This window comes from Lepidochelys kempii, chromosome 6, assembly GCF_965140285.1.
Source record: "Lepidochelys kempii isolate rLepKem1 chromosome 6, rLepKem1.hap1, whole genome shotgun sequence".
In the NCBI taxonomy this organism is placed as follows: Eukaryota; Metazoa; Chordata; order Testudines; family Cheloniidae; genus Lepidochelys; species Lepidochelys kempii.
Genome location: NC_136385.1, coordinates 73,073,200 through 73,136,625, shown reverse-complemented (window position 1 = coordinate 73,136,625; position 63,426 = coordinate 73,073,200). Strand labels below are relative to the sequence as shown.

Sequence of the window (63,426 nt, the reverse complement as noted above, 5' to 3'; positions counted from 1 at the left end):
CACACTGGCGGATCATGCTGATCCCTTCTGGCCTTAAACTGCATTAAAATCACATGGAAAGAATGCAGCTGGAGGACTATGCCCAGCTAGTATCAATCTGGGGTCAGGCTAGATCTCCTACAATAAAACCCAACCTGAAGAGGGCGATTTGTATTCAAACCTGAGCAACAGTAACTTCTCTCATCATTCCACCTATAGTCCAAGGGTGTTGTAACTGCATCCAAGTCGTTAGAGTGATCTAGAGACACAGTTAAACTCTGGGTAGAGCTGCCCTGCAGGAGCTTTAACTGTGCCAGAGCCAAAGGGCTGGCAGGTTGTAACTGAGTCTGTCGCTATGACTAGGGCCCTACCAAATTCACAGTCCATTTTGGTCAATTTCACAGTCATAGGATTTTTTAAAACTGTAAATGTCACCTATTTCAATCTGAAATGTCAGTGTTGTAATTGTAGGGGTCCTGACCCAAAAAAGGAGTTGGGGGGGTGGGTGGGTGGGTTTGCAAGGTTATTGTAGGGGATGGTTGCAGTACCGCTACTGTTACTTCTGTGCTGCTGCTGGGGCCGAGCTGCCTCCGGAGCTGGGCAGCTGGAGAGCGGCGGCTGCTGCTGGCAGGGAGCCCAGCTCAGAAGGCAGAGTCGCCACCAGAAGCGGCACAGAAATAAAGAGTGGCAATAACATTCCATGCCATCCTTACTTCTGTGCGGCTACCTGCCAAGCCGGGCCCTCAGTCAGCAGCTGCCACTCCCTGCCTGTCCAGCTCTGAAGGCAGCAGCGCAGACGTAAGCATGCCAAGGTATGGTATTGCCACTCACTTCTGCACCGCTGCTGGTGTATTCAGAGCTGGGTACCCAGCCAACAGCCATTGCTCTCAGGCCACCCAGCTCTGAAGGCAGTGCAGAAATAAGGGTGGCAATACAGCAACACCCTAAAATAGCCTTGTGACCCCCTGCAACTCCCTTTTGGGTCAGGACCCCCCCATTTCAGGAATGCTGGTCTCCCCTGTGAAATCTGTACAAGGTAAAAGCACAGACACCATGAAATCCGGTCTGTGACTTGTTTTTCATGGCTGTGAATTTGGTAGGGCCCTAAATATGAAGCATAGACAGGGTCCATGTGAGTGAGGCTTCAAGGCACTGAGGATGAGCTTGCTCCCTGTAGTTAAGGGGTAGATGGCACTGGTCTATTGCAAAGCATTGACACAACACTGCATGCAATAAAAAACAGCCTTCCCCCTGTTAGTTCAGGATTGTTCACTGTTGACATTTCCTTGAGTTTTAGCACACTTGCTGTGCACGTGACAGAGGAGGTGCTTTGTAATGAATCACTCCATGAGCTCATTCACACTTCACTGTTACTTCCAGTCAAAGATCCCTCCACGATCTCTGTAGGTCTTAATTATTAGGAAGATGGGGCAGTCTTGTGGGAAATAGCAGAGCCAAGCGCTGACCCCATAGGTTGTTGCATTGAGCATTGTGCTGAGAGTGTTTAACACCCCCCCGCCGCAACCCTCACATATTCTAACTCAAGCAGATCCAGCAAGTGGCAGATTGCAGTCAGTGAATGAGCCTGCCTCCCATGCTTGGAAGAAAGGTCATAATCAGAGAGCCTTTCAGCAGGAACCCTCTTCCTCCCTCACAGATTCATCTTTTCAGCAGCCTCCGTCCTCCAGTTTGTTTCTTCCCGCTTAGTCCCCAACCCTTCTGCTGGATTCTGTCTCTCCCCCACCCTCAGAGTGGTTGGGAGGCCCCAAGATTTTGATTGGAATGGTTTAAACAACTGTGGTTCTAATAAACTAAGATCTTTGGGACAGGGACTACATCTTCCTTTGTGCCTTGGCCAGCACAGACCACTCAGTCAGCATTTAAATACTAACTGAGCTACCAGGAATGAGGCTAGCTTGATGCCAGAGCAACACATTGTTACCCTAAAAGAAAAGGAGTCCTTGTGGCACCTTAGAGACTAACCAATTTATTTGAGCATAAGCTTTCGTGAGCTACAGCTCACTTCATCGGATGCATACTGTGGACGGTGTAGAAGATCTTTTTATATACACACAAAGCATGAAAAAAATACCTCCTCCCACCCCACTCTCCTGCTGGTAATAGCTTATCTAAAGTGATCACTCTCCTTACAATGTGTATGATAACCTGGATTTGTGCTGGAAATGGCCCAACTTGATCATCATACACATTGTAAGGAGAGTGATCACTTTAGATAAGCTATTACCAGCAGGAGAGTGGGGTGGGAGGAGGTATTTTTTTCATGCTTTGTGTGTATATAAAGAGATCTTCTACACCGTCCACAGTATGCATCCGATGAAGTGAGCTGTAGCTCACGAAAGCTTATGCTCAAATAAATTGGTTAGTCTCTAAGGTGCCACAAGTACTCCTTTTCTTTTTGCGAATACAGACTAACACGGCTGTTCCTCTGAAACATTGTTACCCTGAGAGGATCTAAGCGTGAGATGGGCGTCTCACCCTGTGTTGAGAGTGCTGCAAAGGCAGCATTCTTAAGGAGCTGCTGCTGACTCATGGCTGATGAGACTATCTTGCTTCTTGCATCACTACCAGCCCTTCTTACCCAGAGGGGTATTCACCAGGACTGGCCTTTGAGGGTAGAAGGAAGAATCTCAGGTGACTAGGAGCTCTTGGGAGATTCCTCACCCCAAACTAATCTACTGGCAGTTAAGTTAAAGAAGTGAATTGGACTGGGACTGAGGAAGGGATAATGAGCAATGCTAACAAAAATTGGGCTGGGGAACAGAGGGCAGAAAAAGGGTGGGATGGGGTGCTCCACTCACCGCAAGTTTGGCACCTCCTCCTGGCCACTCTGGAGATTAGCTCATCAGGTCAACATCCATTCCCATGGTTGCACACTGTCCTCCACCTGTCTCTCTGGGTCTGCAGTCTCTCTTACTCCATGAGCTGCTGCAGCCTCTTTGTGACTCAGCCCTGCGGTTAGGTCACCTTATGTGTTATACCCTGAAAGGGGAAATCAAAAAGTCTTTCCTTCCACTGTTCTAGGCAGTGTTCCCATTCACTGCCTCAGGTGCCACTCCAGTGGCTGGTAGGGGAACCCAGGCCTACCCTCTACTCCAGGGACCCTCAACCCAGCAGTTCTGGGCTTCACTTTTTCAGCCCTTACTACTCCTTTCCTGGGATGCTTCCTACCACTCTTAGTTTCCCTAGGAATACTAACACCAAACCTGCCTCTCTTTTCCCAGGGAGTGATTGTCCTTCCCACTAGCAGCCCCTGTCTAGGGCCAGCTTCCTCGCTTTATAGGCCCCATCTATTCCTGCCCAGCTGAACCTGCTTGCAATCAATTCCCTGCTTCCTGGCTCTTCTTCCTCCAGGTGCAGCCTATGGAGTTAATAGGCCTATGTGGCCACCTTCACCCCCTTTCTATGTGGGATGGACACCCCCTCACAAGGGGACATAGCTCTGTTCTGAGGGCGGCTATCCAGTAGAACATTCCCATTACCCGCAGAAGGCCTCAGGCTTCTTGCCACCAGTGAAATTATGAACACAAACTTCAGTCACTCTCAAATAAGACCATTTTATTTGAACAAACATTAGACATGGTGAACAGTGGACAAAAGCAGCTCTGAGTGCAGCTTCTTTCCTGGGACAAAGCAACCCCATTGTCCATACAGAGCTATTGAAGGGCAATACCAGCTCTCTCCACAGCACTCACTCTGCACTGGGGAACCAGGGAAGTCCAGCACTCCCAATGAGCTCCTGTAGGTGCTTTCACCCCTCCTCAGGCTCAAGGGGTGTTCTCCTTATTGGCCCCGTCTCCGGGTTTGTTCTTACATTATGGAAATGCACAAAGACCCAACCTGGAAGCTGAACTAGTTACACAGAAGCGCTGTCCTACACAGCTAGGAAAGAAATGCAGTAATATATCTATGGCTGAAAGTGATATTCAACTGACAGTACCCTGCCCATGGTTGTATAATGGCAAAATAACCCAGGACACCTCTCTTCAGTTCTAATTACTGATCTGCGTTCTCCATAGTTTGGCCCTGCATGACTGGATCCAGCTGAACTCAGTAACATTTCAGAAGGGCCACACCCAGTTTGCACAAAAGCGAACAATTGCAGCTATGGTCAGCTTTAATACGGGGATACAGCCAGTGGAGACTACAAGTCTCTACATGCAATGCTCCATCTTACCTGGCTGCACTGCATACTTGGGGCTCTACTCTTAGTGGACTGCACCTCTGTGTTAAAGATGAAGGTGACTGTCATCTGAGTGGCATTTAAAGTACGGGTCACATTCTGGCCACTTATGTGGAATGCTGTGGTTTTTATAGTCAGCCTAGACAAGGGGTGTGTGTATAAACAACCCCCAAATGTATCCCCTGGCCTGACATTATTTCAGAGAGAGTGTCCAAAGGCATGGTTGACTGTCAGGTGCAGAGCACCCCCTGACTCTCCAAAGCATTGCATGACAGGCCTATGATGTTCTCTACCTTGTAAACTAGATTGAAATGTCTCTGTGGAAATTTTTTTAGAAATGGAGATAAGCTCAGTAATAGGAAGGGTAGGTAATCGCATTGGGAAACTGACCCTGCTCTCAGGATCATAGGGAACAGACTCACAGACAAAGTGGGCTCCTTCGCTGCAAGGGCATGGAGCAGACAGAGTGGGTGTCTTCCTATGGCAGGATCTTTAAGGGTTTCTTTTGTTTCTGACCTCAGTGGATCAAGCTGTAACTCCTGAGAACAGAGAGGAGAGCCCTGGGCCCTCAATTCTCAGCCTGCAGCCTCAAGGTTTGAACAATACAAGGGGAACTCGATTCTCTCCTGTTCTGCCGTACAGCACCTAAACTGATGGTTTTATTTGAACAAGAGGAACTGTCCATCCCGTCCCCCCACTACTTTCTCCTGAATTTTGAAACTGAGGGACAAAAATATTTTAAAAAGCAAGCTCACTAGAGTTTTCATCGTGAGCCAAATCCTACAAGTATGATAGTGGAATAACTTTTCTTCCTTCCCTTTCCCCTTCCCCTCTTTCCTCCCTTCCCTTCTCTTTACCCTTTCCTTCCTTCCTCACCTTCCCCCCTCTCCTTCCTTCTCGGCTTCACTCCACATCTCTCTCTTCCTTCTATCACATGCTTTTCCTTCTCTCCCTCAACACCACTGCACTTCCCTGTTGCATTATCAACCCCTCACGGTCACAGCGTTACCTTTTTGCCTGATGTCCAGAGGTGCTAAGGCCCAGCAGTCCCACGCCTCAGCACCTCTCAACATCAGGCACAAAGGTGTCTCAAAGTGGGTACCCAAAAGGAGTGATCACTTCTGAGCAGCACAGTCACCCTCTGTACCATGGAGCCCTCTTTAGGCGATGTTTTGCTTCAAGGATGACTGCAGCTTGCAGTGTGCTTTCCCTCAGACAGCCACTGGTCTCTTCCCAGGATATGCCTCATAGGTAAGCCCTTTCCCACATGGTAAGGTATCTTTACAAACCCATGAGCACTGCTCTATCACATCTTGATGACACTCTTCCCCCACCCGCTTTTAGTGATCAGAACTAGAGGGGAAGCATTTAAGTCCTACTTTTTAAAACTGAGCAGCCCCTATCAGACCACACAGTAGTCTCCATTAATTACCCCCTCCCTCTTCCCAACCAAGACTTTAGAACGGCCAGAATAGAGCCAGCTCTCCAGAATCCATCAAAAGGTTTACACCAGAGTTAGATTATGCTGGGACAGGATTTTGGAAGTTTTAGTTGGGTTTCAGAAATGAAACTGGTCATACTGGGCATAGTGAACCTGCTTTTTCTTTAGGACCAAGTCTGAGTATATTAAAGGCTCCCATTGATCTGGGACACCACAGGCATGTCCACCAGATGCTTAAAGCTAGAAGGACCATTTGGTAACCTGGTGCAATGGAAGTCCATTTCATGTCTCCCAGGCCTGTGACCACAACCCAGCAAGTGCCAGGACTCCAAGCCTCAACAGCTCACAGCACTCTCCTCGCAGGAGCCATAGGTGCAGTCACATGGCTCTCCAAGAAGGCGTGGGATCAGCACTGGCATGAGGTGTTTTTGCCAAACCAGCTTCAGACAAAGCAGAAGAACTTCTTCCAACGACACTTGGAGAGGGTTTTGATCCCTTTGGCTGTCATCTTCTTTTCCTGCTGGGCTTTGTGCTCCACTGCACTGACAATGGCTGTGTCAAATACTTCTTTCAGGTTCTTTTGGGTCAGTGCTGAGCACTCCACGTAGGTCTGTGCCCGGATTTTCTCTGCCAGGCCTTCAGCCTGAAGCTTGGGCACAGGCCTCCCACGGTAGCGGTCCAGGTTGATGAGGACATTGACATCATCCCGCAGGTCAGCCTGTGTCCCCACGAGGAGCACTGGCGCCTGGGGGTTGTGAGTCCGTATCTCAGGGATCCATTTCTCAGTAATGTTTTGGAAGGAGCTGGGGTTCACCACACTGAAGCAGACAAGGAAGACATCAGTGTCAGGGTAACAAAGTGATCGGAGGCAATCAAAGTCCTCCTGCAGGAGAAAAATGAGAGAGAAGATCATTGGACTGAACTCCAACAGTGTGATACTGGTGTGACTCCTTCACACGATGAATATGCTAGCAGCATCTCAGAGACAGGGCACAATGTCCCCTTCATGCCACTTCCACGTCATTCTGGAAGGCTGAGTTTCAGGGACAAGAGTCCTTGTCACATTCTGTTTAATTAGTGTCTTTACTGACTGTGTCCCTCTTTCCCAGCTGTACACTGCCCTCCCCACAAACCCTGCTAATAGCACCTGTCCCACAGACTAGTCAGAACCAAAACTGCTGATTCCCTTTTGACTGGTCTCACCTGTCCAGCTGTGTCCCAGAGCTGGATCCGAACCGGGGCTCCATCCACCAGAACCTGCACTGCAACACAGAGAGACAGAGAGGATGAGTACAGACTTGCTGCCTTTGAGACAGACAGACAGACACACACACGCACGTTCCTCTCTCCAGCTCTGTTTTGTGTCCCTGGGGAGCTCTTGGAATGAATGCCCTGACTCAGTGGTAAAGTGACTCTCAGTTTTATTGCATGTGTCCACCCTGTCTGGCTATCTACCCAGTCCTCACTAAAACACCCAAACCCTGTCCTAGCAAGCACTTTGGGAAACCTGCACCAGCTTTTCTGGGGACAGTCTCTTTGGTTGCTTTGACACCTTGAGGGAGTCCTTCCAGGGCATTACTACACAAAGACCTTCGGTAGGACTGGCCTTTTAGTCAAACAGTGTCCTAGCAATAATTTGACAGTCTTCTCCCACATCCCCAAAAGATCAGTTAGGGATACATGGAATCTTGCACTTTAGGGACTGATTCCTAGTTTTTTGCACTCTGTGACTACTTGGGTATGTCTATAGTGCAATTAGATACCCATGGATGGCCAGTGCCAGCTGACTCAGAGCTTGGGCTGGAGGCCTGTTTAATTGTGGTGCAGACTTTCAGGCTTGGGCTTCAGTCCGAGCTCTCAGACTCTCCCACCCCACAGAGTCCTAGAGTCTGGGCTCCAGCCCGAGCCCGAACAGCTACACTGCAATTAAACAGCTCTGCAGCCTGAGTCCCATGAGCCTGAGTTGGCTAGTATAGACATATCCTTAGATCACCCTCCCTGGGGCTGGCCAGGACCCCACCTTCTCATCCAGGGCAAAGATTTGGCATTTCAAGAAAAACCTTCTCAGAGATGCTCACTTTTAGTATTGCCCCAGCTGTAGAAAGCCAAGAACATAAAACACTGTTTTAAAGCAAAGGTGCTTACAGGAAAAGGAATGTGATGTAGTTCTTCTGGAAGGCCCTTTCATGGCCTATCTGCACTCTGAGGCCTTGCCGCCACTAGAAAACTCCAGCGGCCTCAGATGTTTTTACCACTGTGTTGCCTACACTACACTACAGTTGTCACCATTTCTACCACCAGTGGCGTATTATGTATGCAATTTTTGCACCCACATTATTCCAAAAATGCAGGAAGATTTAACATGATGTCATCAACCTTAGCCGTCTCAGAGTCAGGCCCTGTTTCCCGCCCATGGAAATTCAAAGCAAAGTTGTTAGACCTCTGAGCATTTCAGACTCCACAGAGAATGGCTGGAGGAAAGGGTAGGAGCTGGGAATTGCATTAAAATCTTGACAGCATGTCAAAATAGCACTTGTCTGCTGAAGGAAGGGAGACATCCTGTGCTAAGGTGACAATGGTGAGCACTTGACACCACCTAGCAGTATTTCTGATGTGTCATTGGCTCTGGTGGGATGGGGAGGGGAGCGGGTTTTGTTATTTTAAAGAAGCAAACTGAATCTTGTATTATTCTTCAAGTTCTTAGCTGGTGAGTGAAGTGGCAGAAACAATTGGCCTCATTGTCAGTGGGGTCATAAAAGCCCTTGGGGAGAAGAATGATTCTGCTTACTGACAGAAAACTGTGAAAGAGAAAGAGAGAGAGAGAAGATGAACTGAAATTAAGACACCCACACACAAAGAACGAGGGAGGGAGGCACACAAGGGTGCACTGCCTCTCCTGCCAGCATATGTGAAAGCCATTGCTTCCTTGTGGCTGGAAAACAGTTGAGTGGTATTACCATATCTTAGTCCCAGAGGAGGAAGAGTAACCTGTTCCAGATCTAAAGAACTGCTGGGAATCTGAGCCCCGGTCTATGCTTAAAAGGTAGATCAACCTAGCTACGTAGGTGCCAACTCCATGGGTGCTCCGGGACTGGATCCAAATTAGATCCAGTTTGGATCCAGATCCAGTTCCAAACCCATACTTGCCCAAAGCCTGGTGGAATTTGGGTTTCCCTTTCAGACCCATTAAAAAGATGGGCCTAAACTGTTCAGTTTGGATCCAGAAAGGAACTTCCTTAAAGTTCAGGGGTGTTCTGAGGATGGATTCTGGTTCAAGCCAAATCTGTATTCATAAATGGGAAGGGTGGGAATTCCTCCATTTTCCTATATCCTATAGCTGGCGGGCTCTTCCAGGTAGGCAGAACAGGTGACTACTGAAGTTAGCAGCAATATGGTGAAGGCCTGGTTTTCAAAGGTGATGAGCACCTGCCGTTCCCTTTGAGTTCAATAAGAGCTGTGGATGCTCAGGCCACCAGTGACTGTTCAGCGTGGGACTGACTGTGGGCTGAGAACAGCCATGTCCATATTGCAGAGAGCAGCAAGATCCCTTGAGCTAGTGCTGCCTCCTCCTTTCTGGATCATTCCTTAGCGATGGGCCCCTTCAGAAGATGCTGATACAGAAAAACTATAACACATAATTGTTGTGAATGATGGCAACCCCCTGTCCCTCTCCCCAACGCTGAACATGGTAGCGTTGAGGGAGCAGAATGAGAACGGACAATTACCTGGGTGGCATTTCTTCAGAGACCCAAGAGAATGATGGCACCTCAGACCATTTTCTAAAATTCCCCTGCACCCTGGAACAGCAGAATGTTGGTTGGTTCTTTCCAGTAGTTCTCTGGGGGAAGCCAGTAGGGCCCAGTGCAGACCAGCAGGTCTCCCATACCTCTTCACAACTGTGACTGAACTAGAGGGGCATCTGAACAAAAAAGCAACAACTCAGGGCTGAGCAGCCCTCAGCCTTGGAGGTATGTGAAACCCAGATCCGGATCCCAGCTGAGCCTTTAGTTTTGAGCTGACCTGCAAAGGAATCGCAATTGGCCTGGTGCCCTTTTGTGTTTCTTTACAATGGATAAAGGAGACCTGAAATGTTTTTTAAAGGTTTTGTTTCTGCTTGTTTTCTACGTTAGAAGTTAATAGTTTTTGAAGCTCAGCCATTGAGAGGGGAATGGATTTTTAGTCAGACTCTTTAAACTCTTCATTTTTTCATTATTCACTGCCAATGCTAACGAGCATTTTGGAGAGAGGACGTCATACTAAAGAAGCGAACATCCCTTCCACCATCAGTTAAGGGTCTGGAGAACTAACAGTACACATTTCTGGTATTTCTAAAGGCAAAAAGAAGCAGAATTGTTCTTTTTTTTTTTTTTAAATCCCTTTCAGCCCATATTTAGTCATTATAAAGTAGCAAAAAAGGCACAAGCCCAATTTTAAAAAAGAAATCTTTTGCAGGTTACCATTAAACATGTCTGAGCCCTGTCTCCACTAAGGCTTGCACCACTGATGAAAAAGCAAGCAATATAGACAAAGGGGTAAGATTTTCTGAAGTGCCTAAGGGTATGTCTACATGAGGGAGACTGTACTGGCATAGCCCCATAGTATAGACACAGCCTACAGTGGAAGAGGGTTTTGCACTGGTGTAGCAACACCACCTCCCCAAACAATGGCAGCTTTATCCAAGGAAGCATTCTTCCGTCTACAGTGGGGGTTGGGTTGGCATAGCTACATCAGTCCGAGGTGTGGATTTTTGCACACTCTCACCAATGTAGCTATGTTGACCTACCTTTGAATGTACACCAGGCCAAAGTGACTTAGGAGCCCCAATATCAAAAGCGAACTAGTTACTCAGGAGCCTAAGCCTTATTCAGAGTCACTGGGAGTTAGGCTCCTTAATGCCACTGTCCCTTTTGAAAATGGGATTTAGGCACTTTTGAAAATGTTACCCAAGACCTATTAGAAAAGGAAGGAAACTTTCTTAACCCCATAACACAGACACAGGCTGGGCTTGTAGCTGGAGAGCTGAATGTGTGAAGCTACAGCATTAGTTAAAGGTTTCAGAGTAGCAGCTGTGTTAGTCTGTATTCACAAAAAGAAAAGGAGTACTAGTGGCACCTTAGAGACTAACCAATTTATTTGAGCATGAGCTTTCATGAGCTACAGCTCACTTCATCGAATGCATCCGATGAAGCGAGCTGTAGCTCACGAAAGCTTATGCTCAAATAAATTGGTTAGTCTCTAAGGTGCCACAAGTACTCCTTTTCTTTTACCATTAGTTAAAGTGACTGCTCAAAGTCCAGGAGAAGGCAAGAGTTAGTGGGGTCTTAACGTATCACCAGAATGTTATTTACTCTCCTGTCCCTTCAGGAGCCATGAAGGGATCAGCAGAGCTATCTCCAGACAGCAAACACCCATATCTTTTAATATGCAAAGCAAACTTTTAGCAGACAGTGTTTACTTATGTGCTCTTTAATTATGCCGTTTTTTCATTGGGGGTAAACCCCAGGTTCCAGTCTCCCTTTCCCCAGAGCAAGGGCAAGAAATCAGAGGAGACTGATTTCCACACAGCTGTCTTTTGCCCTGTATCTCTGCCCTAACCAGCTACACAACCAGAGCAATAAAATTCCAAAGCTTTACATACAGATGTCTCCCTCTCCCTATCTCTGTCATCACAACAGGAACAGAACCGGGCCATGAATTTCCAAGCGTTTTCACACAGCTGTCTTTCCCCCAGTATTTTAATCTTAAATAGGTACATAACCAGAGCAGTAAACCCCTTAGGAACCCATACGGTCACCTGTCTCCCTGCATCCCAATCCTAACCAGTGACATAAGAACACCAGTGAAAGTATATCTACACCAGTGGTGTTCACAGTGGGGATACACAGAGGTCTTCCAGGGCGGTACATTAGCTCATCTAGATATTTGCCTAGTTTTACAACAAGCTACATAAAAAGCACTAGCGAAGTCAGTACAAACTAAAATTTCACATAGATGATTTGTTTATACTACTCTATATACTATACACTGAAATGTAAGTACAATATTTATATTCCAGTTGATTTATAATTATATGGTAGAAAGTGAGCAATTTTTCACTAATAGTATGCTGTGACACTTTTGAATTTTTATGTCTGATTTTGTAAGCAAGTAGTTTTTAAGTCAGGTGAAACTTGGGGTATGCCAGACAAATGAGACTCCTGAAAGGGGTACTGTAGTCTAGAAAGGTTGAGAGCCACTGATCTACACAGCAAGTCTCAGAGATCAAGTGTACAGACTCAGGTTTGCAGGTTTCATGCTACCATGCTAAAAACAGCTGTGTAGACATTCGTCCTAGAAAGATTCTGAATCCCACCCCCACTCTGTAGGCTTCAGAGCCCTGTTGCGACATCTACCCGGCTGGGGCAGCTGATTTTAACACACTGAGACTCTCTGCTGTGGGCTGTGTAGTCATACCCTGCGAGCGCCACACAGCTGTCCCTTTCCCTGGATCTCTATCCTGACCAGGGTTACAATCTTTGGGGCAGAGTCTTGTCTAATTATATGTCCATGAAGCCCTCAGATACTACAGTGATGAGAGTCAGTATAAAACCTTACGATAGAAAGATCAAGGATGAAATCCTGACCCTACTGAAGTCAATGGGAGTTTTGCCACTGACTTCAGAGAGGTCAGGATTTCACCCAGAGTTGAGCACAGTTATGGGTAATATGTAATACATTCATCAAAAATAACCCCCCTGAGAGTTCCATACAGCTGTACCTCCCACCCCTTTTTCATAAGGAGAGATGCAGGCAAGGCAATGAACCCCTAGATAAGTCTCTTGGCCATGTTTCAGGCCTGAAGGAACAGACTCAAGCAGAATAAACTTCCTTTCTACAGTTTTGCACAGGCTCAAGCCAAGAATGAGAGTTGCCTCCCTCATTGCGTGTGAGAGGCAAAACTGGTTTCCCTTTACAGCCTCCTGTGCAAAGCTTATGCTCAAGCCTTGTCTACACCAGGGAAGCTTTAAAAAAAATGTCTGTTTGGGTTCAGCTCCTGCAATGGTTAACTGTGGGAACTGATGGCTGCTGCTGAGGTTTTAAGCACTATGTTCATAGAATCATAGACTATCAGGGTTGGAAGGGACCTCAGAAGGTCATCTAGTCTAACCCCCTGCTCAAAGCAGGACCAATCCCCAGTTTTTGCCCTAGATCCCTAAATGGCCCCCTCAAGGATTGAACTCACAACCCTGGGTTTAGCAGGCCAATGCTCAAACCACTGAGCTATCCCTCCCCCCTTTGACTTTATTGGTTTCCAACAGGGATAGATGACGTGGTGCTTAAAATGTTGATGGTAGCTGGTAGCCCCTCTATACTAGGACTCTCACCGTTGCTACCACTGGAGTGGTAGAACTGCACCCTTTGGAAAGATGTGTCTGAAAAACCCTAGTGTTGACAAGGCCATTGTAACAGTGAAAAAAAGGAAGAAAGTCAACCCCAGAAGGCAATAGCATGCTGGTGTCAGGCAGGATTCCCCAACAGGCACTTAAATTCCATTCCCCCTTACCTGAGAATGTGTCCAGGGCAGTGGGTTGGTACTCATCAGGGTATCCATTTGTTGTGTAGCTAATGATCAGGCTGGTCTTGCCCACAGCCCCGTCACCTACTAGGACACATTTGATGCCCAGCTGTGGGCCACTGCCCCTTGGGGTGCTGTTTCTTCGCAGGGCAGGTGAATAATCCAGCAGCTCCTGGGGGGGCATGTCTTGAACAGGAAAAAGGGGAGCAGCTCTGCTCCCCCTTCTAAAAATGTTTGGTGAATGTGAGGGGCAAGCTGCAAAACTCTGTTTAAAACAAAAGCAAAACCAGCAAAAACCTAAAAAAGCCCCCGGCAGCCTCAGGAAACTGTCAGAGGGTAAAGCAAGGCAGGAAATGAGAGTGGCTCGGCCACTATAGCCTAGGTGGAAGCTTCTTTGCCTCTGGAACTACATCCTTTGGAGTGTCTTGGAGCTGGCAAGGCAGCGGCTGCAGTGAGCTCTGTGCACTGGCCTGTGGGTCCCACCTTCTCTCCCTCTCACTAAGCTACTATTGCTTAACTTAGTTCTACACCTGTAGTGGTTTAAAAAAAGCCTGATTTGCATAGTCCAACCTCCTGTCCTGTCCTTGTAACCTGACTCTGCTTCATGGGCGTCTGAATCCACCAGCCTCTCTGCTTGCTCTCTACATTTTCTTCTCTTTCACTTACAGTTTCAGTGACTTTAGTGTTGGTGAAAGGTGGTGGCCCGACAGCCCTGCAGGGTGAAGTCCTCTACGCTCAGAACAGGTACAGCAAAAGCAGTGGCAATGCAAGTTTTTCACATTGCCTTCCCCAGGTGCCTTTACCCTGTTCTGAAGGAGAATGAGAGGGGATTTCAGCCTATAGCCCCAGAATCTTTCCTTCTGCTCAAACAAGGATGCCTATTAGTACAAAATGCAGTGGGGCTTTGTGATGTGGACACCTGTTCATTGGGAAATAAATGGAGTCCAACAAATGCATATTAAGGCTTGTCTACACGTACAGCGCTGCAGAGGCGCAGCTGCACCACTGTAGCACTTTAGTGAAGACGCTCCTATGCCAACGAGAGAGCTTCTCCCGTTGGTGTAGTTAATCCACCTCCATGAGAGGCGGTAACTACGTCAACGGGAGAAACTCTCCCATTGACATTGTGCTGTCTACAAGGGAGGTTAGGTCGGTATAAGTGCGTCATCCCCCTGAGTGACGTAGTTCTATCGACATAAGTTTATAGTATAGACCTGGCCTGACAAAGGCCGCTGAAAAGCCATCAAATGGCACAGACTTTCAGTCACTACCAATCTGAGCTGGATTCCAGCCAGCATCCTCCAGGTGAAAGGCTCTGTTATGCATTATCAATTCCCTAATCATCATTATTATTATTGGTGCTTATTATTAATTATGTGCATTACTGTAGCTCCGAGGAGTCCCAGTCGTGGACCAGGATCCCATTGAGCTAGGTGCTGCACAAACAGAACAAAAAGAAGGTCCCTGCTCATCCCTCAAAACTATTTTTTCTTCAGAAGAAACAGTGATAATGCACTTCGAAGCCCAATGCCAGTGGGCAGTGGCCCCAGCAGGGAGAGTCTGTGATTGTTGAAAAAGATTCCAGATGTACAGGAGCTGCAACCTTGGACAATATTGCATGGCAACAGAAAACAAATGAAAGACAGAGAGCATGACACATGTCTTATTGGGTAACTTTCTGTGCTTGGAACCAACTGAGTCCAGCTTGTATAACACAGGTGAAACCGTTGCTACGTTCTGGCAAAAGCAGGGAAACACTTTCATAGCTCTCTGGATGTGCATGGGGCTTTCCAATCTGGTCTCCCATTTGTGCATTTTTTATTCCTTTCCAGTGGTGCTCACAATGTGCTAAGCACTTTATAAATAGAGAAGAAGACACAATCCCTGCTTTGAAGAGCTCCCAATCTAAAAAAAGACAACTAAACAAACAGAGAGAGGGGAGGAGACTCAGCGGCAAAAGTAGCACTTCCACTGTTATAACACAGTAGAGAGGAACAAATTATAGAATGGTGGGAAATTTTGAGGGGAAAAGGCCAATGCAGACAAAGATTGCACCATCAACCTTGGATATGGGGTTAAGTCTTGATGTGGGAGTTGAATCCACAGCCTGCTAGGCTAGAAGTCTGAGTGCTACCAGCTAAGACCTGGCCCACCTACAACTTAAATCAACCAAGTGACATCATTCTTGTCTACAAAAAATTTCACCCCAGGCCGATGCAGTGTAGTTAGGTTGACTTAACTCTCACTGTATACGCAGCTAGGTGAACAGAAGAATTCTTCTGTCAACTTAACTACCACTGCTTGAAGGGATGGATTTACTACAGTGATGGAAAAATCCATAGGCATTGCCAGGTTTGGAAAGTACCCAAAAGCCTTTGCTCCCAGGAGCAACATTGGGCAGTGTGGCCATCTCTACCCTCACATTTTTCTTAAAATCTCCCACCATTGCATTCTCACCAGCACAGCTCTGTTCATTGCAATGATAGCTAGTATAGTTAAGTAGCTGCCAGTGTTTTAATCACTGTGTTGTCTAGACCTGCTCTGAGCCAGGTTAGATGATATGGTGATTAAAATGGCAGTGGTTGGTCTACATTATAGTCCCTGGTTTCAGAGTACAATACAGTCCCTGTATTTGTTGTGCTGATGGGAGATTTTAAGAGAAGGTTTGTCCAAACACAGGCTATGGGTCAGCTACTTCAGGAGCCCCAGAATGCATCGGTACAGTCAATACTGTAAGGTGTGCTGCTTGTGGCTCCTCCTATTGCTGCTTTGAGAAACGGTACTGCTGTGTACATGCACCAAGCCATAGCAAGGAAAGGCAATGCAACAAATTGTTTCATGTGCTTGGAGTCCCTGCAGTGGTTTCTTAGCACACATTTGAAATATGAGATAACACTATGGGAGCTGTTGTGCTCTGAAAGATTTGGTGCTGCTTCCCAGAAAAAAGAAAAGGAGGACTAGTGGCAACTTAGAGGTGCCCCAAGTCCTCCTTTTCTTTTGGCGAATACAGACTAACCCGGCTGTTACTCTGAAGCTTCCCAGAAAGAGAAATTAGTTGAATGCAAATCAGAGGGAGTGTGAATTTCCCACAGTTAGCAAAAGTGACAACAGCAGCAGAAGGAGGAGATGAAAAGGACCTGGCAGACTTTGTTTCCCATTTGTTGATTACCCATGGGGGGGTCTCCTATAAGATGAATTGTCTCACTGGGAATACAGAAAATCCCCTCTCCTAAAATCTTATATTTCTCTGTGGGTCAACACTTCCCTTCTTTGTAGACAGATTTCTGACAACAGTCGACTGATGAGGCACTCACCTCCATGGGGTGAGATGCCCTGATTCTCCTGTTTAAATTATCTTTAAACTACCTTTACCAAGCAATTAATTTGTGGGAAAGAAACTGGGCAGCTCCCACAGGTTTCTTCCTCATGTCTTATCTGGCTCTGAACATATAGGTACAGCTCTGCCCGGATGGAGAGAGGATTCATACAATAGCACTCACCTGTCCTCAATTAAGAGTTTGTTTTGGTAATGAAAGTACATCCCAGTTCACAAGAGATACTGGATTGATAGCCATGGAGACGTATGTGCTCTTTCAATGCAACAGGTATGCCATGGCAGCTGCAGTGCAAGCTGTCTCTTTAACAAAAAGAGCGGGAGTACTTGTGGCACCTTAGAGACTAACAAATTTGTTAGTCTCTAAGGTGCCACAAGTACTCTTGTTCTTTTTTCAGAGACAGACTAACATGGCTGCTACTCTGAAACCTGTCTCTTTAACATGCTTCATTCCTAGCCTGCAAAGATAATCTCTCTGGGTTGGGGGGGGGAGGTGAGGGGTCGGGAGTGACTTGGTCACAGGGCTATTCCTGGCCTCTCTCCTGAGAATGCTTATTAGTACCAACTGCAATGTTTTTTTTTGTGATGCAGACACCTGCCCATTAGGAACTTAACTGAGATGACCAAACACATTTCATACAGACTACACAGACTTCATATAGTAACAGCATCAGTCATTACTAGCCTGGGCTGGAAGACTAACTGCAGCTTCAGATTAACACAAAATTGTTGCATTAAACTAAGTACAGGTTTACAATGAACTTTCGACTTACACATTTGAGTAGTGAATAGTTCTGAAGGGTGCCAAGCAAACTGATATATAGAGGCATATAGTCTTAATATTAACAAAAACAGATGATTAATTAGGAGAAAAACACTGGTTTTAGCCTCAGATTCTAATTATTGTAGCCAGCTTTACAGGTGGAGCAGTCTATCTAAGGACAAAATCTAAGTCTAAGGACAAAGGGGCATCTTTACAATATTGGGAATCTGTCATGCCAAGGTCCTGTATGTGTTGACCCCTTAGGATATGTCTATATGGCAGCTGGAAGTGTGCTTCCTAGCCTGGGGAAGACAAACATGCACTAGCTCTGCTCCAGCTAGCATGCTGAAAATAGCAGTGTACCGACGCAAGAAATTAGGTGGGCTTGCACTCATGTGGCTAGCCCAAGGATTGGCAACCTTTGGCCCGCGGCCCGCCAGGGTAAGCCCCTGGTTTGTTTACCTGCTGTGTCTGCAGGTTTGGCCGATCGTGGCTCCCACTGGCCACAGTTCACCGTTCCAGACCAATGGGGGCTGCAGGAAGCGGCGTGGGCTGAGGGATGTGCTGGCCGTGGCTTCTCACAGCCCCCATTGGCCTGGAACGGCGAACTGCGGTCAGTGGGAGCCATGATCAGCCGAACCTGCGGATGCGGCAAGTAAACAAACTAGCCCAGCCTGCCAGGGGGCTTACTTTGGCGGGCCACGTGCAACAGGCACACTGCAATTTTTAACACTGTCTTGAGCAGAGCTAATTAGGGTTGCCAAGTATCTGATTGCCCAAACACCCTTGCCCCGCCCCATTCCCCAAGGCTACGCCCCTGCCCTGCCTCTGGGTATGGCCTCTGGGCTGGGGAGTGAGGCCAAGGGGTTCAGAGTGTGGGAAGGGGCTCTGGGCTGAGCCTAGGGTAGGGAGTTAGGGTGCAGGAGGGGGTGCAGGCTCTGGGCTGGAGCCGAGGGGTTTGGAGTGCAGGAGGGGGCTCTGGGGTGGGGCAGGAGGTTGGGGTGCAGGAGGAAGTGAGGGGTGCAGGTTCCGGCCGGGCAGTGCTTACCTTGGGCAACTCCCAGAAGCGACCGCCATGTCTGCTCCTAGGCTCAGGGGTGGCCAGGCAGCTCTGTGCCCTGCCCCTGCCTACAGGCGCCACCCCCGCAAGTCCCACTGGCTGTGACTCCCAGCCAATGGGATCTGCGGAGTAGGCGCTTGGAGTAAGGGCTGTGTGCAGAGACCTCTTGGATGCCCCTTTGCCTAGAAGCCAGAGGGACGTGCTAGTCACTTCTGGGAGCTGCGCGGAGCCAGGGCAGGTAGAGAGTCTGCCTCGGTCCTGCTGTGCCACTGGACTTTTAGTGGCCTATTAAAATCTTCCAGATTGTTTTCAGTAGCCTCCGGGAGATTGAGACTGATTCCGGGAGACTCTTGGCTAATGCACATCTATCTATCCAGGCTGGCAGACATGTTCCCAGTCCCAGCTGCAATGACATGGAGACATACCTACAAATACTCCTGTTCACTCTCACATCTTAGCTTTTTGTAAATTGATTGAACTATTCAAACTGCACTAGAAAGAGCCCACATATATCTATGAAGTGGAGCCTAGATTTAAAAATACCTGGGTTTCTTCCTTCTGGAGTGAGAAATTCATAAAAACCACTGGCAGCAAGTGTTATTGGCTACCGAGTAAACTTTACGTTCACTTTTGTCTAGTCACATTCAATCAGATTAGTTGTAACTGCAAGTACACACGAGGTGCACTGTGGTCACATATGTGCAACTCTCTGAGGAAGTATAAAGTTGCAACTACAGGTGTTATATTCTGGTACAGGGAAAATGAGGAACATAAAGATGATGAAAGCAAAGAGGAAGCTATCTGACACTAGGGCAGAACAGCTGGAGATGCAGGCTAGGAGAGATGCAGAGGTGGTGAGACAGATGTTAGGGTAAATGAGACCTGGTGAAACTGAGACCTGCTAGAGGAGCTGAGACACACACACATCTTCCTCACCAGTCACCTTCATAATCACTATATTAACGAGAGAGACAGCGAATGCTGATTCATCATGCATCATGTCAGGCACCTCATTGCACATCCCCCTGGACTCTGGAAAGATGTCTTACCATTTCCATAGACAAAAAGGTGAAGAGAATATCCTGGGTTTGATCCTCCATTGCCATGTGCCTTGTATAGTCACTTACATCTACGAATAGTGATTGCAAAGTGGGTGTAAAATGCAACCGTTCTTTTTTGCCAGCATTTTATACCCACTTTGCACAGGCATGAACAATTACATAAGGTGCAAATCAAGGGTGAATCAGATCCTCTTTGTGTACAAACTGTATACCACAAGTGGATTTAAATTGAGGTCCCCAAATTTTGTGACAGATAGGGCCCCACTGGCAACCTACAAAGAGCCAGAAAGCCACAAATAAATTATCTGGTTCTCTATATTCTTAAATTAAGAAGGAAGACAAACCTAATATTTGCTTGTACTTATGTTTTCCTTGATCAATTAATAGGAATTGCTTATTTTTTGAACTCACTAGCAATACAAACATTTGAAGCCCCTGTGTATTACATTTAGTACTTGGACTAATGGGGATGTCTGATTTTTAACAGACTTTCACAGAACACAGTCATGGAGCATACAGAGAAAGTACTAGCACATAGTTCTCCCAGTCCCAGGATCAATGACCCTCTCTATTCTTTCCTGGAATTAAAAGTGATGACATAGAAAAATGCACAGATGTTGCTTGGCTGTCATCCTAGCTTCATACAGAGGCAATTAATAAATAAATAAAATAAAAATCCTGCATTAATTTTAATATTAAATCAGAATAAATGAGAATGAAATACAAATAAAGTTATCTCCCAAAATGCTTTCTTAAAGGCCCCTCCAAAATAAGCATAGATATTAGTCCTAGTCTCTTTTTTTTTTTCAAGTCAAAGATTGTAGGTCAAATTTATCCCTTATGAAACTTGCACCAGAAATGAGTATGGTCTTGTGAATGCATCTGATGAAGTGAGCTGTAACTCACGAAAGCTTATGCTCAAATACATTTGTTAGTCTCTAAGGTGCCACAAGTCCTCCTTTTCTTTTTGTGGACACAGACTAACAGGGCTGCTACTCTGAAACCTGCCTGTGAAGATGTCTCATTGTTTAGGTGTATGTTGCCACCTGCTGGAGAAAGCTTATGTTTCTGTTTTTCTTTTCTTTTCTTTTCTTTTGTTTTGTTTTTTGGCAAAGCCCTGCAAAAATGAGTCACCTTATTGTCCATGAACTCCTAGGCACCTAAAAGAACTGAAAAATGCATTGCATGTTTTTACCCACTTAAAAACAACTCCTGTCTGTAAACCTTGAGTTCATGAATTTAGCACTACAATATAATTATTTAAAACGTTTGTAAGTAAATTGAATGAGCATTGGAGGAGAAATAACAGATGGGTAAACAGATGTTTAGTTCAGAATCTGGATTAAGTTTAGGCTGAAGTTTAATTTCAAATACATGCTAAAGTCTGGCTTCCAATTTAACAGCACTGAAATCAGACAAACAGATCTCATGAGATTTCAGCCCAAAATGACCATAATCTCACAAATTCAGCTGTTGTCAGCCAAACGAAAATAAGAAAATAGGCCTCTTCCAGTTTGGGTCTGATCAAGAACCAAAACACCATAAATAGGGATTTGGATCTAGGCACTGAAATCCAAACACCCCACAATGATGAAACCTGATGGGGTTTGCTATGAGGTTCAAGTTCGGGCCCATCTCTAAGTTACTATCATAACATATTGTAGAAGATGGTTGGTATTTTTAAACTCAGCTTTTAATGCTAAAATTAAGTGAAGGGTCCAGAAGGGAGGAAAACATCTAAAATAATGGGTTGTATTAATCCAGTTGGACTGCAGTTTACTATCAGAACAGAATGGCATTAGAAAAGGTTCAGAAAAGGGCAACTAAAATCATTAGGGGGTTGGAACGGGTCCCACATGAAGAGAGATTAAAGAGGCTAGGACTTTTCAGCTTGGAAAAGAGGAGACTAAGGGGGGATATGATAGAGGTACATAAAATCATGAGTGGTGTGGAGAAAGTGAATAAGGAAAAGTTACTTACTTGTTCCCATAATATAAGAACTAGGGGCCACCAAATGAAATTAATGGGTAGCAGGTTTAAAACAAAAGGAAGTTCTTCTTCACTCAGCACACAGTCAACCTGTGGAACTCCTTGCCTGAGGTTGTGAAGACTAGGATTAAAACAGGGTTTAAAAGAGAACTGGATAAAGTCATGGAGGTTAAGTCCACTAAAGGCTATTAGCCAGGATGGGTAAGGAATGGTGTCCCTAGCCTCTGTTTGTCAGAGGGTGGAGATGGATGGCAGGAGATGGGTGGCACTTGATCATTACCTGTTAGGTTCACTCCCTCTGGGGCACCTGGCATTGGCCACTGTCGGTAGACAGGATACTGGGCTGGACAGACCTTTGGTCTGACCCAGTATGGCCATTCTTATGTTCTGATGTTAACCAGAAGAGGTCTGTGTAAGCTGGAAAGCATGTCTCTTTCACCAACAGAAATTGGTCCAATAGAGATATTACCTCAGCTGCCTTGCCTCATCCGAACAGAGCCCTTTACATTAAAAAGCCTTTTCTTATTGGTTAAGGTGGCATTGGACAGATCAATGTTTTTCAACCTTTTCAAGTTGGCAACGCCATATTTGAAAGAAAAGTTCGTGACCCTTTTACTATACAGTAAGAGTAAAAAATGTATTGATTATAAGCCAATACAATTAATTTCTGTGTATATTTCTAGGGGTTGACAGAGAACACTTGACCGTGAAGCGCACTGGGAATGGGGGACAAAGCCTAAGAGTTTCTTTGCTTTAGATTTTTATTCAGTGTTCAAGTTCACACAACCCTAGACTGCCTCATATGAGCCCCCTGCCTCAGGGCCACCGCCCACCCACTGAGAAACACCGGCCGGAGAACTCCTGATGTGGGATTGCTCTGTCTTTAGGCCACACGCCCGGCCTGTTCCCCCGTAGGTAACACTGGGATGAGACGCTCCCCCCCAGGCAGAGTTGGCCCGGCTGGCGTGGGGACGGGTGGACACCCGAGATGAGCAGGGCGGTACCGGTGATTGGCTGAGCAGCGTGTAGTGCTCGCAGCATCGGGGCTTACGTGCAGCCCCTGCAAGCCTGCCCGTGGGGGGCTCCCTAGGCCGGCGCCGCCTGTGACTAGTGCGATCACAGGGAGAAGGGCTGGAGCGAACCAGGGGAGCGGCGTCAGGACAGCCCCGCGCCTATTGGGTGACACAATAGGCAGCCGTGTGGTGAAGGGGGGGAGGGGAGGCACTAGGCCAGCGACAGGCGCGCGACCTCCCGCTCAGGGCACGTGAGGGGCACACCGCGCAGCCGCGCTACCGCCCGGAAACCGGAAGCGCGGCGGCCCGCAAGCCGTCAGGTCACGTGGGGCCGCTCAGCTGAGCGTCTGCGGAAGTAGCCGGGCCGGAGTGACCTGGGCCGGAGGGGGGTCGGGCGCGGCCGGGCTCGGTGCTGCAGGAGCGGAGTTGCTCCCCGGTCTGTCGGGGGCGGGGCGTTCTGCAGGAGGGGAGCTGTCGGAGGGTGCAGCGGGCTGCAGCGAGGGGGCTGCGTCGGGATGAGTTGAGGGCAGGGAGCTGAGTGGGTGGCGGGGGACTGGCTGGTGAGGGGGCGGCCATGGCCTCCATCCTGGACGAGTACGAAGATTCGCTGTCCCGCTCCGCCTCCCTGCAGCAGAGCCGCGCCAGCGTGGGCATCCCGCACTCCGGTAAGCGGGGGCTGGGGCTACGCGATCATCTGTGCAGGTCACAGCATGGGAACTGCCCTGGGGCCACGATGCCCCGCCCTCCCCCCTAGTCTGATCTGAGCAGGAGCGCTGCAAGCGACACTGCAAGCCTGCAGGATCCTGCCCTGTTGACTCGAGTCTGGCTGGCCGTGGGAGGCACCGTGATCTTACTGGCTAAATAGGGTTGCAGAGTCAGACTTCGGTTCTGTTCCCAAGTCTGCCAGTGGCTTCCTGTATCACTGAGGTCAAATAACCCCTCCTTGCCTCCCTTTCCCTTTTGTTAAATGGGTGTCATAATACCTCATGGATAGTTGTGCGGTTTAGTTTGTAATGCGTTTTCAGATTCTGTGGTGACACTATAGAAGGTATACATTGGGGACAATGTATACCTTCAGATCAACGGCACTGCTATGGGTACCCGCATGGCCCCACAGTATGCCAACATTTTTATGGCTGATTTAGAACAACGCTTCCTCAGCTCTCGTCCCCTAAAGCCCCTACTCTACTTGCGCTATATTGATGACATCTTCATCATCTGGACCCATGGAAAAGAAGCCCTTGAGGAATTCCACCATGATTTCAACAATTTCCATCCCACCACCAACCTCAGCCTGGTCCAGTCCACACAAGAGATCCACTTCCTGGACACTACAGTGCTAATAAACAATGGTCACATAAACACCACCCTATACCGGAAACCTACTGACCGCTATTCCTACATGCATGCCTCCAGCTTTCACCCTGACCACACCACACGATCCATCGTCTACAGCCAAGCTCTGCGATACAACCGCATTTGCTCCAACCCCTCAGACAGAGACAAACACCTACAAGATCTCTGTCAAGCTTTCTTACAACTACAATACCCACCTGCAGAAGTAAAGAAACAGATTGATAGAGCCAGAAGAGTTCCCAGAAGTTACCTACTACAGGACAGGCCTAACAAAGAAAATAACAGAACGCCACTAGCCGTCACCTTCAGCCCCCAACTAAAACCCCTCCAACGCATTATTAAGGATCTACAACCTATCCTAAAGGATGACCCAACACTCTCACAAATCTTGGGAGACAGGCCAGTCCTTGCCTACAGACAGCCCCGCAACCTGAAGCAAATACTCACCAACAACCACATACCACACAACAGAACCACTAACCCAGGAACTTATCCTTGCAACAAAGCCCGTTGCCAATTGTGCCCACATATCTATTCAGGGGACACCATCACAGGGCCTAATAACATCAGCCACACTATCAGAGGCTCGTTCACCTGCACATCCACCAATGTGATATATGCCATCATGTGCCAGCAATGCCCCTCTGCCATGTACATTGGTCAAACTGGACAGTCTCTACGTAAAAGAATAAATGGACACAAATCAGATGTCAAGAATTATAACATTCATAAACCAGTCGGAGAACACTTCAATCTCTCTGGTCACGCAATCACAGACATGAAGGTCGCTATCTTAAAACAAAAAAACTTCAAATCCAGACTCCAGCGAGAAACTGCTGAATTGGAATTCATTTGCAAATTGGATACTATTAATTTAGGCTTAAATAGAGACTGGGAGTGGCTAAGTCATTATGCAAGGTAGCCTGTTTCCTCTTGTTTTTTCCTACCCCCCCCCCCCCCAGATGTTCTGGTTTAACTTGGATTTAAACTTGAAGAGTGGTCAGTTTGGATGAGCTATTACCAGCAGGAGAGTGAGTTTGTGTGTGTATGGGGGTGGGGGGGATGTGAGAAAACCTGGATTTGTGCAGGAAATAGCCCAAGTTGATTGTCATGCACATTGTGTAAAGAGTTGTCACTTTGGATGGGCTATCACCAGCAGGAGAGTGAATTTGTGTGGTGGGGTGGAGGGTGAGAAAACCTGGATTTGTGCTGGAAATGGCCCACCTGATGATCACTTTAGATAAGCTATTACCAGCAGGACAGTGGGGTGGGAGGAGGTATTGTTTCATATTCTCTGTGTATATATAAAGTCTGCTGCAGTTTCCACGATATGCATCTGATGAAGTGAGCTGTAGCTCACGAAAGCTTATGCTCTAATAAATTGGTTAGTCTCTAAGGTGCCACAAGTACTCCTTTTCTTTTTGCGAATACAGACTAACACGGCTGTTACTCTGAAAACTATAGAAGAGTAAATTATTAATGTCATCATGCAGTACTTTGAATGAATTCTCAGTGTTCCCATCTTTCCTGGTTTTCTCTATGTGAGGACAATTAGGGCCTTAATTAATCACTATAGGTACCAAAGATAGGTGCTATAGCATAGAGAGGGCACTCTGTCATGTGATTCTGCTCTATCTCTGGGTCCACATTGGATATTTGCCATTACTACTTCATGTTGAGGCAGTTGCAAGGAAATGAATTTTACATTAGGTTTAGCAAATGGAAGCCTTGCTAATAGCTGAAGTACAGAAAATGAGAAAATGTGTACAGTATTTTTGACAGGTTTCAGAGTAACAGCCATGTTAGTCTGTATTCACAAAAAGAAAAGGAGTATTTGTGGCACCTTAGAGACTAACCAATTTATTTGAGCATAAGCTTTCGTGAGCTACAGCTCACTTCATCGCATCCTGTAGCTCACGGAAGCTTATGCTCAAATAAATTGGTTAGTCTCTAAGGTGCCACAAGTACTCCTTTTCTTTTTACAGTATTGTTGTAATCACAAATGCAATCTGTGCACTTAACCTGTGAACACAATGTTACAGTACATCAGTTCTTCTCAGATTCTCCATTGTGTATAAATAGGGCTCTACCAAATTCACAGTCCATTTTGATCAATTTCAAAGTCATAAGATTTTAAAAATTGTGAATTTCATGATTTCAGATAAATAAATCTGAAATTTCACGGTGTTGTAATTGTAGAGTTCCTGACCTAAAAAGGAGTTGTGTGTGTGTGTGTGTGTGTGTGGGGGTTGTGGTACTGCTACCCTTACTTCTGCGCTGCTGCTGATGGCGGCGCTGCCTTCAGAGCTGGGTGGCCGGAGAGGAATGGCTGCTGGCCGGGAGCCCAGCTCTGAAGGCACAGCCACCACCAGCAGCAGTGCAGAAGTAAGGATGCCATGGTATCGTATTGCCACCCTGTGCTGGTACTTGTAGGGCACCCCCTTCAGAGCTGGGTGCCTGGCCAAAAGCCACCGCTCTCCAGCCGTCCAGCTCTGAACGCAGTGCAGAAGTAAAGGTGATGATACTGTGACCCCCCCTAAAATAACCGCATGACTCCCCTGCAACTCCTTTTGGGTCAGGACCCCCAATTTGACAAACACAGGTCGCCCCCATGAAATCTGTATAATATAGGGTAAAAGCACATAGGAAATCAGATTTCACTGTCGATGAAGCGTTTTTCATGGCCATAATTTGGTAGGGCTCTATGTTTAGAGCGTAGCTTGAACTTGGTTATAGAGTGAAACTATTTGAGGAAGAAGGATGCCAGTCCCAAATTGCTTCATTGCAATTTTGACTGTAGTGAACCTCTATTTAGAGTGAAATTATTATGTGGGGTGGAAAATGACTTAATCCTAAAATATCACTGTTATATGAATGCACTTGTATACAAGGCAAAAGAGAGAATGTGAAATGGTTTTAAAGTTATGAGCTTGGGGTGAGCTCTAACCACTGCTTCTCCACTTGTCAACCCAAATTTGTGGCAGTAATGTCTCACAGGAGGCCTCCTGTCTATGCCACTTACTACTTGTTTTTGTTTTTTAATCAGTTTCTTAGTCTTTCTTTGCTCCTTTCCTTTTTGAGGAACTTGAGTAACTATAGAAACTATTAAACATTTTGTATGTGTGATGCTTAGTGACATCATGTTAGTTGCCCAGCCCAGGGAAACTTACCAATATACTGGATGCAGAGAATATAGGTTCCATCATATGTATAATGGCTGTGTAATTCTCATGGGCTGATTTCATATTAGTATGGTTACCACTACAGAAGTGTGGCATGAAAGCAATCTGTGTTGGTCTGAAACTTTATGCCACAATTTGTGAAATGCTGGCACCTACATTAGGTCCATCTGTGTAATGTAATATAAATATACAATAATTATGTGACGGGTTATACCAGCTATGCAATATGAATGAGGAGTATGTCCCTCTAGCAACTATTAGGTAGTACATTCCCCTATTAATCAAACTAGTGAGTCTTGAGTTTCACATGTGGTTTCTCCTACTGCCACCATATAAGGCTGAATTAGATATGAGACCCAGTTAGCTTTAAAAGGACTATGTTCTATCTAGCATTGCCACTTCAGTGCTGGCCACTCAGCAAAGTTGGCATCTCTTTGCTGAGTTAAAAATCTATAGGCATACGCTTCTGAAAGTATCTATGACTGGCTCCCCACTTTAGTTGAATCCTAACCTATCAAAAGGTTTTAAGTATCGTCTGGAACTGCTAGATAAGCAGGGTTGTGTGGTGTATATCTGTGGGAAAAGTTTGATTATACCAGGCTGTGTATAAAATAAAAGGGATAAACAGAGAGAGAACAAATTAAATATAGTCCATACACTGAAGTTCATATTTCTTAAAATATGGCTTGTTACCTTTATTTGGTTAAGTTTAATTGAAGTCAGGGTTCTGAATCTCTAACAGAGGTCCCCCCCGCCCCCCCGGTTAATTATTTTGGTGCTAAATGGAAGTTAACAGAACCAGAATGGTTTTAAGAGTTTGGCTAACAATTCCTTTCCTTCTGCTCTGCTTTTACTCTTGACTCCTGCATTATCATCTCTTAAGTAGTTTTTCAGTTATTATAGACTCTGTCTTCACTAAAAATTTTACCTGTTGCTGACAAATGGGTGTCAGCAAAGGGGACAGCTGAACCGTATTTGGGTTGAGAGGCAGCCATGTTCATCACCATTTTAGAATCTGCGGGTGTCCCTTCAGGGCTCCAGTTGTGGCTTTGAACATGCCTTGAAAGTAAATTGGTTGGCAGCGGTTGCAGACTGATCTAAAGTTTGGGGAATAGATAAAAGTAATAGCTTTACATAGAGCACATTCACATAAGAGCAAACCATAACATTGTACCTGAAAGTTTGTGCGGTGTTAAGCTGGTTGAAGTGCGTGCCGAAGTGCTGTGCTTTTACTGATGCTATTTCAGAAGGATTTAGATCTCAAAAGAGCAAAGACTGGGGATGGCTGAAATGCAAACTGCAGGTTCCTCAAGTCCCAAAAGACCTGGCTGGAGTTAATAGTGATCTTATTTCATTGTCTTTCTCCAGATCTTTCAGCCTCTGGGAGGTAGAAAGAAAGAAGGCTCATCCAGAAATCTGAAGGTGTAACGTTTAGAATCCTAAACGATAGATAAAGCACATTTGTAAAGGTGTTTTTATGCACATTTGAGAGGAATGCAGAGGTATGGGACTGAGACTCCAAACCAAAGCTAGTTCTCCTGTTCCAAGTCAGGAAAAACGATATATGATGGAATAAAACCAATTGAATCCTACCCAAGCTTTTTGTGTAGAGGACACTCAACCTGAAATAAGTGTCCACAGCAGGGGGGTGCTGCTGTTAAATGGATGGTCAAACTATGTGTAGGCAAAGGCTGAATTAAGTGCTAGCCAAAAGGGGTGTTGCATAATTAGCATGAAGTTATTTCCCATCTCTTCCAATGCACACACTTCGGCTACCTGTAAGCTTGCTATTTTTTGAATTTGCCACTATTGAACTAGGATCAGTGCAGTAACGGGGGATAGCGATGGTAGAGCAGGTGCCAGCACTTTTGTCTCCATGTCATTTGACTGTGCTTGCAGCAGGTCTAGATGATGCCGTGATAAGTGTTGACAGCCCATCTACACTAGTATTAATCTTTTCTAGCCAGTAACTGGGCTACACTGGTGCTAGACCAGCGGTGGGAGAGTTGCTGAAAATGACATAGGGACAAGACTGTAGGGGCTGATTGTGCTTTCCCTGTGCTGTTCCAGGCCCCTGCCAGGCTACAGAGCTCTCACATGGCAGCAGAGCATTCGCTGCCTCTACAGTACTGGGCTGACCACAGAATCCTATCTTGCCAATCAAACGGTCTTCTAACCCTCCTTTTACACTGTGTGTTTAACTTTGTCTGCTGTTTGGCTGCTTTAGCCAGTGGCCTTGGTTTCCAGCAGCCTTGTTCTATCTTTTACTCCTGGGGGCATTCTGTTCCAAAAAGATAAAAATTCTGCACACAATATTTTAAAATTCTGCATATTTTATTTGTCAGAATAACACAGTATAATCATGCCAGCTTCAATTATTTTGGTAACTTTATTTAAAAATACCTGTCAGCAAGTATGTCTGTAACAATACAGACAATGAAAAAGATTCAGGATTTTTTTTGACAAATATATTCCTTGCTAGGCATATTAATACAGAACTTTGATTAATCATTCATTCAAACTACAATACAGAACCATATTTCCTGCACCTCTCAGAAGCAGTGCAAAGGCTTGGGGGAGTTGGTGTAATGGAGGAGCTGAGTGAGAGAGAAGTAATTGCTGGGAAGGAGCCTGGGAGTGAATCTGGAGGGTTGTTGGATGTGGGTGGGAGAAGTATGGAACAGAGATTTTTTTTTGGGGGGGGGAAGGGATTATTAGAAAGTTGGGGAGCCTCCCCCATACAGACCTTGGTTAACCCCTAGCCTCTCCCATTCAGTCAGGCACATGTGCCCCTGTCCCCATGTGTCCATGCACTCCTTCCCCCGTCCCTATACACCCCCGTCCACATGTCCCAGCATCTCCTTCCCCCTGTTCCCATGTGTCCCTGCACCCTGTCCCCATGTGGCCTTGCACCCCCACTCCTATTCAGCCCCTGTCCCTCCATTAGCCTTTCTAAACCCCAGTCTGTGACCCCCCCAGCAGCCCAATGTGCCCCACTCTGTCTGTGTCTCCTCTCCCACCCCCCCCCCCCCCCCATGTACATTCTCATCTGTCTCTGTGGGCAGGACGCTGTGAGGAATGCAGGCTGTCCTCTCTATGGGATGTTATGGCTGGTGAGCAGCTGCCCTCTGTTCTGGCACCACAGCAATCCCCGGTGGGTGAAAGGCATAACTGCAGCATCTCTCCCGCAGAATGTATTTTCTGTGAAGGAAAAAGAAATCTGCAAGAAACATGAATTCTGCACATGCGCAGTGGTGCAGAATTCCCCCAGGAGTAACCTTGTGTGCCTTGTAAATTCTTTGCAAGTGAAGATTTTCCCAGGCTAACTGCACTAAATAGATATAACTGTCCTAGAAATCCCTGTGGAGCCAGTGGTTTTCCATCCTTGGAGGGAGGCCAGTGTAAATTTAACCTAGGAAAGAAACCAGAAATGACCAGTCCTTTCTTGTTGTCTAGCCTGAGGTGGCCTGGTCATTCTGTTAGAGGAATGCAATATTCTTGGTCAAGGGGCTACATGGTGTCCTGTGAGGGCATGGGAAATTCAGGCAGAGGAAAAACTTGCATCACAGGACTGATATGGAGAGAGCTTTGTGATACAATCTTTTTGTTGACATACAAATGTCCCCTGGATTCTACTAATGAGTATCATTCATGTTTTGTTCCATGTGAATGTCACATTATTTTACAGTTCCATGGCAGAGTTGAATTCCTTTATGGATTTTGGCTAGTGTCCATCCACCATAGGAGAGCAGCCTTCAGAAGCTGCCCCATTTAGGCATGGAAACAGTGTGCTTCTAGGTTGTTCCAAGCTTTTGAAAGCTGAGCCCTGTCCAGCTTCAGAAAAATGAAACTAGTCATGCCATTCTGCCACCCTGCTATGTGGTGTTAAAAGCTTATCCATCTTAATGTATACATTTCCCATCCCCCTGCCCTGGCTAGTCCTTCACCCTCCTCCCTTCACCATCTTAGTGCTTGGCCTTCTCTTGAGGTCACTGCACCTGCTTTAAAACTTGAAAAGCTTTTATGAACTGAAACAAAACAAAACTCGAAGCCTGTTCTGAACCAGTTTCTGTAGCAGACTATGTTGCCACGCTGCTGGTATAAAACTTTCTCCTCCTACCTGCTATACAGACCACGCTGTCTAGTAATCTGCTACCATCTAAATTTGGTGTCTTCCAAGCTAGCCAACTTGGAGGTCCCCTGGCGTGTAAGTGGAGCCATTAAAGCAAAATTGTTGAATAGTGGTGGTGGTTCTCGTTTAGGTCAGCATTGTGACTAGAACAATATGAAAGTCATTAGTTTCTACTCACACTCTGACTCCCAGTTTCAGTTCACACACACCTGAGTTTCACTTTGAGTTTCAGGCTTCAGCAGACCTAAAATGCATTGTGCAGCTCTGACAAAATGACCACATTTGCCAGGTTTAACCCCAAATCTTAATTTGGCCTAGCCTTGCTTGAAATTCAATCCAGGTTTGTCAAAAGATCCAGAAACTGGATCACACTGGCTCAAGTTTTCAGTTTGTAATTAAATTCGAATCCGGTTCTACCTAGTTTTGGCTTTTGTTGGGCAGAGTTGTGGTCTCACGGTTAGGGCACTGATTCTGGTACTCACCAGACTCGAGTGCTAGTCTCGGCAAGCTGTGTGACTTCAGTCAATTCACTGAACCCCATGGTTCAGTTTCTCTCAAATGTAAAATTGGAGTAACGGTACTTATTCATCTTTATCAAGTGCTTTGAGCTTGGTGGATGTAAAACATTATTCAAGTATTATGAAACTTTTCTACTGATCTAGTTGCGAATTCCAGCTGTATTGCTTGCAGTCACTGATTTTAAATTGTTTTATGGCAATTAAATGATTAATTTTATGGAAAAATCTAGCTATCTTTAATCTTTTGAATAATCTCAATTTCCGCCTTTTCTTTTGTGTGATGGGTGCTAGACTGAATAAGAGAGAAATTAATTTTATCCTCCCCAAATGAAACATTTTAAACTAATGCCACCTCTGATTTCTGAGTCTTTCATTAGATTGTAAACTCTCTGGAGCATAGATACCATCTACGTTAGCACCTTGTACAGCACCATTTCAGTGTTTTAACAAATAACCTGATTTTCCAGTAGTTGACCATTTGTTTTCTTAAAAAGAAAAGGAGTACTTGTGGCACCTTAGAGACTAACAAATTTATTTGAGCATAAGCTTTTGTGAGCTACAGCTCACTTCATCAGATGCATGCAGTGGAAAATACAGTGGGGAGATTTTATATACACAGAGAACATGAAACAATGGGTGTTACCATACACACTGTAACAAGAGTGATCAGGTAAGGTGAGCTATTACCAGCAGGAGAGAGAAAAAACTTTTGTAGTGATAATCAAGGTGGGCCATTTCCAGCAGTTGACAAGAACATGTGAGGAACAGTACGGGGGAAGGGGGCACGGAATAAACATGGGGAAATAGTTTCTTTGTGTAATAACACATCCACTCCCAGTCTTTATTCAAGTCTAATTTCTTGTCCTCCTCTTAATCAGCTTTTTATGAAGTTGTCATGCAACTGTAATGTGCAGTTTCTTCCAGAGTTTTCAGGGTTCGCTGTGTTTGTTTTTCAGGTTAGTTCCATGTGACAAATTGCTCCACTGTGGCAGAATGGGAAAATAGACTTTTACTGTATCTCCAAACATACACCTGGGGAAAAGATTAGATGCTACTCCCCATGATTCCACACCATGGAGCACTTCACTTTCCTGTAGCCCTCCCTGTTTCTGCTCCCTGTGTTAGGTTACATTTAGTATTGTCTCTTTTCTGAACTACATTTGTATTTTCACGTTTCCTAGGGTATGTGAATGCTCGGCTGGAGAAGGAAACTCCAATATTTAACAAGCAAAGGATTGATTTCACTCCTCCAGAGAAAATTAACAGCCTTGTGGTCTCCTGTAACCAACTCTGTATGAGCCTTGGCAGAGACACCCTTTTCAGGTAACTTGTACTATTTAAGACCTGAAGCCTTCACAGCCTGTTTTTGGGTCGCGTGGAAACCCTGTCCCTAAACTAGATGCAGATTCATGGTCTTTTTGTAAAAGAGAGAGGTATAATTTTGTTTCCACAGTTACATGGGCTCTTCCTGCATCTTGGTAACTTGCTTTGTCATTCCTCCATGCAGGATTGATCTTGGCAAGGCAGATGAACCTAATCAGGTAGAGTTGGGACGCAAGGATGAAGCCAGAGTCTACAAGATGTTTTTGGACCACACAGGTGAGGTGATGGTGTAGGGGAAATTGCAAAATGCTGTTTAATATCTACAACAAATGCAATAATTGTGTTAAACAAGCATTTAATTAAGGAAGATTTCCGGTTTCTGTTCTGTGTGTGGAAGGAGTACGTGGCCCACCTGGGGAATGAACTCAGACTACCTAATTATTGTCCAGGGACTCTGCCTATTTAATACCCAAGGGTTAGAGGAAGAGTACTGTGCCTCACTCCTTACATTTTGGTGTATATGAACCACTGTCCAAGTTCTTTATTGACAGATGTGGGCTGATTTGAGTGAGCTTATTACAACTGGTAAAAGAAAATTCTCCTTACACGATGTACATCTAACTTTTGGAGCCCATTGCCTCCTTTGGCCTTAGGAGGCCAGGAGCTTAGCAGATTTCTAAATAGGATTATAATTATAATATCCACAGTTAACTCTAGCTGGGATGAAACACTTATAAAATATAAAACCTAATGACAACAATTAGCAGCCTGGACTTTCTATGGGCCATTTATTCCAGAGTTGTTCATATAGGGTTTCTTGCACCTTCCTTTGAAGCACTGTCAGTTGTGATACTAGGCTAAATGGACCACTGATCTCATCCATTATTGCAATCCCCAGGTTCTTATGAATTCAAATTCTTGGGGGAACTCTAGGAACTTGACTTCCATGTTTTGTCTAACGTGACTCTGAGAACAACCAGAAGTCTTGCTTTACAGTAGTGGTCTGCCTGGGTTGTGGTGTTTGCAGTTCCTTTAACCCTGCACCCATTAATCATCTATCTCTTGCTATATGCCTTACAGGATCTCATCTTGTGATTGCACTGAACACTAGTGAATGCCTGTATTTGAACAGAAGTGCTCAGAAGGTGCGGACGCTCTCCCGCTGGAAAGGTCACTTGATTGAAAGTGTGGGCTGGAACAAGTTTCTGGGTTCAGAGACTAACACTGGTCCTATCCTGGTGGGGACAGCCCAGGGCCAAATATATGAGGCTGAGATCTCTGTCAGCGAGGGAAGTCTCTTCAGCACTAATCTGGACCAGTATTTCCGACTGGTGTATACCTTAGAGGAGGAGGCAGGACCGACTCCAGTCTGCTGTCTGGAAATAGAGCGAGGGCTCGATGGGAAATGTTTTATCATTGCCACTACTCGTAAGAGACTCTTCCAGTTTGTTGGCAAAGTGCCTGAGGGGGCGGAGCAACAGGGCTTTGGCTTCGTGTTTGGCATGCATGCAGACCACTTGCCCAGCTTCCGAGAGTTCCCAGCCAGCTTTGGCTACAGCGAAATAGCATTTTACACTCCAAAGCTACGCTCCTCCCCACGCTCCTTTGCCTGGATGATGGGAAATGGGGTCTTGTATGGTACATTGGACTATGGACGGCCTGACTCTATTCTGAGTGATGAACGGGTCTGGGAGTATCCCTCTGATGTAGATGTGGCGGCTAACAAGCCAATCTCCATAGTGCTCACCCAGTTTCACTTCCTGCTGCTACTGCCTGACAGAGTGAAGGCTGTGTGCACTCTGAATGGGCAGGTTGTCTTCCAAGACCTGTTCTTGGAGAAGTTTGGCTCGTTGAAGTGCATGATCAAAGATCCCACAGTCGGGCAGATCTGGATCTACACGGAGAAAGTTGTATTCCGCTACCACGTACAACGGGAATCGAGAGATGTCTGGAAGATGTACATGAACATTAACAAGTTTGATCTGGCCAAAGAGTACTGCAAAGACCGTCCTGAGTGCCTGGATATTGTGTTGGCAAGAGAGGCAGAACACTCCTTCCAAAACAAGAGGTACCTAGATAGTGCCAAGTGTTATGCACTGACCCAGAACTACTTTGAAGAGATTGCCCTTAAGTTCATTGAAGCCAAGCAGGAGGAGGCATTGATGGAGTTTCTGCTCAAGAAACTGGCCAGCTTAAAGTCCTCTGAAAAGACCCAGACAACTTTGCTGACCACCTGGTTAACAGAGCTCTACTTGAATCGGCTAGGTGCTCTGGAGGGGAACACCTCGAAAAGGAATCTCTTTGAGGCAACTCGGGAGAAGTTCTGCAGCTTCCTGAGCAGCCCCAGAAACAAAGAGTGCCTGTTCAATAACCGAGCGTCCATCTATGAGTTGCTAGCAAGCCATGGGGACACAGAACACATGGTCTATTTTTCAGTTATTATGCAGGACTATGAGAGAGTGGTAGCCCATCACTGCCAGCACGATGACTATGATGAAGCCCTAAACATCCTTACCAGACACAGAGATGAGAAGCTCTTTTACAAGTTCTCTCCCGTCCTGATCCAGCACATCCCCAAGAAGGTGGTTGATGCTTGGATCTCCATGGGCACGAAACTGGATGCCAGGAAGCTCATACCTGCCCTCGTCAACTACAGCCAAAGTGGGAGCACCCAACAGATCAGTGAAGCTATTCGATACATGGAATTCTGTGTGTGTGAGCTGGAGGAAACTGAGCAAGCCATTCACAACTATCTGTTGTCTCTCTATGCTTTGTGTCGGCCAGACTCGCTGCTATCATATCTCAAACAAGCAGGAGCCAACCCTAACAGGATCCACTATGACCTGAAGTATGCGCTTCGGTTGTGTGCAGAGCATGGACACCACCGAGCCTGTGTCCATGTTTACAAAGTGATGGAGTTATATGAGGAAGCAGTGGATCTAGCTCTGCAGGTGTGTGCTACTATGTTTAGTACTCTTAGTTAATTTGTTCTTGAAGGTCCAATGGTGGAGAGCTGTCTCTTTCTTAAAGGGAAGGGGTGGGAAGGTTGGCTAGTGTGTTTAAAGGGTTATAAAGGCCCCAAGAAAGGGAGGGAATGTCTGTCACCATATTAACTTAGAGCAATAGTGGAAGCTCAGAACTATCAGGGTATGTTTACACTCCAATTAAAAATTGGCTGGCCTGTGCCAGCTGACTCTGGCCCATGCTAAGGGGCTGTTTAATTGCGATGTAGATGTTTGGGCTCGGTCTAGATCCCAGACTCTAGGACCCTGCGAGGTGGGAGGGTCCCAGAGCTGAGGCTTGCAGCCCGATTTGAAATGTGTGTACCACAATTAAACAGTTCTTTAGCCTGAGTCAGATGGCATGGGCCAGCCCTGGGTGTCTAATTGTAGTGTAAAGATACCCACAGTGGATATCTGACTTTCACAGACCATAATCTTAGGAGAGTGAAAGAGACTGTGTGGTGGGGGATATGGTTTCTGTTAATGCAGTCCTGGCTCTGTGGAACTCTGCTCGTTGATAACCAGCTCTGCTGATCTGAGGATCCCACCCTATTCTTAATCTCCTGATTTAATATAAAAAAAAAAAGGCAAGAAAAACTTAAAATGAATTTATCCCCCCTTGGTCATCTTGTAGAAAGTTTAAATTAGTGTAGAGGTAACTTAGGTTCTGAATGATGATAGTGCAGTGTGTACAATTTAAAGTGCTGACATTTACTGAGTTTAGTTCATCACAATATTTGCAGAATCCTACATTCTGAGTATAGAGAATAGTGTGGAGGAGATAAATGCTCTAGCTTGGTAAAGGTCAAAAATTGTAACTGCCTGCTGTGTGAGGGTGGATACTTAATTCATTGTTGTAACCTTGGAGGTCGAAGGTCACTAGTGGCTTTGGAGAGCTAGATCTTCCTGTTGTGTTCCTGGACCCTAATGACTCTTCAAAGTGATCCAGAATTGCTATGCACACCTTTTGTGTTGGGAGTGGATGTCTCAGGGGGAGAGAGGATGTGGCTGACAAACAGCCAAGTGGGCATGTCCACTGTATAGCTGTAGTTATGACTGACATAATGGAGAGATCTCCTACTCGTGTCCTTCCTTTACTGGTAGTGGGCTCTCATGACAGAGAGAGAAGTGAAGAGGAAATCATAATTTTGTTTCCTTACTGTTCTGTTCAATTTTCAGGTGGACGTGGATCTAGCAAAGTCATGTGCAGACCTCCCTGAAGAGGATGAGGAACTCCGGAAGAAGCTCTGGTTGAAAATTGCTCGCCACGTGGTCCAGGAAGAGAAGGACGTCAAGAAGGCTATGGCCTGCCTTTCTAGCTGCAACCTACTAAAGATTGAAGACGTCCTTCCCTTCTTCCCTGACTTTGTCACCATCGACCACTTCAAGGAGGCAATCTGCAACTCTCTGGAGGACTACAACAGGCACATTGAGGAGCTGAAGAGAGAGATGGAGGAAGCTACACAGAGTGCCAAGAGAATCCGGGAGGACATCCAGGAGATGAGAAACAAATATGGCTCTGTGGAGCCTCAGGAGAAGTGCGCAGCCTGTGACTTTCCACTCCTAAACCGCCCTTTCTACCTTTTCCTTTGCGGCCACATGTTCCACTATGACTGTCTGTTCCAGGCAGTTTTTCCAAACCTGCCTGCCTACAAGCAAGCTAAGCTAGAAGACCTTCAGAAGAAGCTGGGAGCCACAAGCCAGCCCTCCAAAGCCCATCATCGCCCCAAGGACACAGATGCCACCAGCATGGGGAAGGGACAGCAGAGTCGGGAACAGATCAAAGCAGACATTGATGATATTGTAGCAGCTGAATGCGTGTACTGTGGGGAGCTGATGATCCGGTCCATAGACAAGCCTTTCATTGACCCACAAAAGTATGAAGAAGAGAGGCAGAGTTGGCTGTAGGATCACACAGTTATTGTTCGAGGCTGCGCATGAACACAAAACTTTGAGTTATACATCATGTCCACTGTCTGTGAAATATGCATATTAGGAATTAGCCTCCAGAAATCTGAAAACAAATGGATTCGATAGAGCTCTAAGGAGAGAGCAGCTGGTACTGTTATGTGGAAAGCAATGAGTTAGTCCTGGAGGACTATGAGAGAAATGGTTACGGTTGTCTAAGAACTGGAAGATTAATTTCCACAAATGCCTCAGAACTTCTTCTGGCTTCTCTCTGAAGGTGAGCTTGAGCTTGCCTCTTGAAGCTGCTCTTCTGAGACCCTTTGGCATGAAGATAAGAATACCTCATTGCCCAGAGAGAACTGGGAACGGAAAAATGATTTCATTCAGTTGGATTGCTTCCCCATTTTATAGTATTAATTCAGGTGAAGACTGGGGCGATGGGAAGAAGCAGTGGGGAGTGCTTGGTGGCATAGGCTTTCATTCATCACTTTCAAATTAGAAATTGCTTTTAGTTTGCTTCCTAATGAGATTGTTTAGTCAGCTTTACTGACAGAAATGTAAAAGGAAGGCAATAGACTTGCGTTTACATGTGTGTCTACAAACATCTGTCCTGTTACACGAATGCATGGTTCTGTATAATAACATAAAAATATGATTCTTAAGCAGCACAGTGTCTAAAAAGATGCATCTTAATCCCTGTGTCTGGAATTTCGGGGTTGTGGTCTTTCCCCAGTTTTCCAACAAGTTTTTTGGTCTGATCCATACAGTTGAATCTTCTGTAGGATCTCTTCATTTTGTTTCCAGCCATTATACTGTAGTCCATTCTGAATACCCATACTGGGACATTTTGCCCAATTACCTGTTTTGGTTCCAGCACCACTGAAGTACAATACTTACTCAAATTACCATTAGCATTACATATAATGATACTTCACAGGTAGCACCACTGAGTGGGCACTCCAATGAAAGTCTAGCAATCAGTATCCTCAAGGACTGACCACAGCACTTCTCTATGAGTCAGTGACACCATTTCATCTTGAAGCAGAAACTTGAGAGTCTTTGGCGTCCTTTGCCAAGCAATCTAACTGTTCCCTTCATGGCTTAGTTGAGTGCTCCTGTAGGTCAGTGTATTTCTCCCCAACCCCTCCAGATGCTGCTCAGCATTGGAAGATTTTTTTTTTGGTCCTGTTTTTGACAGGGAGATCATTACACTTGAGGTGGAGGATGAGATTTTTCTCTAGGACCTTAGTAGGGGTTAGTAGTGGCATGTGACATTTAGATCTGTCAGCACTTCCTCATGAAGGAACTAAACTTCCCATGGAGCTTTGGCTGGGACTAAATCACAAAGATCAACAAGTGAGGGGCAGCAGTGAGAATCACGTTTTGTAAAGCGGTGGTGGATATTTGTCATTTTAGTTGAGAGGAAATTAAAAAAAAAAAAAAATCTCTCCTGACTTCTATAAAACTTATGTTCTTGTCTTGAGAACCTGACTGTGACCTGCTAGCCACTCACGACAGCTGCTGTGACTGTGGAACTGGGTCTTGGTGTAATACAAAATTACATTTTGTCTTCTTAACTGGGGGTCTTAGTAGCCTCACAGGGTTCCAATAGAGCTTCCCCAACTTCTGATCAGAGCATTTCCTAACTGAGGGCTTAGCCTGCAATGTTTTACTTGTGCAATGCTGGCAGGAAGAGGCCTTAAATCAGAGGTGGGCAAACTATGGTGCGTGGGCCACATCCGACCTGCGGGACCATCCTGCCTGGCCCCTGAGCTCCCGGCCAGGGAGGCTAGCCCCCGGCCCCTCCCCTGCTGTCTCCTCTCCCTTGCAGCTAACGTGCTAGCACAGCTTGCACCTGCCCACCTCCCAGACTTTCCAATAAGCCTGTCCTGCCACCAGCATGGTAAGGGGGTGGGGAGAGTTGGATAAGGGGCAGGAGGTCCCAGGGGGCAGTTGGATGGGGTGGGGGCGCTCAGGAGACAGGGAGTGGGGGGAGGTTGGATAGGGGGTGGGGAGCAGGGGGGTTGAATGGGGGTGGGGTCCTGGGGGGGCAGTTAGGGACGGGGGTCCCAGAAGGGGGCGGTCAGGGGACAAGGAGTGCGGGGGAGGGGTTGGATGGGTCAGGAGTTCTGAGGGGGGAAGTGGGAGGGGGCTGGGGACAGGCTGTTTGGGGAGGCACAGCTTTCCTTACCCGGCCCTCCATACCATTTTGCAACCCCAATGTGTTCCTCGGGCCAAAAGGTTTGCCCACCCCTGCCCTAAATGAACACTGTCAGAGCTGCATTTCAGTAGTAGAAAGAACTGTTGCTATTGGAAATATTATCTTTTTACTATTAGAGCTGCTGAATAACTAGTTTCATTAGTGCCAGATATTAGTGCTTGTTGATGGCTTATCAGTTCTCTTTTTGGTTGGTTCTGGATTGCTGTTTGACTTGAGAGAGCTGCTCTCTGTGCCAGAAGGCTTTTGTGATGAAGACACATGAGGTATGTCTCTCACTTATTGAATGTGATGTCTTTGAAATTCTACATTAAACCTTCCTGATATGATTGACTGCTGGATTTTTGTTTCTTGGCTGGAAGCTTGTGTGCGTTTTATACATGATGAAAGTAGTTCTGATAAAAATTGGGGATGGGCCGTCTTCTGCCTTTGTCATTGCTTTGTAAAAGATCATAATCCAAATTAATTTTAATCCACCCCAGGGGATTTCAAATTGCTCAGTTTGGAGGCTGTCTTCCTCCTCATTCCTTTCAGATGTCCACAGCTCTCTCCCTGTGGAGTTTTAGAATTACAGGACAGTTCTTTTACATTCAAAGCTCTTGAACTGTTTTGTTTTACAATACCAAATACTTCAGAGCACAATACAAGCATTAATCATTCTATACTGCCTTCTAAAGAGAGAATATTCCTGTGTATTTGCAAAATGGGGAAACTGAGTTACAGATTAAGGATTCTCAGAGCAAGTCTTTGTCAAAGGTAGAATAGAAACATGGGAGTCTTTTGATCCCGTCTCTCCTCAAGCACTAGACTATTCTACTTAGTCAAAATTTAAATGGATAACTGTTTTGAAGCCTGCCTGTTCAAGGGGCTGTATGTTTGGGCAACAAGTTCTGTTTGTTACCTTGAGCCTTCACAGAAATGTCACCTAGCATTTTGATGGATTTCAAAGCACAATGATCACCCTCAGTGCAGTGTCCTGCTAATGCCAGCTAGAACTCTAGCAGTGTCCCATAACACTGGCCCTCTTCAACCACTGTGGAAAGGTGTCCTCCGCACACGTCATAGCATCTACTAAAGGAGTTTCATAATCACACATTTGTGTGTTCATGGCTGTCTTAGAATACAGGTGTCCTTAACAGCTGAGATGTTATCTCAATATGTTTGAAAATTGAAGAAATTTTAACCCTTCTCCCACATGGTTGTTCAACATTTGTTTTCTACATAGAATATGGTATCTGATGTGTCAAGCAGCAGCTATTCTGGAGCAGAGTAGAGTATTCCTGTCTCCTGTCATTTCAGTGGAGATGACACCTTTGGATTGGAGTAAGTTTGCTAAGATACTTCTCTGTAATGGGGTCTCGTTGTTCACAAGGTATGTATGGACCAGCCACACCATTCTCTGGAATGAATTTTACATGGAGAGTTCTGTACCACCCTTTTCCTAGGCCTTGTCTACATGGGAAAGTTTTACTGTTTTGTACTGATTTGTACCATTTATACTGGCTTAACCCCTTGTGTTGACACTCTTATTCTGGTATATGAGGGGCCTTTTGCCAGTTTAGTTTGTTACTTGTGAAGGAGTTTAAGCTAAACTGAAAAAAGGCCACGCAAACTGGAATAAATGTGTCTACACAGGGGTTATACTGGCAAAACTACATGGATTTAGGTTCACACCTTAGTTTCTTCAGTACAACCTTTCTCATGCAGACCAGACCTAAAACAGTTCTCACATGCCCCACCTTGCCTTGTCAATAGGTTGCATATATAAGGGTCTGGAGAAGTGAAGAAAGCCAGAGAACAGATGGAAGTGTGTAGTAAAGACTACAACATGGGGGCCCCACCCCACAACATGTAGAGAGACACTTCAGAAGTTCTCGATGTTGGCCTAACTCTCTTCCCATTGAAGTTGCTGGGATTCTTACCAGTAACCAAAGTGAGTGGAGTTAAGCCAACACTGATCGCTTTATGTCCTTGCCATAGTGTTTAACTGCTGAGCTGGAAACTCAGTAAGGCAGACTTTAATTCCAGTCACTAGATGTCATTGTTCTCCATTAAATATACTGACTTTTGATGAAGCACAGCTGAGAGAGTTTTCTGTCTCTTTGCTATGGAATATTGAAGAATAGTAGTAAGAAGCAGAGGCTGCACAAGATTTCAGGTGACTTTTTTTATAGGAAAAGGAATTGTGCCTATAACAACAATACTTATTAAGGGGGAGGAAGTAGGAGAAAGGAGTTCAGATGGCCACACATTTTTGGATCTTGAGTTTCTGAAGTTGGATTTGGTCTGGTGTTAGTAGTCAGAAGGATAAAGTTTGTTCTTCCAGTTTCTGTACTGTAGGTAGGCTTTAATATCCATGCTAGTTCCTGGATCCTATTGCTCTTAGTAAGGTGGGGAGAGAGAATCTTGGTGTGTGGCTCATAGTATTACCAGCCCATGAATTTCAGTCCTGGCACTGGTTGTACAGATCCATCCATCCATCCATCCAATTGTTTTTTGCTTAATGCTATGGAATAACTTCCAAAGGGAATTTATGGGAATGCCATCTCTTGTTGGACAAAGTAATGTAAGGAGCAATCCTCTATTAGCTGGCATGAAGGTAGAGACTGGAATCTCTACCACATGACTAGTGGGATTGTTTAGTGATCTAAGCTTCAGGTTGAAACTCCCAGATTCCTTGGAAATCAAGGCTCAAGTCTCAGCAGAATTGACTAAGCCCTTGTAAGGTAGATAAACAAACTATGCACCATGCAATTCAGTTGACTCATTTGCTTTGTGTGGACATCGAAAAGTACCATAGCATAATCAGAGATGCCCCAGCCAAAAGGATCCCCTTTTGCCCCTTCCTCTTAAGTGTGGAGGGGGCAATCATAAAGGGGAGGGCCGCTAGTTGATGGCTCTGTTTCTATAGAGCGTGAAACATCTTGGCATCTTCCAGCATGAAAAACTCTCTCTATAAAAGATCCCTCAGTCTTACTCTCGGAAAAGGCTTTGGGCCACATTCTTTGCTGGGGAAACATCACTGAAGTCAGTGGTATTGTATCGTGGATGAATTTGTCCTTTTTATTTTAAGGTGTGGAGGGGAGAGAGAAACTGGGTCAGTACAGGAAAGTCCTGTTAGGAGGGACTATTGAGATCTTAAGGATGGAATTTTTAATAGCTTAGAGCTTATTAGTGGAAACTGTCACTGGAGTTCAGTAAACTATTGCAAGTCACTTATGGGTTCAGCTCATGAACTATTTGCTGTCGACATCACTCCCTTAAATCCTGACTTCTGTTCCTGTTCTAGACCGTTCCTGGTTTCTTAGCAGCCCTCTTATGAAATTTATCTTTACACTTCCATTTCAATTCCAGATATGCAGGTCCATGGACTAGAGGGTCTCGGTCTGCCCTTCCCTAGCACTGAGGCCCTCCTGTGAGTTCTGGGAGTGAGAGAGACAGTAAAGCTGGTCTGCACTCCGGACACAGGTTTTAAATCAGCCTATTTGAGAATTCGGAGGGAGGGGAGGCTAAGATGTTTGTTTAATTTGTATGTGGAAAATGGTTGGGCCAGGGATAGTTTTGGAGTGGGGAGGGGAATGAGAACTGGACATTTATTTTATTTGTCACGAGCAACAGAGAAGAAGGCCTGTCTGAATAAGGTTACAGTTGCCTGGAAACTAGTAAGTGGTAGGAGAGATCTAAGGTTACAGTTAGTGTATAACTGATCCTCCAGAGTCCATTCTTTATCAGATGGGGGCAGAGTGTTCAGCAAAAGCTAGTTCCCAGGTAGAACGGGAGGAGACCAGCATTGGGCTCAAGCCTGCTACTGGAGCGTTTAAGGTCTTTTTATAGTATTCTACAGCATGCAATGCGTGTGTGGTACCATCGGTGTAGAGATAGTAAAGCAATTATGTCTATGCTATATTGGAACTTGTGTAGGTAAATATAACTATAAGATTACACACAGACTACATCAAAAACATTAAGCTTGCAAAGTCGAGCACTCAAAAGTTAAATAATGCTGGAATCAAGATTGCCCGGGCAACCTTAATTCAGTATCCTTGTTATGAATGCATTCTTTTTTTATCTGTACTACTGTAGTGCATAATAATCCCAGTCATGGGCCATTAGCCCACAGTGCTAGGTGCAGTACAAACACAACAAAGACAGTCCCTGCCCTAAAGAGCAGAGTCCCTAGTGCTACAGCTGCTGTCTTTAATTACACAATCACATACTCTTTTCCAAAAGACCCCTGCATAGAATGGAGCTTAGCTTAGCTAGGGAGGAGGGACCAGTGGACCCAGGCCATAGGTGGATACTGGGAGCAACAGAAACCCCCCCACCCCCAGTTTCCTCCTCCTCCTCCTTCTCCTGGCACTGGCCAAGACAGCCATTCATCATGCCAGGAGGAGGTCAGTGAGACGGCCCTGTCACTTTGTGGGGCTGTGGATGTGTGTGCATGGAGCAGGAGGTGTGGGTGAGGTGCTGCCAGAACCTCAGAAGAGATTCTGGAAGAGGGGCTGCAACCTGACGCACCCTATGTAGTTATGCACCAGGGTCTCCCTCTCCCCGCAAAAGGGGCTGGTGTTGGGGGAGTTCAGGAACCATACCAGGTACATGCCTGTGCTCACTGCTCCATGAAGGAGCAGCCAGCTGATATCCCCAGTGGGCTGTGGGACCAGAGTGGAGTACAGACTGGCCAATCGGGGTTCCTTACCCTCTGCACGTGGCAACAAGTCCTGTCACTTGGTGTCAGGGTGGGACATGAGGGCGAGGAAGTGAATAGTATGGAGCATGAGCGTGTACAGATGTTTCTTGGGTACTCTTCAGAGGTGGACCAGTTGGCTCAGATTGCACATCAGGGACAGCTGGGGAGGATCGCGGGACAGCAGCGAGATGGCAAGGGCAGGAGAGCCATGGTGAGAGGAAGGCAGAGAGCACCCTCCCACAGGATTCGCTCACAGAAAGCAAGAAAAGCAGGAGGCAAGGCTGCCCTTGCATCCTGGAGCATGTGACAGGAGTACATGAAGTGGACAGCCCCATGTGCAGTCTAAGCACCTGAGGGTCCTCCCAGTCCTAGTCCAGGAGGTCTCTGATTCTGGTGGTACCATCCAGGACCAACATCAAGCGCACCAAAGTGGACTCCACCACCTGCACACTAAGGTGTGGATTGTGTAGCAGGGGCTCTGCAAGGAGGTTCTCCCCCTTGACGGCCTCTTTGGCCCTGGTTGGTGAAACTAGCTTCCAGGTCTTGAGGAGGTCCTGGCGGAAGATCTGCAGCTCGGAGAGGTCTTGGGGGAGACAACTTGGGTGGAGATAGGAGCTGCCAGCTGTATCAGTGCCCTTGGAGGCAGCAGAGGAAGGCATGTGCTGGCACATTCCATGCCAGACTACCTTCAAGGTAAAGGATTCTCTGCAAGCCCTGATTGGAAGGGGTGTACTGAAGGAGGCAGAGGACTGCAAGCAGAGAAAGGGTGGTTTTGTGGCTAAAGCAGTTGAATGCTGCCTTCTAGAACTGGATTCTGTCCCTGCCTCTGCTAGAGGATTCCTATGTGATGCTAAGTCACTTTTCACCGGTGCCCACTAATTATTTTGAATTTCTGGGTGCTCAACTTGAGACCCTGGGTTCTGATTTACAGAAGTGCTGAGCACTCACAGCTGCAACTCAGGTCATGGGGAGCTTTGCTGTGAACACACAAAGTGCCACATAATGCTAAGTGCTCTGAAAAATCAGACCCTGGGAATCTCAAATCGCGCACTCACAATTAGTGGACATTTTTGACTTATGTGTGTCTGCCTCATCGGTAAAGTGGGGATAATATCAACCCCTCAATGCACAGGGTTGTTGTGAAGATTGATTAATGTTTGTGAAGCCCTCGTAATAGATTGATGAGTGTCATAGAAAAGCCCATGAGGAAATTATTTTGTATCCGGAGCAGTGTTTGAATAGTGGGCAGTAAATAAGGCCTGGGGCCACACATTGAACAATGAAGAGAAAACAAAATATTGAACAGCTGCTTCTTCAATGAAAATGCTGTCCATTCTATGCACTGAATGAGGTTGGGGTCCTGCAGAAAAAGTATGTGATCATGTAATTAAAGATTGTATCAGAATGCACTCACATAAGGGGCCTAAATTTAAGGTTGTACAGGCAGACTTAATTTTGGCATTTCATTCTTTGCAACAGTTCATGCCCCCTGGTGCCAGCACCTTGACCCCAGAGAGGGCCATCTGTAGAGGTGGCAGTTGCTTCAGTCTCCCATGGTTTGTTCAATACTTGCAAAATCTACTGAGCAGCTACAAAGGCATCCGTTGTGATTTTTGTGATGAGGACACCTGTCTCAATGCAGACTGAAGTGTGACGGCATCAGTCACAGAGATCCCCTTGGGACTGTCACCTGAAGTGCTGAAGTTACCTCTGAGCCTGTTTTTTCTGCCAGCTTGGGACTCCAGAACCCTCCCTTGTTGAGCTAGACACGCTAGCCTGCTGCAACACAGACCCAGGTCTGGTCCACGCCCCCCAAAGTCGCAGATTTAACTGAAAACAGCTTAGTAGGTTTCCTGCCTCCAGCACCCAGACACCCAGCTCCCAATGGGATCCAAACCCCAAATAAATCTGTTTTACTTTTTATAAAGCTTATAGAGGGTAAACTCATAAATTGTCTGCCCTCTATAACACTGATAGAGAGAGATGCACAACTGTTTGCTCCCCCAGGTATTAATTATTTACTCTTGGTTCATTAATAAACGTGATTTTATTAAGTATAAAAAGTAGGTTTTAAATGGTTTCAAATAATAACTGACAGGGCAAAGTAAGTCACCAAGCAAAATAAAGCAAAAACACGCAAGACTAAGCCTAATACATTAAGAAACTGGTTACAGATAATATCTCATCCTCAGATGTTCTAATAAGCTTCTTTCACAGACTAGACTCCTTCCTAGTCTGGGCCCAATCCTTTCCCTTGGTACCGTGCTTGTTAGTTCCAGCAGACATCTTAGGTGAAAAACGGGCTTTCTCATGACTGGCCACCTCTTTTGTTCTACTCCACCCTCTTTTATAGCTTTGGCACAGGGCGGAAATCTTTTGTCTTTCCATCCCTCCTTCTAAATGGAAAAGTACCAGATTTAAGATGGATTTCATTATCAGGTGACATGGTCAAGTGTCACTGTAAGACCTCATTCTTCATTACCCACGGGCTGGCCCACAGGTACACAGGAAGGCTTGCAGGTAAATAAATCATCCACAACCAGTTGTTCTAGTCAATGGGAGCCATCAGGATTCTAAACCACCATCAATGGCCCACACTTTGTGTAATTACGGTAGGCCCTCAGAGTTATACTTCATATTTCTAGTTTCAGATACAAGAATGATGCATGCATACAAATTGGATGAACACACTCAGTAGATTATAAGCTTTGTAATGATACCTTACAAGAGACATTTTGCATAAGGCATATTTCAGTTATATCATGTTCACACTCATTAGCATATTTCCATAAAACACATGGAGTGCAACGTTACATGAAGCACCAACTCATTTCATGTATGCAGGTGATGATAACTTATATGAAAAGCTCCATATCCTTTTAACAAGTCCTGAGTCAACTGGTCTTGCTATCTAAACTTGGACATTCTCCATTCCATAGAATAGAAGTCCAAGCACCATTTACCTAGGATGGTATACTTCACGCAGAATACAGGGGGGCCAGCCTGCACCGAAGAGAGCGATGGTTAAACAAACCGTGCTGTTGTCCAGTTTGTTTCATCGTTCAATAGGTTTATCCCTTTCCCCACAGGTATACACTAAAATGATTTCTCATTACACATATTGAATCTATTTCCTTAAGTTAGGTATCCTCACACTTTCTTGTCAACTGTCTAAATGGGCCATCTTGATTATCACTACAAAAGTTTTTTTTCTCCTGCTGATAATAGCTCATTTTTACTAATTAGCCTCTCACAGTTTGTATGGAAACTTCCAACTTATGTGTGTGTGTGTCTATATCTATCTATCTATATTTTCTTACTATATGTTCCATTCTGTGCATCCGAGGAAGTGGGCTGTAGCCCACGAAAGCTTATGCTCTCATAAATTTGTTAGTCTCTAAGGTGCCACAAGTACTCCTGTTCTTTCTATAAATAGCCAATCTCTAGGGAACAGCTGCACAAGAAATTTGCTTAGGACTCCTGATTACTGTGGTGCTGACATAACGTGCCACACAGTGATTTTTAGTGAGCAGGTCTGGCTTCCTTTCAGCTCATTTACAGGCAGGGTGTTTCAGGGACAGGCAGAGATGGTACACAGGTAGACTAATGAATGGGGAGGAAGCAGGAATGCTAAGGGCAGGGAGATGCATGAAGACTGTTGCCTGTTAGTTTATTAGGGCTTCTGTTTGCAGACATTGCTGGTGGTGGTGTCAGCAGCTGCTCCAGATGCCATAACCAGCTGTTGCTTCCCTGTATACAAGACGATTCTTCCCGTAAGAGCCAGAGTTAATGGAAAAGTCCCGTGAAGATTTTATTAGATCAAGAGGCAGAATCTTCAAGCTTGCTCTCTGGCTTATTAGCTGAGTCCAGCAAAAGGGCCTGTTGTTGATCGTGTATGAAGTGTAGTTGTTTTGGTCCCAGGATATTAGAGAGACAGGGTGGGTGAGGTAATATCTTCTATTGATCAGTTAATCTCCCAATGGTTATCAAGTCAACATTAATGTGCATTACTGGGTTGCTGGTAGAATAATCCTCAAAGTATATCTAAGCCATATGTTGCCATCCATGATAATAGAGCCCTTAAATAACTTGCATCAGGACATACGTTATCTGAGAGAGAATTTGGCTGAGAACTCAGCTCACTACAGTAGCGGGCAGAGGAGGAAGGCAGTGAAAGTTACAGCTTTCTCTCCAAGGTGCCTCAATTCTTTGTCCGCTCAATACTTGCCTGTGTGATGCAGTGTAATTCTCTGAGCAACACCCAAGTTTGTTTGTGTCCTCAGCAGCCTTGAGGGGAGAACGGTCTGCAGTTTGTTTCAAACGCCTGCCTGCCCAGCTAATGGAATAACTACATTTATAGTGTGTTGGTTCTGTTATGGGTAATTTGCCTCTAAAAGGGTGCCTGAGGTAAATCTTTGTAGATGATGCAAAGAATTATAATTACAGCATTTAATGCCATTTGCTAGGCAAAAAAATCATTCAGCATAGAAACATGCAGAGAAAATGAAACATACAGAAACCACATTCCAATAGGATAATTAATTCTAACTCATTTTCAGGGGAAACAGTGAGGGAAATAAATATCTTAAGATAATATAGATATAGGTTTACAGGCCTGCTCAGTGAACAAGCGGATAAGTTGAGTCATAGCAAATTGTTCAGGGAATGCAGACTTTTTCATTCATATATTGGCCACAATAAAACTGAAAGCTGCTCAGATTTGTTTGAAATTATTTGCCAAATAACTTCTGTATCTGGGTCTTTGGGGTGTTCATGAGCAGTCTGTTCCAATTCTTTATTTGAAAGTTGGGTGGATTGATTAGATTTGATTGGACACACGCATCACATGATATTTCTGTTCCCAGATCTATTTCCATAGGGCCAATTCTTGTGTTTGCAAGTTCAACGTTGCTTTGAAAGGGATTTTTTAGTGTTTAAAACTCATTGTGTATGTTTCTGCCCGGTAACCTCATTTGCTAGATGATTTGCAGAAAGGGGACACATACTGATCCTGAAAGTGCTGAAACAAATTCAGTTTTTAATTCTCCTTTCTGTAGTGCTGAGGCCTGATCTCAACCCTGCCTTCTGAGAAATTGGAGAGGGCTGTCTGCACCTCTGTCCTGCCCTTCTCTTTGGTTTGGTTTAAAAATAACCTTGCCTTTTTGGTGTATGGGTTTACAAGACCAGCAGCAACTAACTTTGACATGGCCATGGAGCGCTGTTAGTAGACACTCTGTGGCCCAAGATTCAGGAGACTGAGTACACACTGAAACATACTGTAGTGTTGGAGGTTAAGAATGCCAATGGCAAACAGTAGTAGTACAGAAAGGGGAGGGGGTAGATTTTTAGATCTAGGGTGGAGTTTGGGCGGTGGCTGAGCTTGCTCGCTGGCCATTGGTTTAGTAAGTAGTGTGGAGAAGTGAGAGTGTGGTGCTTGCAGGCAGTCAGGAGAACACTGATTGCTCTTTACATCCATGCTGAGGGGTACCTGGCAGTTGAGGAGGCTGGGAACTTCATGTAGTTGAGTGCTCCATTAGCGTGTTTGCTGCTGCAGCCCATTGCAGCATCTGATTAAGTGCAGTTGCTCACACGCCGTTTGCTGTGACACCTGAGCAAAGGTAATGGTTTAGATTATCCACCTGTGTGGAGTCACCTGGCCCTGCGTTTAGTTATGCTCTGAAGAAGAAAACCATTCTGAAAGATGAAGCTGCCAGTCTGGCCCACTGCTTGTTGCTTCTCAAGGCCGGATGATAGGGTGGGGAGAAGCAGTTCTGCAAGATACTGTATTTAGTACTGTAACTTTCTCCTCCCCTCAGCAGATTCATACTAAACAAACCCAGAGCTAGCTAGCTGAATGCTCTCTATAAAGCCTGGCAAGTCTGTATACACAAGGGCCTGGCGATTCAGACTCAAAGCTCATTCACAAGGACTGACTTAATACAAGGTAGGGCATCAGTAATGACCCTACTCTCAAACCCTTCCTCTGCCTGCCAGATGTTTTGCATCCCCATTCACTCTCTATTTCTGGGACAGAGCAGCAGGCCAACCAGCTGATGACTCTCACCTCTGGTTTTCTCCTTCAGTCCTTCTCCGCTTGCTGCTCTGGTAAAGAACACCAGCCATATCGAGTTCCCATCTGGCATGAATATTTAACATGGGAAGGGTTGGTGGGGGTGTAGAGTGAAACTCCCTGAAGCTGAACTTGGAAGACAGAGAAGAAAAGAGAGAGATTATGTGGAGTGGGGTAACAGCAGAGGTCTGTTAGTTACCCGGCTGCCTGGCCTGGGAGGGATGTGTTGTTTAGCATTAACGGGGGGGGGAGAATTAAAATTCTGTGCTGATGTAATGGGACGTGTCTCTCAGCCTGCAAGTGCCCTTTATTTATTTCATCATAATTAATGTGATCGGTTTGAAATGCCCACTCCTGCCCCAGTTTCCCCTTCCCTGACTTATGCTCACTCTCTGAGGGTGTGGTTCCCATCTCAATTTTCCTCTGCAGGTCACTGACAGGACAGTTTCCTGCACCCACAGGAGCGTGGGGAAGAGAAGCAGTTGGAAATGCATGTTGGGGAGAGATGCTGTCAGTTTCTACAACTCTCATTAGTTGTAGAAGAGCCTGACTCCCAAGCCCCAGTCTGATGAGGAGAGATGACAGGGAGGGGGCAGAGCACACTCTGGCCAGCACGAGGTGTCAGTGGAAAAGTAGCAGTGTACCACCTTTTGGCTCCTCCTTCCTTTCTATCCTATTTGCCCGGTGCGGTAGTTTAGCCACTTTTGAGAAGTGAAGCAGCTTTGAGGCTGTACTAGCTAGACTAGGATTAAACTATATAAAGACAGAATTGGCAGCAGCTTGTTGGTCAACTTGAGAACATGGATGTATGTGTGTTTTTTCTTCTATCTTATCACAGCAGGAAATGTCTGAAGGGGACTCAGCCAATCACTGCTACTCCTTCTTTCTGACTAATACAGTAGACCCCTGGGAATGGAGGTTGTTCATATCTGTGAAATGATCGTAACTCCGAACAACATGTTATGGTTCTTTCAAAAGTTTAAACTGAACATTGACTTAATACAGCTTTGAAACTTTACTATGCAGAAGAAAAATGCTGCTTTTAGCCATCTAAATTTAAATGAAACAAGCACAGAAACAATTTCCTTACCTTGTCAAATCTTTTTTTAAACTTTCCCTTTGTTTTTATTTGTTAGTGTTTTGCATTTAATACAGTAGGGGTACTGTGTTTTGTTTTGTTTTTGGTCTCTGCTGCTGCCTGGTTGCGTACTTCCTTTTCCAAATGGGGTGTGTGTGGTTGACCGGTCAGTTCATAACGCTGGTGTTCGTAAATCTGAGGCTCTGCTGTACCATGAATGAATACATAGGCTTACGGGCCAAAGGCTGACAGAGAGAGTAATACTTGCACTGAAACTGCACAATCCAATCTCGTACAGAAGCGACTGAGTTCTCCTTTGTCGGCTCAAGATGACAGAGCCATCCTGGGGTCACAAAGCACCCTGAGCATCAAAAAAGCAACCTGGCAAATTCTGTCTTGGTCTCAGCTCCACTTCTCCTCCTCCTCCTCCTCATCTAAAAGCAATGTAGGGTTTGTAATTGGGTAGATTTCCTAAGATGGCCCCTAGTTTTTGGTAGCAGCCCAGGTCACCTGCCCGCTAAGGCTTGCTCCCTTTTTCCCCTCTACAGTTAGAAATGTGGTGAGTCCGGTAGGTTGTAGGTTTGCTACAGACTGGACTCTGGCAACCTGAGAGACAGGTTGGCTTCAGCTCCTTGTCCTGAGCCGCTCGGCTTGGAATGTTTCCAAGGCTTTAGTAGCCATTGATGCAATCCAAGCTGCAACACAGGAGACTGAAAGCTGTTCCACCCTCTGTTAAAGAAAAAGGGTATAATGGGAGCCTTATCTTCCAGCAATACTCTTTGAAAAACAGCTTGCAGTCCCGCTCCTCCTGTACCGTTCAGTCCGTTTACTTCCCTGTCATGTCAGGTAAAGATTCAAGGTCTCAGTGCTTAGCCAAACTGAGTCCAGATGGTGGATTTCTGGAAGATTTCATTTCACTGTTGGTTATGATTCAGATAACAGTGTCTCCGTTAGCATCTGAGCTCAGGCTCTACGGTGTCTATCCCTTAAGCTAGGTGCTCTAATAAGAACTTTTATCATCCAAGAGCAGTCACTTTAGATCCCAGCCCAACTTGAGTGGGCATTGGCAGTGTTTGCTTATTTATAGGAATTTCCACTTCCTCCTTTTCTTTGGGCCATTCTCAGGCTTATGCCAAAATTCACTGTTCCTTCCATACACCAGGTATGGGACATTCCCAGGCTATGTCTAAACTAGTGAAGGTTACACAAATTTCTGCCTTTTCTGCTGCCTGAGTGTTCGCACCATAGGGAGCCCTAGTGTAGAAAGCTTCTGGGGTTTTCATCGCTGTGTTAAATTTGCTGCAAAGCTGGCTTGATTGATATGATGATTTTTAAAAGGAAAAAAGAAAATTCTGACTACTGGAGCCTTGTCTGCTAGCAACACTAATGCACAGTTTCTGCAGTGGAAGTGCGCTCTAGAGGCTAGAGCACTTGACTACGACTCAGGCAACCTGGGTTCTATTTCCAACTTGGCCATCGCCTGCTGGGTGAGCTTGGGCACGTGCCTTAGTCTCAGCTACGTGCCTTAGTTTCCCCATCTACAAAATGGGGATAGTGATACTCCTTTCGTAAAGCGCTTTGAGAAATCTAGTGATGAAAACTGTTTTAAGAGCTAGACATTATTATTAGCCGGGGGTGGGGGGATTTATTTTTGTAAAGTGTGTTAACATTGACAAGGCTCAGGAGGCAATAGGAGAGGACACAAGTTGATTATCCTAAAAATTCCCATTGGTGCAGACAAAGCCAAAGAGGCTGAAATCACCACCAGTCTTTCCTCACCTCTGGAGCGAGCACCTTCAGCTAGCTGGCAAATGGTGAGTTTCTTTTTTGTTCTTAGTTTTGGTTTTTCAGGGAACAACTGAAAACAGTGTAGTTGGGTTTTGAGAACTAAAACATATTTCAGGTTTTAGTTTTTAATCAGAAGCCAGAAAACCATGATTGACATAAATTTTCCATGTTTTAAAAAATGTTGAATAAAGGCCACTTTATGAATAAAGGCATATTTTTTCATCTGTGCCTCATTTTGAAAGACCTCAAAATGGATGCAGAAGTGCTGACTTTAGGGAGCTCAGACCTACTTAGCCCCATTCTCTCCCAACAGGAGTCAGTCTAGGAAATGTTTCAGAGTAACAGCCGTGTTAGTCTGTATTCGCAAAAAGAAAAGGAGTACTTGTGGCACCTTAGAGACTAACCATAAATTTATTTGAGCATAAGCTTTCGTGAGCTACAGCTCACTTCATCGGATGCAAGGAATGTCTAGGAAATAGTGTTGTAGGCCGTGGGAAGCGAATAGGTGTTAGAGCCTCAGGTGCTCCCTGCAAGGGTCACTGTGGAGAATGGAATAGGTGAGATCACAGTCTGAGGGGAATTGACTGCAACTCCAGACCCAGCCTCTCCCAGGGAGAGTTCTTGTCAAGAACAGTACATGAGTGCTGGCTGTTGGGAGCTCACAGAACAAGCAAACCTTTCTTCCATGCCATAAGTTTTCCTCGGTGTCTGTTGCCAGGACTGTCCCCACAAGCCTTTACCCCAATTACTAGAGGAGTCCTAATCAATGGGTAATCTGCCAGATGCAGGTTTGTTACCAACAGATGGCAGAAAGCATTTGAGGTAATGAGTGAAAGGATAACATTTGCTGATCTGCATAATAATCAGCTTGTGAACAGGTTTCATGTTATTTCCACTGACTCAGGGATTACACTGTGAGAGAATCAGACACCTTCCCTTCAATTAAAGAAACAGAACCAAGTTCCTCAATTAGTATGTGGCCTCTCCCAGAATTACTGAAGTAGGAGACAGTTCCCCTTTCATACAAATGTTCCAAACTCAAAAGTTTTTGCAATCACAACTTATGAGTACCAGAAAGGAGTAGCCAACCTTCTTACGATCAAGGCATTATCCATGAACGGGATCAGAGACATTTGCCATTCTACGCTTTCTCATCCTGGCAACCTCTTCTTCCTCTGAGCAGTTAGTGTCACTGGCATGTGATTGCCACACTCCATTCTCAGTCTGAAAATTCCTCTCTTACTTTTATGCTTGTCAGGGTCTGATGAAAGTGTCTTATTTCGGCGCCAAGAAGACCACCTTCTCTCTTCGTGTGACTGTCTCTAGAGCATCTCTCGAGTCTTTGCAGACAGAATGTTGCTCTACTGCATTGGACAGCTACATTTAATAACTCATTGTTTTCCCATGCAGCGTAAGAATTGTAACGTTGATTCTCACTTGCCTGGCCATTCCTGAACTTAGATGTACACTTACTCAGCTGTTACCAGTAGCAATTCAGCCTTTGGTGCACCTGCAACACAGGCCACTGCAGAAAAATCACCACAGTTCTCTGCCATTCACAGTGAATTTCCACGTAGACCTTGTGGAGCATGGATCCATTTCAGGAGCAGCCCTAATGTCCCTGTGTAGTGCACAGCCACTTGAGGACTCCAAAACTGCAGCACTGAAGTGTGGCTCTTCTGATTTCTTTGAACTGCCCTGCAGACGCAGAGGACGGGTTTTCACCAAACTCTTTATCTTGCATCCACACACACTTCCTTGATGACCCTCATGATCCTTTGCTAAAAGAACTGCTGACTCTTGCTTTGAAGGTGGAGCCCAATTCCACTACATGGCTAACAGAAGATATGCCCAGCCAAAAGGATGTGTGAACCCTCCTTCCCATCCCACACACTGATTAAGAATGAGACATCACCACTGATGCTGTACACAGAAAGGAAGGGAAATTTCTTTCCGACCTTTCTAGCGATCAGCTTATGCCCTGAAGTATAAGACTTTATTACCCTAACCTATGTAGCTACAGATGTGGTGTTTACAAAATTATCCCTTTTTAAATTTAGTCCCAGTATTTGACTGTGAGAGACAAGAGGAGCTGCCTGAAATGTTTTATGAATACTCTGTTCCATCTGCTTGCTTACTTGTTATTGTAGCTTTTGCTATATGAGTGCGAGAGGTTGAGTCATGAAGGGGGTTACTGTACTTACATGTGACCTCCCCTTTCACTGCACCAGGAGGTCAAAGACAATGTCACGGTCCAGGACAACCTCCATCTTTGACCTCACTAGTTTCTCTGAATGCGCCCCGAGTCCTCAGGATGGACTCCTACAATTCTCACACTCTCTTTCGATTGGGTGCCTGCAGTACCAACCATGATTGCTCAGCAGGCCTGACTCAGTAGCCATTGATAGACCTAGCCTCCATGAACTTTATTACATTTTTTTTTAACCCTGTTAGTTTTGGCCTTCACAACATCCCTTAGCAATGAGTTCCACAGGTTGTCTGTGTGTTGTGTGAGGAAGTACTTCCTTTTGTTTGTTTTTAAACCTGCTGCCTATTAATTTCATTGGGTGACCCCTGCTTCTTGTGTTACGTGAAGGGGTAAATAACACTTCCTTATTCCTTTCTCCGCACCATTCATGATTTTATAGACATCTATCATATCCCCCCCTTAGTCATCTGTTTTCTAAGATCAACAGTCCCAGTATTTTTAATCTCTTCTCATACAGAAACTATTCCATACCTCTAATCATTTTTGTTGCCCTTCTCTGTACCTTTTCCATTTCTAATATATCTTTTAGAGATGGGTCAACCAGAACTGCATGCAGTATTCAAGGTGTGGGTGTACCATAGATTTATATAATGGCATTATATTTACTGTCTTATCTAGCTCTTTCCTAATCGTTCCTAACATTGTTAGCTTTTTTGACTGCTGAGTACATTGAGCAGATGTTTTCAGAGAACTACCCATACTGGTCACATTCTGCTTAGCTGATGGAGCCCGTGTCCTCTCTGGCTGCCAACCATGAGGAGACAAGAGGCATCAGCAGCCAAGATTAGTTCCTCGCAAGGTGGACTAAGTGCAGAGCTGTTTCTTCCGCAGAACTCCCAGGAACTAGGTATTATCAGAGAATGTCTGAGAGTGTGCTGTTCATTGGGATACAGTGTTTTGACAATGTAACACATCAGCTATAGTGCTTCACAAGAGATATTGCCACCTATGCAGAAGCAGCTCAAGTCAAGGAGTAGTTTTGGTTTAGTTAGGGGATAAATAGAAGTGCCCATGCATCACTTAAATGAAAGCAAGAAGGCTTTAAAGTAGTTGAGACTCTCGTTCCTCCTGAAACTGGGAAGTTTTCTAGAGGCCGCTGTAAACTGTATGGGCAGACTCTAAGTGGCAAGCTTGGTCAGGGACAGACTAAATGTACTGCTCTTTAAAAGGTAAGACAGATGCCCAAATAAGAGTTTTCATTCCTTCAGGCATTGTGCTGTCAGTGAAGTCTCGTCCAGAACTTTGCCTAGTGGTGGAGTGAAGCTAAATTTAGAAGCCTGTGAGCCGCCATTAATAGCTACTTAACAGTTATTTTCTCTGTTTTCATGTACTAGCGTTGACTCTTGGCTTTACTCCAGGTGGTATTACCATCCATCTAGTGATGCACAACACTCTTTCCATGCCCCATGCATTCTGCTTCAGACAGCAGAGGTAGGCAGGGGTTTATGTTCAAAAGCAGTTGTTGCCTCTAACTCCAGTATACTTAAACATTTCCACTGGTCTCTCATAAACGATCTTAATAAATCCTAACAAGAAAAATAGCATTGAGGAGTAGGTCGCTTATTTTTCTAGATCCATGTCTCCTTCCATCCTTTATTTTCAATCTCTGATACTGACAGGTGCTGAACACTTGCGTCTCCTATTGAAATTATTAGGAGTTGCTGATACTCAGCACCTCCCAGGATCATGTTCTTAATCTTTTCTTCTTTTTCCTCATAGACTTTAAGGTCAGAAGGGACCATCATGATCATCAATCAGATCTGCACATTACAGGCCACCCACCTACTCCTGTAATAGACCTCCTAACCTCTGGCTGAGCTATTGAAACCTTTATCTCATGATTTAAAGACTTCAAGTGGCAGAGAATCCACTATTTACACTAGTTTAAACTTGCAAGCGACCTGTACCCCACGCTACAGAGGATGGTGAAAACCCCCCAGGGTCTCTGCCAATCTGCCATATTTGGGATTGGGAAGGAAATGTTCCACCGGGTCAATCAGTTGGACCCTGAGTATGTCAGCAAGACCCACCAGCCAGACACCTGGGAAAGAATTCTCTGTAGTAACTCGCAGCCCTCCCCACTTAGTGTCCCGTCACCGACTGATGGAGATATTTGCTGCTAGCAGTCGCAGATTGGCTACGTGCCATTGTAGGCAGTTTCATCATGCCATCCCCTCTGTAAACTTATCAAGCTCAGTCTTGAAGCCAGTTAGGTTTTTTGCCCCCACTACTCCCCTGGGAAGGCTGTTCCAGAACTTCACTCCGCTGCTGGTTAGAAACCATCATCTAATTTCAAGCCTAAACTTGATGGCCAGTTTCTGTCCATTTGTTCTTGCGTCCACATTGGTGCTTAACTTAAATAACTTCTCTCCCTCCCTTTTATATATCCATCTGATGTATTTATAGAGAGCAATCATATCTCCCCTCAGCCTTCTTTTGGTTAGGCTAAACAAGCCAAGCTCTTTGAGTCTCCTCTGATAAAGTAGGTTTTCCATTCCCCTGCTCATCCTAGTAGCCCTTTTCAGATGAATTTAAACTGGAACAGGTGCTTTCTTAAATCTAAAAGACCAGAACTGCACACAGTATTCCAGATGAGGTGTCACCAGTGCCTTGTATAGTGGTACTAATGCTTCCCTGTCTCTACTGGAAATACCTCGCCTGATGCATCCTAAGACTGCATTAGTTTTTTTGCACAGCCACATCGCAGTGGCACTATTAAATGTCATCCCATTTCTATTTCTCCAGTTTATAAGGTCATCCGGATCTTCTTGTATGGTATTCCGGTCCTCCTTCCGTATTGGCAATACCTCCTAATTTTGTTAGCACACTCCCACTTTTTGTGCAGGTCAGTAATAAAAATGTTAAATAAGATTGGTCCCAAGACCAGTCCCTGGAGAACTCCACTAGTAACCTCCGTCCAGCCTGACAGTTCACCTTTCAGTATGACCCGTTATTGTCTCCCATTTAAGCATTTCCTTATCCAGCTTTCAATTCGCATATTAATTTCCATCTTCAATTTAATTAATAATTTCCCATGTGGAACTGTATCAAATGCCTCACTGAAATCCAGGTAGATTAGATCTTCTGCTTTTCATTTGTATAAACAAAAATCAGATATCTTCTTAAAGAAGGAGAGCAGGTTGGTCTGGCATGATTTACCTATTGTAAAGCCATGTTGTATTTTATCCTAATTACTGTTAACCTCTACATCCTTAACTCCTTTTTCTTTCAAAAGTTGTTCCAAGACTTTGCATACAATTGAGGTCAAACTGACAGGCCTGTAGTTTCCTGAATCACCTTTTTCCCCCCTTCTTAAAAATAGGAACTATATTAACAATTCTCCAGTCGTAGGGTTTGATCCCTGAGTTTATAGATTCATTAAAAATACTGGCCCTTGGGCTTGCAATTTCACATCCAATACCTTTAATGTTCTTGGATGGAGATTATTCGGGCACTCCGATTTAGTCCCATTAAATTTGACTTCCATGTCTGATGTGATAGTTTCTACCTCCATATCCTTGTTCCCATTAGCCACCCTGCCACTCCCCCTACGCTCCACATGAGCCTCATTTAAAAACTGAGACAAAGTATTTGTTTAGGTGTTAGGTCATGCCTGGATTATCTTTATTCTCCACCCCTTCCTCAGTGTTTAGCAGTCCCACTTCTTCTTTCCTTTTCTATGGCTATTATTTTATTGTTGGTTTTAATTCCTTTTGCAAGATCCAACTCTTCTTGGCTTTTGGCAATTCTCACTTTTCCCCATACACTTCCTGACCTTCAAGAGGTAGCTTTCCTTGCTGATCTATCCCATCTTCCATTCCTTGTAGGCTTTATGCTTTCTGTTAATCACTTGTTTGAGATGCTTGCTGGTACAGCTTGGTCTGCAACCCTTCTGTACAATTTCCCCCACCCCTTGCTTGGGATGCAGGCTTCAGATAGTTTCTGCAACTTTGACCTAAAGTAATTCCAGGCCTCCTCCACATTCAAATCCTTGGTTCTCCAGTCCAGTCCACTTCCCTAATTAATTCCCTTAATTTTTTAAAGTTAGTCCTTTTGAAATTTAGGACCCTAGTTGTAGATCTGTTTTTGTTTATCCTTCCATTTAGTTCAAACTGAATTAGTTCATGATCATTTGAACCAAGGCTGTCCCCTACAACCAGTTTTTCTATGAGGTCCTTACTACTCACCAATACCAGATCTAAAATGGCATCACCTCTTGGTTCAGCGACTGTTTGGTGAAGAAATCTGTCAGCTGTCACATCCAGGAAAATCTGGGCCTTACCATTATTTGTAGCACTTGTCCTCCAATCTATATCTAGGAAATTAAAGTCTCCCATAATCACATAATTTCCTGTCGCATTTATTTCATGAAAAACATTAAAGATGTCTCTATCCAGATTGGATTCTGGGGGTCTGTAGCATGCCCCAAGCATGATCCCTGGGGAACCTCTAGTAGTTTTCTTCCCCAAAGTGTTTTTGGCCAAAACAGACTGTTTTATCCATTCCATCACTTCTAATTTCTTTACAGTCTACCTCATCATTAATATACAATGCTACTCCACCACCTTTGCCTTTATTTGTTTTTCCTGAACAGCACATTCCCTTCAATACCTATATTCTAGTCATGACTACTAACCCACCATGTTTCTCTTATCCCTATAATATCTGGTTTCGCTTTCTGCACTGGTAGTTCTAGTTCCTCCATTTTGTTACCCAGGCTCTTTGCATTGGTGTACAAACATCTTAATGGTGGTTGCCTGGCTTTACCCACATTCCTCACTGGATTGGGTACAGTCATTCTACTACCAGTGTTGCCTACCAGACTGGTATTGGCACTGTCCTTCCTCTTAATGTCCATTCTCCTACTGACTGCTGTTCCTGTCTCCATTGCTGTATTCTCTTACTTGATTTTCATCCCTCTCCGTGTTAAAATCTACACACTTTCTTCTGCTTTGTTTCCTTTCCTCTTGTGTGAAATCCCTCAGAAACACTATTTCTAAGGCCTGGGGGAGTCATACTGCAGAAAAAATACTGCCAGTATCTTTACAGAAAACAGTAGCGGGAACGCTGCATACTCAGTTCCTTATTCTGATTGGCTAGTTTGAGAATGCAGAGCCATTCATTAGGGAACATAACGGCACTCTATGGCACTTCAAAGGGGGCAGTTAGCCTCTGTAGGAAGGATTATTGGAGGCTGGTGAGATCCTTGTTGCCTTTAAATTAGAGCCTTCCCTTCCTAGCAAAGAGGTCTAGCCTCTTGGGGACAAGGTTGTTTTATAGACAGATGGCATGGAGGTTCAGTCAGTGCAAGTTACTAGTTAGACAAAATTCTCTGCTTTTTAACAGCTCAGTGAATTTGTGTGGGATGCCTTACAAACCTCTCAGTTAGGATTCAGCAAGCCTGGGGAAGTGCTAAGAGTTCCAGAGCAATTCTCACTTTTATTTAGCAATGCTGTGGTTTCTCTTTGCCTGCTGGTTTGGGTGAAGAAAAAATTAAGATTCCAATTTGAGAGTCCTGGGGATTGATTTTCTTTTCTGTATTTAACATAGGACAGGGTGAGTCATACTTTTCATCCAAATGGCCTCTCTCTTGCTCTAAAACTAGGTGACTGGAAGCCAAACAAAATGGCATGCAGCTGGTACACTTGGTGCTCAATTGATCAAGGACCCAGTATGTGACCTTGGGCAAGTCAGTTAACTCCTCTATTCCCTCTTCCATAAAATGAGCATAATCATATCTACTACACTAGGGTGTTTTGAGCAACAGGCATTTGCCAAGCACCTTGAAATGCTCTGATGAAAGGTGTTCTAGAAGTGCAAAAAGTGTTTTTGTTGTTTCTGAATTGAGGAAAGGGCCTCCATTCTCAGAGGTTGGGAAGTGAACATCTGTAATTGTGAGACCCTTGTTTCTTTGCTGAAAAGCATCATGACTTGAAAATATGTTATGTCTACCCAGAGTATCTGACTAAAGGTTGGACCAGACCGGAACAACCTAGCTTATGTGTATGTAAGAGAAAATGAATGGAGAATGTTTTGCTTGAAGTACACATTAATCCTTACCCATTTGCCACAATCAGGAAAGTTAATGCACTTCAGAGTTGACTTCTGTCAAAAATCTCTGAGCATGTATGGTTGCTTTTTCTTTCTTTTGGGTAAGATCCAGGGTAGCATCAGTTTAATATCTGATATTTACGGCTGGCGGATTATAATCTTCATAGGTAGAGGGACAGAATTAATCTTACAGATCTCACAAGGCCTGTGAAAGCATCAGCTGTGTGCAAACTAGTGAAAGACAGTGTTTTTGCTATATATGCTGCATTTATACATTGCAGTTCAGTCTTGAAAACAAGGAGCCAACTTAGTTCTCCTTGGGAATTAGATCAAAGAAATAGTATTGCCAACCTCAACCACTGAAAAGGCATGAGACAGGCCTACAGAATCAGAAGCTTAGAAGTCGTGAGATTTTAAAATTAATAAATGTGGGGTTCTCTTTACTTGCCTTCTGGGTTTTGAGACTTTAAGGTTCACATTTTCCAGTTTTTCTGTGCAATCATGAGAGGTAGACACTTTCTTAAAAAAGAAAGAAAAGGGAGATTCATACCTAGGATCACCTGACTCTAGGAAAGAGGGCTTAAAAAAAATCAAATATTGCAAGACTCGCAATACAATTGCAAGAGATAAAAACACTTGAAGGAACTCCGGTGTGGAACTTTTATGTAACTACTTTGCCCTCTCTCTCCTCCAAAGGCAGTGAAACTCATGAATTCCCATGTTTAAAACAGTGCAATTTTGTAACGTGTTTTTCCTCAAGCCTGTGTCCTTTAAAAGAATCCTAATTTTGTGCAAATGTTGCATTTCACCCTTGCAAAACTGACCGATCCCCTGTAACCATGTCAGGAAGAAGTTCCTATCTACAGGCGTGAGTTATTGGCTGTAGGTTCAACAGTAATTCTGAAACAGCAGGAGAGTATTTTCCAGAAAGCATTTCTATAGACCAAGGGCATTATGAGTATGATACAGCCTAGCAGTTGTGCCAGCAAATAGCTTTCTCTATTGGTAAGCAACATTCAAGGCTCTTCTGTGCTGCTGCATGGTTAAGTGCTAGACAGGAAGCTGTGGGAATTCTTGAAGGTAATAAGAACAAGGTGTAGTAACCCCTCCTCTAAACAGGATTCAGCATAGGTCATGTCCAGCTCATGGGGAAAATTAATTGGGCTAGGGCAGGTGCTGCTAGGGCTAAGGAGAGAGGGGGGACCACTGAGGTGAAATAAGCAGTGTGATCTGGTAGATAGGGAGTGGATTGAGACGCAAGAGTGGATTGAGACGCAAGACAGCTGTGTTCCATTCCTTCCTCTGCCATTGCTTTGCTTTGGGTCCTTGGGCAAGCCACTTAATGCCCCTGTAAAAAAGATATAACAATGTTTGCTCTCCTCTGTAATGTTCTTGGAGATCTATGGATTAGAAATACTAAGTAGTAGTATTGCTTATTAGATGTT

General features: G+C 45.1%; 2 protein-coding genes across 2 annotated transcripts; one reads left to right on the top strand and one right to left on the bottom strand.

Annotated features, from left to right (window-relative positions):
- Positions 1-6,063: 6,063 nt before the first annotated feature.
- On the bottom strand, positions 6,064-13,360 carry RHOV (ras homolog family member V). Its single transcript, XM_073350680.1, has 3 exons — positions 13,165-13,360; positions 6,825-6,883; positions 6,064-6,504 (listed from the first exon to the last, which is right to left on the bottom strand). Exons 1-3 carry the CDS (start codon positions 13,358-13,360, stop codon positions 6,064-6,066), a joined length of 696 nt encoding a protein of 231 aa, XP_073206781.1.
- A 9,379-nt stretch (positions 13,361-22,739) lies between these two features.
- Positions 22,740-38,485, top strand: VPS18 (VPS18 core subunit of CORVET and HOPS complexes). The gene is made up of 5 exons (XM_073348743.1): positions 22,740-23,061; positions 32,766-32,907; positions 33,092-33,183; positions 33,988-35,858; positions 37,089-38,485. Exons 1-5 carry the CDS (start codon positions 22,971-22,973, stop codon positions 37,815-37,817), a joined length of 2,925 nt encoding a protein of 974 aa, XP_073204844.1. The 5' UTR covers positions 22,740-22,970; the 3' UTR covers positions 37,818-38,485.
- Positions 38,486-63,426: the final 24,941 nt, after the last annotated feature.

What these genes read in the sequence shown, in the direction of transcription:
- RHOV (XM_073350680.1), bottom strand. Translation starts at nt 13,360, where the DNA reads ATGCCCCCCCAGGAGCTGCTGGATTATTCACCTGCCCTGCGAAGAAAC. An exon ending in TGCCCTGGACACATTCTCAG is followed by an intron (nt 6,884 to 13,164) that starts GTAAGGGGGAAT and finishes TCTGTGTTGCAG; the next exon opens with TGCAGGTTCTGGTGGATGGA. An exon ending in TCTGGGACACAGCTGGACAG is followed by an intron (nt 6,505 to 6,824) that starts GTGAGACCAGTC and finishes TTTCTCCTGCAG; the next exon opens with GAGGACTTTGATTGCCTCCG.
- VPS18 (XM_073348743.1), top strand. Translation starts at nt 22,971, where the DNA reads ATGGCCTCCATCCTGGACGAGTACGAAGATTCGCTGTCCCGCTCCGCC. An exon ending in CGTGGGCATCCCGCACTCCG is followed by an intron (nt 23,062 to 32,765) that starts GTAAGCGGGGGC and finishes CACGTTTCCTAG; the next exon opens with GGTATGTGAATGCTCGGCTG. An exon ending in CAGTGGATCTAGCTCTGCAG is followed by an intron (nt 35,859 to 37,088) that starts GTGTGTGCTACT and finishes TTCAATTTTCAG; the next exon opens with GTGGACGTGGATCTAGCAAA.